Consider the following 72,089-nt stretch of genomic DNA (forward strand, 5'->3'; position numbering starts at 1 on the left):
ACCGTCGCGCCCACGCCATTGACCAATGTCTAGGAACAAAATTTAAGGACCGTACCACGCAGTTGGACCGTTTGTTTAAAGTCGGTTGACGCAAATCGAGCATGAACTGACTCCAGAAAATCGCCCGGGGAAAGACCAGCTTGCGTTGACCGGCCATGTTGACCGCCTGACTTGCCGATGGGTCGCCGCCAATGGGCGACACCTCCGCTCGACACTTGCTCTAAGCGGGTCAGGCTCTTCGAGCGCTTCGAGTAATGCGGCCTAAAAAGCATGCGTTTGGGTTGGGACCAGAAGAAATTTCGAATAAAGCGATCTCGTTATAACGAGGGAATACTGTATTTGACTCCCAAGCAAAGAGAAGTGAGGATGGTTCTAAAGTGCCTCAAAAAACATTATGAAGCGCCCACACACGACCCAAATATTTTCACGCGCTATATATCCACGAGGGCGCGGGTTCGATTCCGGGCCGTGGCGGCCGCTTTTCTGATGGAGGCGAAAAGCAAAAACGCCCGTGTGTACGTGATTTCGGCGCATATTAAAGATCCCCAGGTGGTAAAAATTAACCCGGAGCCCTCCACTACGGCGTGCCTCATCGCCTGCATTGCGTCGGCCCGTTAAACCCTACAATCAATCAATTATATATCGACGGCAGTGTACGGCGGGGGTATAATACACAAAAACGCTTCTTTGTTAGGTAACCTAGTCGAAATACCGCGTGATATGCCCCAGCTAGCAAAAGATTCCGTGCCGACAGTGTTTCCGATGCCCCCCAGAATGTGTCGAAACCTGTTCCCTGGAAGAGGATATCGAGGATAGAGCGCAGTGACACGATTCCATGGTTTGGCGGCTCGATCGTTCTTAATTCGCGCAAACGTACTGGCATTAATTCATGCTTCGGTAATAAACTCTTCGTATTCGTAGGAACCAATTTGTTTTGCTAATCCGTTTTGTAGAGGACGAAAATGCGCCCTTAAAATCGGCTGAAAGCGCCCATACCTACGAATGCAGCACAGCGAAGCGCCGTCCGCTGCACTGCTCCCCACGCCGACACTGGCCGGCCGCGCTCCGACTGCGTGCAGCGTCGCCGCTGCACGCATCACGGAGGAGCCCCCTTCGCGGCCGCCGAACGGCAGACTAGCAAGTATATCTAGGGACCATAGAGAAAGGAAAGGCCTTCGCAGCCCTTGTCGCAGACGCAGTCAACTGCTGTGAGCCTATGCTAACGGTGAGTTTCAGCACACAGTGCAGGTTCAATGTCCTAACGAACACTACAAGAGTGACAGAGAGGTGATACTCGTCTCGTCTTAAGCCAACGCCGCCTGTATAAACATTGCCTAACGCCTGAGCGAAAAATGGCCAAACAGCCACTCTCCTGTTGCTTTCTCCTACCCCGCTCCGCAGCCTTCCAGCGTGCTTTCGTGTCCGCCAGCCAGCGCCGCTTCTCGGAATCAATGCGAAATAGTGGAAAGTTTGTTAGCGTTCCCGAGGCGGCGCTCCCACGCCTTCTTGTTTTTCATCATGCCTGTCTGTCTTGGTCTGTCACTGATAAAACTTCCTTTGTCACGAAGCAAAATCCCTTGCGCTGCCGCTGGCTGATGCCGGCTTTGCGCGCTTATCTACTCGGAACACAGGCCCTGAAATTTTCTGAGTGGGGCATCCCACCTCTATCCCCTCCGCATTTATGTATTGTTCTGACCCCACTGTTCGCACTCCGCATCGGTACGCACTTCTAAAATTGAGGACTGTACTGTAGAAGCGCCCGGACAGCGTGGCGGGATCCCAGCTGCTTATCCTTTTGTTTCCTATAATTTTCTGAAGTTTACAAGCACGTGATATTATTGGAAAGTAATCGTAGAAGTGAGCGCCTGAACAAAAAACGTGCACGCAATTTCTTGTTCTCTAAATACTCCAGAAAGAAAAATCTCAGTAAAATAATGGCTGCCCCATGCGAAAATATCGTTTTTCTGTTAGCTATATGTCTACCCGACAATCAGTATGTTCTTACACTATTTCAGTCCGCCTCCGTCTTTATCTTTGGAAAAATGCAGCTAGTATGAAGCGAGCGACACGTTGAACGAGATCCCCCAGTGCGCCACAGAACTAGCGCCCCGTCGCGGCTAAGATGTAAGCGAAACGGCCCTTGAAGTCCAACAGGCAAGCTGACAGACACACGTCGTAGAAGTGGGTGCAGCATTCGCGACTCGCGAGCAGTGACGTAAGGCGAGATGTCTGCCGGAACGCGCCACATAGCGGATCAGTGCCTAAACTAAGCGTCCCTACCCTTCCCATTGAAAACACTGGTCGCGACTCTGGCTAGTTTCGGTTTCCGAAATTGTGGCGATCCTAGCGGCACGATGCTGCGGCGTGGCCCTTCCCTTTCCCTCAGCGTTTCTTTCTTTCCACACCGTGCATGCTTCCGCGCCTCCTCACGCATGAGCAACAGCTCACCGGCGCCAATATTTTTTTTTCTTTAGAGTTTTAGCAGTCCGTTCGTAACGTTCGTAACGTTCGTTACGTTGCTACCGGGTTTACCGGGACCCGACTGCGCATGCGCCAGTTGTTCCGTGCGCGGCCGGCGTCTCTCCCTGCGCTGTTTCCGTGTTACTATAGTGTACTTGAATTGGGAAGTGTGTCGTCCGCGGCGCCAAACAATGAGAGCGGAGGGGTCACTGCCGCGATGAAAATCGCGGCGGCCCGGTAGGGGCGCCACCAGCAAGAGGGATGCTACGGCGGCTGCTGCAGCTACGGCGGCCGGCCTAACGATACGTTGAGTGTGGCGCTCGCATGTTTCGTTATAGGTGCGTTGTGGTTGAAATTTCAACCCCTTTTTTAGAACCTACGACTAAATGTGCTCTTCGTGGTCTAGTGCAGTGGTGACATGAATTGGGGGGACGGCGGAACGACGGCGGGACAAGCGCGACCGCGTGTGTTTTGTGCCCAACTGTAACAGCGGCCATCGGTCGTGATAACAAGCGCGATCCCTGTTTCGAGTTCCGGCTGACGCTGAAAAACGCGAAGCACGGTCACGAGTTATCAACAGAGCCGACAGAGACCTCGACGACGCATGTGTGTTTTGCGATCTGCACTTCGAGTCGCAGTTCATTGATCGGACAGATAAGACGTGGAAGGGGTGTTGAGATTCATCAAGAGATAACCGCAACTAACATAATATTCAGCGCTCAGCATCGTTCCCGGTTTCCCGGGCGACATTATAATTTACCTGAAAAGGCGGAAAGGTGTCGAATATTTGTGAACCGCATATGCTTCCCCACGCGAGCGTAACTGGAAAAACAAAATCAAGCAACACCATTCTCGCATACACTTGCGTCCATTCACCGTGTTTTTTCGAGCTTGCGGCAATGTACAAAATTGACCCGTATGTTTACTTATATCAACATACCATGCTGCTGATTGTTTCTGCATCTCATTCAATTTTGTTTACACTGGTATATTCCCTCATGGTGCATGCAAACAGTGAATGCTTGCAGCTTTTTTGCGCAGCGGTTTATGCCGCTACTGTTATTTTATAACTTGTGTCTGGTGTATGCACCCCCCAGAAAAAAACGTGTGTCTCGTGTATAACTCGTGTGTCGTGTATGTATCCCCTCAGAAAAAAAATTGAGCCCAGGGTCCTGGGCATCCCGCGGAATAGAGACGTAACCACCATCGACAAAATGCAAGTCGTCTACTTGTAAAGTTCATTATTACTACTACTACTTCATCCCAGGTGCATGCAAGGGCGCTACCTTCGCCTAACATCGAATAATATTTTGCAGTCTCTGAGCCGACTAGCTTTAATGTATTCTCTCGACACGACAATCTGGCCGTTTACAATTTCCCTAGTAGAAAAAAAGAGCATAATATGAAGAAGGAAATTCCTTTCTTTGATTATTTTCGTTTGTGCTTAGTTGTGCGTTTGCGTGTAATGTACTTGTAAAGTTTATATGGTTTTTCTTTCTCTCGAAGCACACAGTCCACGGGCTAGCGTCAGAATTTCAGCTGCTTCCAAACTGCGTGCGCCGTTTGAAGCAGCCGAAATGCGCCTGCCGCGGCCTGCCGCCGGGGACTACGCGTCGCGGACCGCCTCAGCGGCGAGTGCTCCGCGCGTCACGAGATGGCACTGCATGTAAAATGGATGCTGTTCGGAGCGGGTTGGGAGAGGAGGGTGTCATCGCTGAGGCAACCCGTTTTGCGACCCCGCACGGCACACTTCCCAATTCTAGTACACTATAGTGTTACCGTAACTTACGTAACATGGTGGCCAGCCGTGCTCCGTAAGCGGCTTTTACGGAGGCGTACAGAGCCGATCCACAGTCGCGCGGAAGTGGGATCCCCACCTACATCCGCCATAGACGTCAGCGCCTCCTGAGTTGAAGATTTGATCTAAGTGATGATCGGGCCTAGTAGTTTTTGGGTTCGAAGTTAATCGGTGTTGTTCTCTGTGTTGTTCTCCTACACGTGTGCGGTGTGTACGGCGCGCGACCATGCCTTCACCTGCGCTCGCTCTGGTGCCTTCGCCGCCGCCGCAGCCGCTGCCTCACAATGCGTCCGGACGAGCGCGATTTTCCACTCGTGATGACATTGCCATCCTCTTAGAAGTAATCAACTGCAATCCGTTCTCTGAACCTGCCCGTTGGTTCGAGCTGGTTAACCGGGTGAACATTCTGCCGAAGCGGTCTTACACAGTGAGGAGCGTGCGGGAGAGGGTGGACCTCATCAGTGGACATTTTGTGGCCAACGAGAGGAAGACCCTCCAAAAGTAAGTAGACGCAATTTTTGGCCATTATTTTTGACGCTGTGTCTGGAGTGCCGTCCGACGGTACTCTAAGCATAGGCGCGTCTAATCTCACGGCAGCCGTGAGAATGACCTCCGAGAAATTCTAACGGCAGTTTCCCTAAAAAACTGGATGACCTAAAATTTGCTGAATACATTCAAACTTAACCCAACGTAACCTCCAAGCTCAATAATCTCCAAACGTTACCTCCAAGCGTAACCCAACATAACCTAACCTAACGTAACCTAACCAAACGTATCATAAACTACCCTAATCCAACCCAATTCCAACAAACCTAACCTAACCCAGCCCAACAACACTGAACACAATCTATATGAAACCTCATCTAACCCATTCCAGAAGTCTTCTGTGGGGATCTCTTGATATAGTAATAACCAGAATTAAAAAAGAAAAAAGCATAAACAAAATCACGAGTTAAAACTTCAGAAATTCTGAAAGCTAAAAAAAAAGCCCTTCTTACTGGAGTTGAACCTGGGCCTTCTGATTAAAAAAAGCAAGTGCGACACCACAGCGCAATGGGAGCAGCTGTCGAACGAGTTTTTAGGAAATATTTGTCCCACCGAATATGTGGGTGGCGTGCTTAGCCAATCATAGGCAACTGCCATGAGAAATTACTATCGGCAATTCTCATGGTTGCCGTGATAATAGACACACATATGGACAACCTGCGTTTTGTAAAACAAATGCCACATTTGGAACTACATCGCTCATACTAACGGAAAGCTAAGTAACCTAATCTAAACTAACGTACAACGACCTAACGAAGAGAAAGCAATCATTTAAAACTGCGGCCTAAGCCATGAAAACTGTAGTTCAATTTCAAGGCGAAACAAGCAAAACAAAAGAGGCAGGAGCTGATTTTGAGCCACCGTCCTTGGAATGAAGGAGCTAAAACGGAACCCCCACACCACACCAACAGATGGTTCGGAGAAAAAGAAGGGGGGGGGGGGGGAGTAGCATAGTGCTAAATATTCTAATGTCGTCGGATAGCGCTCTAGCCATGCCTGCAGTAAGGCCCTTGGCCTGCAGTGCTGAGCTAAAGGACTGCTCTCTAGACACTGCGTATTTTTTATCCCCAACGTTGCATTGTAATTGGCAAAACTCTATTACAGATCGGGCACGGAGGAAGAATATTCCGAACCAGACCGCCTCCTGCAACAAGTGGTTGACCTCATGAAAGAATCCGGCCACAAAATTAAGAAGCCGATAACGCGAAAGAGGAAGCCACTGCAAACTCTCCAGACGCAAGACTACGAGTCAAGTTGCGTCACGGGGACCGGCTCGCAGACGACGCACTTGCAGAGAGCCGACGCTGTCGCCTACCGCGACTCGCAGAGCATGGGCTTCGAGGAGGGCGCACCGGAGGAGCAGGAAGGTGAGATACTCTTAAAAATAAGTGGGAATATGTTGCCTACGATGATGATGAAATAGACGTTTCAAACGGCGGCGATCATCATCCTGATCATCACCCTGACTAGCACTGACCTTCTTGTTCTTGGGAATTTCGTCTCCCAGTTCCATTTTCGGCCGATGTCGAAAAGGGAGGGAGGGTGGGGCTGAGTTGGGTGACTTCAACTTGATAATTGTTTCCAGGTTGACCTCTTTGTTGTTCATGGGTTGGCCTCTCCTTTTGTTTGTTTGCAGGTAATGGTTGAAATTTGCTCCTCAGTTTTAACGCGTTTCTCTTTCGCTTTCTTGTATTTCTTCTCCTTGCAAAAAATACTTGTCACACGTTGGGGGAGGGGGGTCAACTATTTGGTTCAATCTTCACTTTTGCTCCTTTTTTATCGCACCATTTTTGCCCAGACAACCTTTTTCTTAATTTTTATGTTATCTGTTGAAGGTTCTTCAGACAGCATGGCCTGGTGTAGCAAAAATGCACCTTCAGCGTTTGAAGCACTGGTTAGTCGAGCTTCATGAAGTGATAAAAAAAAAAGTTCCGGAGTATTTTCAGCCGCCCCTTTCCATAGGGGCGATTTCCCGTGCAGCCAGGTGAACTTTCCAAGCGTTGTAGTCCCACACAAGGGCCGAGCGCCAGGCCGGGGAATCGCTTGTACCTATTGTACCGGTAGGTGCCCGGCGCCACCAAGGCACACGAACGCACATGGTGCCTTCCACAGCCACGGTGGACGCTCAACTCGCAACCGCCTGTGGCAGGACATGCCGCCAGACTTTTTCACCCCCGGCAATGGCGCAACGCAGCATAATGGCCGGGGGCCCCGCCAGATGGACAAGGGTCAGGGGCCCCTCGATAGGGTAAAGGCAGCTTTCCAGACGTGGAATCCCCTTTGAAGGGTCCGCACTCGACCAGGGACGCCTGTACCTATTAAAGAAACCGGTTACGACTCCTTCCACCGGGGAATTTCCCGACAAAGTCGGGTAACTTCCCAAGCACAAGATCCCCTGAGCAGGGGGTGCTTGTACCAATTTCTACTGGTTGGTGCCCAGCGGTACCGAAGTACCTCCCACATTCTCGTACCCCATGGTACAAACCGACGTGGTGGAACGGTTTCCAATCAATCAATCAATCAATCAATCAATCAATCAATCAATCAATCAATCAATCAATCAATCAATCAATCAATCAATCAAACAATCAATCAATCAATCAATCAATCAATCAATCAATCAATCAATCAATCAATCTTTTTATTTCAACAACGTCTGTGTTGGGGACCGTGAACAAAAAGCCACCAAACGGGCTTGACAGGGTCCACGGCCCTGTGTACAAGGCAAAACGGCAGCAGCGACTTGCTACCAACATAAGCATGCACATACTTTAACACATGCAAAGTTACAATACATGGATATTAAAAACACAAATCCCATCGCAAGAAGATATGTGTACAATGCCCTCACAGGGCAGAGAAATTCACTTCCTAAAGTTTTACTGCCAGCTGCATATAACACAGCATAGAAGCAGAGGAATCTGCATTTCTTATTTTATTGTACTAAGGTCCCACAGTGGGTGTGCTGAAGAACATTGGGGCCATTTTTGTAGCCTTTGTAAGCAGTAGACCAAGAGCCTGGGTGCCACGGTGCATATACAAGGTTGAAAATACAGGAAAGCCAAATAATGTAATCGACTAAAACATGATGGCAGTTTCTTGACATGTGTTAAGTAATCAGAGCAAGAATGAGCGTAGATGGGATAAAAGCTAATTGTTTTTCTCTTTTCCATGCCCTATATATGCCTAATATGACTCAACCAAATTTGTTTCACAATTTCTTATAGCTCGTTTTTGTAGATAGCCCCTCCGTCATAGTTCTCAGTCCCAAAAACAAGAGTCGTCTTCCTCTGACCTTACAATGATTGCTACATTTTGTTTGTGTGATGTAGTATAGCGGTTTTCTTTTTCAGTTTTATATAATAATCTGCTTGCTTGTAGTAGGCTTGTAACAGAAAATGAAAATACTTTTTTGAGAAATATTACTTTAAGAATGGGAAGAATAATTGGCAGCACTACCATAAAGGCAGCTCCATTATATAACCACTAACTAAAGTGCAGTGTATTCCTGAAATGATGCTACTGCCAGTTGTGCATAAATGCAAAAGCAAAAGATCACAAACTGCTACACAACAAACTCGCCTATTGTCTCTCCATTGCAGGGAATGGCGCCGAAGTTACAGTGTCTGACCTCATCAACCAGATGTGCACAGGGCAGCCAGATGTTGAGGAGGATGGCCTATCACAAAGGGCAACCGAAAGTCCCCCTGCTGAAGAACCCCCCACTCCACCTGAAACCAGAGCTGCCACGGGCCTTCCTCCTGCACAACCCTCATCTCCAGCTGAAACCAGACCTCCCATCACGCCCCCGCCAACAATGCAGACTCCATCGGTTGTGCGGACGGCACCAATGCGTGTTATGAAAACAGTTCTCTGAAGTGAAGCATGTTGCAGCTATAGGTACCGGACAGCACCCAGAGGGCGACTCAGAGCCCGCAACACCCAGTTCCACCTTCCGCAGATATGGCTAGAATACTTGCTTTGTGTACTACAACGGCTACACAAAGGAGTGAACTTGCACTGTCAGCTTGACATTGTAGCTTGGCACATTCAGTATCATTTCCTTAATATGTGCATAAAACATACATTCACTGATCTGGCAAAGTCATTGTGGTTATTTATGCTTTGCAGGCCGCACCACACAACGACGGCTAGAGCCATGCACAAGTATGCCGTGCAGACTGCCAATGGCGTTCCACTGACGAGTCTTTCGTCACGAGTGGCACTCTTCGCTGAAGCGACAGTGGCAGTCTTTATGCCATAAGCAACATGTTAAACACTTTCCACTGGGTAGCAGCACAAGTTAACCCTTTTCACAGGATGTAGGAAAAAATTTTGCTACCCTAATAAAAGTCAGTAGGAACACCACCAGAAAATTTAAAGGTGGAATTAAATGAGTCAAACCCTGTTGGTGAGCCCTTAGCAACATTTTTAATGAGTATCCAATGGTTCACACACCGCCTAGAACTCGTGAGACACTTGTTTTAATGCTTACACTGTGTTTTCCATGTTGATGGCTGCCATCACATTGTACGCTCTGACAGGCTACTTTTGAATAGTCATGCTGTAACAATAAGATTGATTTAATGCTGCACTGAAGCTGTGCAGTCTACAGAATATTGATTTCAGGAGCGTGAGGCTCTTACATGACACATTAGTGCGAATTTGTTGTTGTTTAATTGCACTTTTAGTGTTTCCTAACTAGTTGCTCATGATATTTTGTGCAGCTGGGCCAAGGCAGAATATGGTGGTGATGGAGTACTTGCAGAGGCGTGGATGCCAGGATGCAGATCAGGCCACTAGGCGTAATGCCTACGAGGAAAGGCTCCTTGCCTTTAAGGAGACGAGGTACGACGACGAAATGCGGGATAGAATGGAGGAGCGAAGAATGTGGGCGGACGCTCAAGCAGAAGAGCGCCGCATCAGGGCGGAAGAGTGGCGTGAAAAACAGCGCATCAGGGCCGAGGAGCGTGCTGAGGAACGCCGCATCAGGGCCGAGGAGCGGGAAGAGGAGCAGTGTGCCCGGGCCGAGGTCCTGCAGATCCTGGCTGAAGAACGTCGGTCTTTTGCTGCTCAGCAGGAAACGCACCTGAAGCTCATACAGACTCTAGTCGAGAGCATCAAAAAGTGAGGGATCATGCAAACTGCTGGTGGCTTTTCCCCCTTCCCCCTCATTTTTTTATATCCTTTCCATTGAATACTCACTGCTGAACAATTCTTGTATTTATTTTAAGTACCCAAGGCATGTTATGTGGTTTTTAATACATACAGTGGAACCCTGCTGATACGTCCCCCGCACTTATGACAGATCACCTCAATCGCAGCAATCTTATCTATTTCATCTTGCTTGGTCGTGTGTGAAACGAAAACAGCTATGCGTTGAGCACTTTCACCGAACAGCGGCGGTGCGGGACCATTCAAAGGGTGTCTGGTTTTTTTTTTACTTGGGAATCAGCTAAAGGTTCGCAAATCACACGAGAACGCGCTAAATATAGTAGTTTAAATAAGTTCGTAGCCCACCTGTCGCGTGAGACCGTCTACTAGGCCAGCATTTACCCACACCCTGGTCGTACGACACCCTGGTCATACGACGCTTTCTCACGGTCCTTTGAAAGTCTTATAATCGGGGTTCCACTGTATAATGTTTTTTCATAGCACCACATACTATTCTGTTCTGAGAGAAGGGAGGCATTTACTTGGCAGGGGTGCTAGTCAACTATCGTCTTTTGTTGACATTTGCAACAAAAGGAGCAGATTTTTTCTCCCTGCCAGGTCTATAATGAATAGGTTTCCTAGTACTAATGGCTGTGCTGGCTGTGTTGTTTCACAGCTTGTCACCCAAATAAGCTCAAACCAGGTCCTTGAGTGGCAGTACAGAATTATACTAGCTTGTGTGAATAATTTAAAACATGCCCTTCAGTGGCCGCTCTTACCCACCTCTCCTATTTCTTTCATTGGTTACGTTGGGCAAGCATCCAGATTTGTTCTCCCACAAGATAAAAAGTTTCATTCTTTTTTTTTAAATGAGTCAAATCCACCTAAAGTGAACTTGAGAATAAATTGCAATATTGTTACCAGAAATAAATGCAACGCTGTCAAAGCCACGTATGTTTCACATGTGAACTAGGGGGAGTGTACGGCCACAAGTAATTAAAAATAGTGCGGTGAATTTGAGCAATAAGTTTGCATTTGGCTCACATTGAATTGAAACATTCAAGTTGATGCGGCATTCCCATGAGAACTTTACTTAAATTGACTTTCAAGAATGGTACGATGGACTTTTGGAGGGAATAGGCATCAAAAGTATGCAACAGGGCTTCAGGAAGAATAGAACTATACTTGAATAGCAGGACAGTCCTCTTGGCTGCATTAGCAGCTCCTTTCAAATTCTTCCGTGGCATCATTTTTTTTCACCTTTATGAAGTGGCTCATACCCTCAGAGGCCATCTGAGTTCATAGGCCAACTCCAAAAAGCAAAAAAAAGCCTCCTAAAACACTTACAAAACAGGCTGAACAGTCACACCAAAGAAAACTCCCACTGGGAAAATGAATTTCGCTCATTTTGATTGCCGCCACAGCAGGATCTGGCTTATTTTCAATAGAAACACAGTCTGTGTATACGTTTGCAGGGAATTATTTCACCTCTTTTCTTGCCTACTCTTTTTTTAGGGGAAAATTGCCGAGCTTCTGTAGTCTCTGTAGTTTTATCTGACTAAGTTGTGGTTTGAAAATTTGGCGCTTTTTCAAAAAAAGTGTTCAGCTGGTGTGTAACAATCAGTAGTGTCAGTATTTGCAGCACAAGAACAGTCTCCCTTCTCAAAGAACCAGTAGTGAACACAGAACTCTCTGTGGTCGTTCTGCATAACTGCATTTGCAAAGGTGTGTTCAAATGGGAAACGCTGTTGAATAGGGCCCCTTTTTTTACCATTACAACTCATATTGTCTTTCATGGTTAGTGATGCATCAATGAATTTATTTTTTCCCCTTTGCAATGATTGTAATCTACATTGTAGCTCAACCATTTTGCATTGTAGTGATGCATTCTGTTCTAGTCAATGTTTTCATTTTGTTTTCTGTCACACTTTACAAATATTGTCATTTTCAGCAATGTGCGTATTCCTATGCATTTATCTCAATTTTTTTGGGTGGTGTGTTATGCTTAATTATGTACTCTCTTCAGAGCTTTCATCTGATTATTTGATGTGATGATTCAATAACGCTGGCTAGAAATGACACTGTTTAATGGAGTTGCGCCAGCAAGATGGCCATTGTCACCACGAACATTGGCAAGGTCATAAAGGATGTGATCTTGTGCTTGTTATGCCGCTGTCATCGTTGCACATAAGTCATTTGATTTGATTGTAGAGTTTAACGCACCGAAGCAACGCAGGCGATGAGGTGCGCCGTAGTGGAGGGCTCCGGAATAATTTTGACCACCTGGGGATCTTTAACGTGTGCCGAAATTTCGCACACACGGGCGTTTTTGCTTTTCGCCTCCATCAGAAAAGCGGCCGCGAATCAAACCCACGTCCATAAGTCATTTAACCTTTTGCAAAATAGTTGCCATATTGTAGTAGGCAGTTTTGTGCAATTTCGTCTTATGTTCAGTGTATGTTGGCATACATTGTAGGCATACCACCTTGGCTTGTGTTCAGCCTGTCAAAACTTGCTTGTGACCAAAACGAAGTTCGCTGGTAAGTCGGGCAAATGTGCCTGGTGCCCATCTCATGGTTTAGACAGGCAAACAAAATCTGCAGAACCATTGGCACTGTTACGATGAGTGGAAAGATCCCGTTTTTTTGTTCTGCTTGCAGAGTAAATTCCTTTAGAGGTTTTCAGATGAAATACTTGTTGTGGCTGTTACAGATGGTAGCATAATTGTGGTTCTTAGTGCCTTGTGTGCTTTAAATTGCATGTATTACACTTTGTGGTGATACTTTTTATCAGGCTTTCAAGTGTGTTCTTGCCAGTAGCTCATGTTCATTATTCTGTATGTGTGCTACCACCAGACAAAAATAAAATTTTGTGGGATGCTACAAGGTGTCCCACAGAGGTTGCACACACAGGACTGTTCATTTCTTTTGTGTGCCTCTTTTACAGAAATTAACACCCAGCAAAACCAAGAGGTTGTCAGCAATTTAAAATGAGGCTAATATTCAAAGAAATAAGTAGAGGCTTGTAAATATGACAACCTTTGAACAATGTGCTAATAGTTTACTTTTCCACCACACACCAGTGGTTTTGCCATAGGGCACATGCTTTTGTGTTAGCTTTGTCGCATGACGTTGCAGCACTGCAAGAAAGCCTCTGTGATGAGGAAACTGAGAACAAAGCTTTTTTAATTTAAAGATTAGGAGCATGTGAAGAAAAGCAAATCTCACGAATTTAGTTTAGCACTCATAAACTGAACAATTTGTTTTCAATGTCACTTTTTTAGGCGCAACTCTAAGGAGCATTAAGAAATTTGGGCTAGTTTTTAGTGCTGGCTTCTATTGTGTCACTTATACAATTTCAGTCACTGTGATGTCAAATTTGGGTTCCTCAATATTTGACATTTTTGTTTAAAAATATTTGGTAACTGAAATAGAGTTGTGTTAGGAAAATGCAGAATTTTTATTTTCGAGAGAAACACCCCCTTAAGCTTTAAAGGAGTACTGACACGAAATTTCAAAGCTGAAATAACTATGTAAAACGCTTCCTTTTTATCAGGAGATATCTCCCAGCAAGTTTCAACAGCAACCGTTCAGCGAAACATATTTAAAATCCATTTTAATCTTCGCCCGCACGAGAAAGGCCAGAGCGGGTCGACGTAACATCAACTGCTACGTGCCCCAAACTGTCGACGTCGGGGCTCCCGTGACGAAGCCGACGCGCTGGCTGTGGTTGGCGCGCGCTGCTCGGGCGTGTGTACACGTCATGGTTTCGGGACTGACGTCATGCTGCCCGGGCCTGTGGGGACGGCGAAGACCTCGGCCGGTCTGGGCGCGCGCTTCCAGCGAGGCAGCGATACGGCAAGAATGGTGACGCCATGTGATACATGCTGTCATGGCGGCCGCTCGGCGTTTTTTTGTCGAAACTGAAACTGGCACGAATAAACGACGCCGTAAATGAATGTTTACGCTGCGCTCGACCATCTAATCTGTCATTCTATGATTAGTGGGCTGGTAGGCACGCATAGCAGCGAAAAACACGTAACATAAAAATTTCGTGTCAGTACTCCTTTAAACAGCATAAGTTTGCTGCAGTATAATTGCACTATCTCAATAAATTGTGTTCTCTTCGAAATGGCTTCTACTTTTCATTTACCAGTTGCTACATGATCACGACTACAGTGCAGGAAAGAGATGCAGAAACAAGAAAGGACATACACAGTGCTGACTCTCAACTGAATGTTTAATGTAGTGGAAACATTTATACCAGTAAAAAACACTGAAAGAACAAAACTATATAAACGTACACCACGAGGACAACTGTTGTATTGCAATTGTGAAAGTGCCACACTGATGTTGAAGTTACAGTATGCTGATAGGGTCTCCGTCCCTGATGTAGCCCCATGTCACATTCACATTATGCAGCATATCCAAGTACACACTGGCAAGCCACAGATCTATTCAAGACCACCACCCCTAAAGAAAATGCGTATCTTCTTGCATTACATTCAAGGACACTCCCTTCGACTGGCACGCAGAAGCCAAAGCCTGCTTTATAAAGGTAAAAGAGCTTCTGTTCTTGCCCAAAGTATTGCACATGTTTGATCCAGCACTCCCACTTGGTACCCATGCTTCTGTGTATGGGTTAGGTGCAGATTTGCAATAGAGAGACGGGCAGCGCATTCACAGTCTCATTTGCGTCAAGAACATTGACAGACCGAAAGGAGGTAGCTACTGCCGACCGTGAAGCTTTAGCATATGTCTGGGCACGTGAAAAATGGCATGTGTATTTATGGGGACAACGTTTCACGCTACCGATGGATGGATCACTGTGCGTTACTGGCATTGCTGTCTACTCAGAGCACCAGGCAACAACCTTTTCGGATTGCAAGGTGGTCAGAACGACTTCTTCGATAGACCTACAAGGTGGAGTACAAGAAAGGGTTGGAAAACGAGGTCCCAGATGTTTTCTCGTGCCTGCCAGTTTCTGCAGTCATCGATCGATCAGCCAATTCCGTTGCCGCAGCAAGACACTTCCGCTGAGGAAAAGGTTGTACTCCTTGTTGAGCCGCTTTGCATAGCCAGAGGAATTTGAGCAAGCCACCCGTGATGACGCTACCTTGGAAGGCGTCAAAGGCTACGTGGTGTCGTCTTGCCTACGCACAAGTTCCATTTCAAAGGAAGTACAGCCGTACTTGAATCTTGCAGGCAGAATTGTCTGTCCTCAATGGCTTATTCCTGCATGGAGAACGACTTGTTCCATGGTCTACCTCGCATCAGGTAGTCCCGATAACACATGAAACGCATCCTGGAATAGTTCGAATGAAGGCATGCCTGCAACAACGCTTTTGGTGATTAGGAATGGATCAGCAAGTAGAAAGTGCCACATAGAACTGCAGTGTATGCCAAAGTGCCTATAAAAGCGCCAAGACCACTGTTGCGCCCGTTCAACCAGTCCCACTACCCGACCGCCTGTGGCAGAAGCTGGCCATTGACATTACTGGTCAAATTGAGAAAGCGCTGCAGGAATGCAGATACAACATCTCGCTAGTTGATTACTTCTCGAATTGGCCCGACGTGAGGTTCAGCAGAGAGGTCACGAGAAGGACAATCCCCAACATTTTTGCTTCAAGTATTTTCCCAGGAGGGATACCCAGATGAAGTGGTCACCAACAATGGACCTCAGTTTTCTTCTCGATAGGTTACCCGGTTTCTCAAAGAGTGTGTAATTCACCGGACACACTCTTCAATATGTTACCTTGAGGCTAATGGACAGGTGCAACGCTTCAACCATGTATTTAGGAATTTATCCAGTTGGCCCTGTTGGAGCAACCTGCTTAGACATTGTTGGTAACCCGTCTCCGTCATTCTTCACTGCCCCAACCGAAGAACTTCATCAGCTGAGGAACAGCAAAAAGCAGAAGCAAGTATACAGCAAAATGTACACTGACGAGCATTGGGCAGCAAAGGAGGCTAGCATAGCTGTGGGCTACAGGGTCTGCGTCAGGCGACCAAATGTTGGGTTCAAGGGGCGCCTCTCCTTTAGCCATCTTTGAAAGGTTATGGAACAGAAGGGACCATCCACTTTGTCTTAATGACAGGACGACATGTAACGCATCAAATATGGCCAAGATGCCGCCGCAACCCATCCATGCTGAGAAACCCCCTTCAGCTCATAGTGATATTGGGCATTCGGCATCGCCGCCTAGCATACCGGCGCAAGCATCAGCCATCACGGCTACGAAACAACTACCCCAGGAGTGGCAGCTGTAAAACACCCGTGAGAAGTGAGAACAGGCCTATAGTGATCTTTCAATAAGTTCCAGGTCAGGAGGGGAAGCGCAACCTACCTCTGCTTCGCCTTACGAGCCACCAGCACGTCAGATACAGCCACATAGAGCAAGAAGGCCACCAAACAGATATCGGGACTATTGAATAGCCAGACTTTTCTTCTGTGCTTACTAACCTTTTGAAAATCATTTTGTTGTATTGTTGAGTGCAAAGTTTAGGGGACTTTGTTTGAAACTTGTACATAACTCTCACAGCTGTTTGACAACAGTACTAAATGGACTGAAATACACCTGAAATGAGGAGGGGAATACGGTGCATTGTGATTACATTGTGCTATGATAGATGACGCTGTGATCTGTATATATACATGCACACATCATCAATAAAGGTTGTTGTTGGATAGCCTGCAGCATTGATTGCAGCCATCAGCAACGATACTACACACCCCAAAATATAATGCATTTCTTGTTGCATTAGTTCCAGGTAATGGTCATCTTCCCCATCAATCACATCAACAACTCACCAATCGACAGCTACAATTTGCGATCACTCAGTCAATTTTCACCTACGTTGCACCGCCCAGTGGCTTTTCATCATTGCCAACATTAAGCAGACCATTCTCGATGCTAATTTCCTAGCTTTCTACAACACTGCCATAGACGTGCTCTTTTGACACCTCATGAACATGACGTCAAGCCCTCACGTTTCACATGGCTTATGTACTGACAACCTGTAAACACCTAATCTTTTGAATAAAATAAACCTGTACAGTTTAACCTCATTATAACGAGCACCAATATAGCGAATTATCGGCTATAGCGAACTGACTACAATCTTTGGTTGGTCACACTTTATTTCAATGTCACTTATTCTTTTATAACGAAACTGAAACCATGAGCAGCGCGCGATATCGGATATAACAAATATTTGACCAGGAGGCTGAGAAGCTACTTGTAAAAACCCTTCGGCATCTGAAACTGCGGAAGTATAAAGGTCTTTTTGTTCGTGGACACTGGGACAAACTCCATACTGCTCAGTGCTGTGAATAGCCACCAGATGATCGCATCCTTCATCAAACAAATAAAGACGCAGGCCTGTTTTGCCAAGTGAACCTTGTTTTGTTGTACTTTCACGTACTCATGTTCCGGCTCATTCAGCTTGAAATGCAACAAGGACAAAGGTAAGGATTACCTTGTTACAGTGAGTTGGAAGCCTAAAATGTGCATTTTTATATCAAGTATCTTTGTGCGAGCCACATTGTTTATTTGTTACAGCCGGTTTTTACCCCTACTGTTATAACAAATATCGGTTATAACGAACTAATTTGCTGTCCCGACACTACTTCGTTCTAACGAGGTTTGACTGTATTTTGTCATCATGGCCCCTTGTAAACCCTCCACATGCTGGGAATGTGCCGCCACCATATTACCTCTGGGGCTGTTTGTCCCTAAACGTCAACAAGTGCCCAGCTTACACCCACTGCATTCAACGAATGTGCTCTCGCGGTCATGGACTGAAGGAAGCAGGTAACTGTTGTATCCTACAAGCACTGCTTACCAGATGCAGAAATTATAGGGAACCCTACCTATCTAACCACAAAAACAATGCAAGTCTGGCATTGTAACATGCAAATTTTACAAGGCTTCACTTATCTTCCCTTCTACCAACCACATAATGAAACAGTCTACTCAACACTCTCACTTGCCGTGGTGGCTCAGTGGCTAAGGCGTTGCACTGCTGAGCACAAGGTTGCGGGTTCGATTCCCGGCCGCGGCGGCTGCTTTTCTGATGGAGGCGAAAAGCAAAAACGCCCGTGTGTACGAGATTTCGGCGCACGTTAAAGATCCCCAGGTGGTCAAAATTAATCCGGAGCCCTCCACTACGGCGCGCCTCATCGCCTGCGTTGCGTCGGCGCGTTAAACCCTACAATCAAAATCAATCTACTCAACACTCTCATGGAACTAATCGAACAAAGCCCATCCTCACCATTTTCATGTACCTGTGCAGGAGACACGAGGGATGAGAAATGAAGCACGCACACAGACACACACACAAACAAAATCAAGGCCATTCTGCCCTGAAAATGTTGGATGGCCCTTATACTAGCTATGGGTGATGGAAGCAGCTAAAAGTAACGGACATCCTGACAATATGCCCACAACTAGTCATTAAGTACATGACGTGAATGGCACCAAGTACTCATGAAGTGCTGGAGCACTCACTCCAAAAAACTCTGTGACTTGGCTGCCATATAAGCAGGTGTGGCAGTTAGAGAGAAGGGTGGCGACTTTGTACATCCGTCCCACGTGCTGTAGCGAGAACTTTTGATTCTTGGGAAAGTCCACAAAAGCAAACTCGCCAGCCACCTTCCCGAAGCCCCACTCCACTGCCTGCCGCACGGTGCTCATGCGGCGGTTGAAGCGGGCTTCATGGGGCTGCAGGGATGCTCCTCCATAAGGCTTCATAAGAAGCGGCTTCAGCGGATAGGCCGGGTCCCCATAGATGACCAGCCTCTGGCCCTGCGCCACCTTCTCAAGGTTCTCGTAGAGCCTGGACTCCTTCAGGATACCTGAAGGAACGGAAACAAATTTTCAGCGCAGTAGTTTGTTTGAAAATTGCAGTAGACTTTGCAAAACTTTTCCTTGAAGCAGGAATATTTAGATTGGCTAACCCTGTTTTAGCAATTTGCTTTCCCAGAAGCAAACAATCACATCTTTTTTTGTGTGCATACTCTGCAGTTACTGTGAACCCTCAATAACTTAAACCGCTGAAAGCTTGGGAAAAAATTTCAGTGACTCTGAGTTCTGAGTTGTACTTTTCCATACACAGACGCTTCCTTGAAGACTTTTCTGAAAGAGAAATGGCAATCCCACTTGTGTTGCCGCAATCCACTGAGAACCTCTTCATAACGACCCTGCTTTATATGATAGTGCTGGTAAATGTGGGAGAAGAAACACATCCTGCCCTGTGTTATGTGTTGCTTCGTCTGCCTGGGTTACGCTCTGAAGACAAACCTTGTCGATGTTCCTGGAACAAAATTATTCATTCAGTTAGAGGAACCCACCGCATGTTGATCAAGGCGGTCGTGCCCGTGTAACGGCGAAGCTGCACGAAAAGCCTCACGTGGATACACATGTGGTCTGAATTTAAGCGTTATATTTTGCCGTCTGTTGTTTTTGTGATGGTACAAAGTATAATAACACGACAGAGCATGTCAGCGGATTTTGTTCAGTGAACTGTGAATGGAGTAGAAGCGGAGACACGGACCAAAAGAAACTTAAAAACTTTAAAACAACAACAAGACGTTTCGGCTTCGTTTCTGAAGCGTTACTGAAACAAGGCTTCAGTAACGAAGCCGAAACGTCTTGTTGTTGTTTTAAAGTTTTTAAGTTTCTTTTGGTCGGTGTCTCCGCTTCTACTCCAACATGTTTCCCGACCAGACGGGTTTCCGTCAAACCCTCGACTTCGTGAACTGTGAATACTTGACATGTTTATTTGACTACCGACATTGCCTTTCACTGACTAGTGCAGTTCAATAAAATCTGCTGCATGACAAGCACTGCTTTGTGTCCATCGTGTATTGCCTCCACATGAGCAAAACTACAATTCGGTTTTTTGCGAAGCTGAGCCTTTTTTGACACTACTTCCTTGATTCCTTGGCCACCCTCAAGGTTCGAATCAGCATTCCGTGTTTGCGTAACTGCAATCTTACAGAAACCTTGTCTGTTCGACAAAACTAGAGATAGAACGGAACTTAGGAACTATAAAACAAGGCCAGCACTCAACAGCAGTGCAATAATGCACTCCTCTGAGAGTACTTCGTGACATTACGAGCACATAAAAATAACAAGGTGGCTATTGCTTCAGGAAGAATGCACACATCCCCATGCATCAGCGCCATGTTATACGAATGTGCCACAACTACATTCGAGCATGATTTGAAGGTTATCGTGGGGGCGCCGAGCAAGAACAGAAACAGTGCTATGGCCCAGAATCTTTTTTCGCGGAGAGGGACGCATCGAACCTGTTCCTCTCACTCTTTATGTTGTTCCTTAAGCGGTCACTCCCCCTTCATGTGGGACGTTTATATTTTATGCAACTGGATACTGCTGCCATACTACCGGGAATGCTTTTTATTTCTTTCCACTTCACTTTTGTTTGCTAGCACAGCACAATAGGTGGTCTATTCAATATTACAACCTCTCCACAACACACTCCAGGCCCCTTCCACATATGCATTGCATGAAAATGTTAAGCCGAGTAATAGTCGCAATTATCTCACCAGCATCATGGCGCCTTCCTTTGTACGGCCCATCTAGCTGGCAGATGATGCCGTTGGCGCACATGACGGCTTGGTACTTTACAACATGGCAGCGTTTGTGGCCCGAGAAGTATTCTTGCTGGTCCACTGTGGGTCGGCAAATACGGCTCGCCGTTCCGTCAATAAAACCCCAGCAACTCCTGAGTGGGGCACCCCTCGCATGGACGGCCTGAAACAGACGACCGCTAATTAGAAGTCCGCTCCGTGCACAAACGCAATGAATTCTCACCTCGGTAAACTCTTGCAGTCGCGACGGATTCATCCACTGATGACTTGACATGTCAGACAGTAAGTGAGTGAAGTAGTATTCTATGTGCGCGAGCACCTTATTCACGACACTTGATATAAGTGTGCCGTGGCGCCCGAACTGCATTTCAAGTTCGCACAGCCTATTCGGGTACGCGAGGCGCCGCAGAGTCATACAGAGAGCCTCCATGCCGGTCACCATCACGCGTTGGGCGCTCACGACTTCATCCATCACTCTCAGCAAAGTGCGAAGCTCGTCGATTTCGTCCCGGCCAAAGCGGAAGAGTTCGACGAACTTCATCCGCCGTATACTCGCAATGTCCAGCAGGCCGTACTGCGAAGTGTAGCATGGCGGCTCGGGCTGCTCGAGCTCCGAGGCGAGGAAATAAATGTCCTCGATTTCGAGCCACGTGAGAGCATCGAGCAGCAGCGGGTCTTGCAGCACACTGTAAGGCATGGCTGCGGTTGAGGGAGCCCCCCTTCCACGAAAGCACGAAAGGCAAAACAGAAGATGGTTGGCGAACCAAAACAGTTAGCTTGCGAGCAACGCGGACGTCTTGGCTAATTGAAAACAGAAGGCACCGAAATCGAACGGACAGCCACTGAGACCGCACTGACCCACGCACGACGCAGCGTGCAGTCTAGTGCAGGTAACAGGCCCCCGCAACACGTCGCTAGCAGTCTGCTAAATTATAAATGTAACCGCAAATTGTATTACATTGATTGGAACAACGATTGTTTACTTTGTGTAAGATTTATTTTAGATTTACAATGCTTTAGGGGAAACTGCGTTGTTTATTTACGTATTTTAAGCGTGTGGATTTTTGCAACTACTCGGCTAATCAGCCGTCACACGGAACGAACGGTACGACCTTATCTCTATGGGTACGACGCTACGGAGTGCTAAAACACGTTTTCCGTCTCACTCTACGGAAAGAACCCGGTACGTACACGCGCATGCGCAATCGGGTCCCGGTAAACCCGGTAGCAACGTAACGAACGTAACGAACGTAACGAACGGACTGCTAAAACTCTCTCGACGCCCGCAGCGGGCCAGTTCGGTGCGTGCGTAAGCGAGCCGGCGTGCGAAGGGTTGCGCGGGTTGCCTCAACGCCTCCACGGGTTGAAAGTTTCGCTGCATTATAAAATATATTCGAATGTATTCTAAATATGGGGCCGCGGAGGAAAGAGCGTCACCAGTCCTGCGCAGCTCTGTGGTGCAGCTACACAGGGCGAAACAGTTCGGCCAAGTTTCTCGTCTTCCCCAAAGATGACAGGTAAGCAAATTAGCTTTGTACAAGTTATAGTAATTTCCAAAAAAGCCGACCGATCGCACTCTTCTGTTTTCAGAATACTTTGCGCATGTAACGGGAAGTTAATGAGACATGTCAGTCGTCTTGGAGTGGTAATAGTAGCAAACGCGCGTTCGGCGCGCACACTGTCTTGCTCGTAAGGTGAATTTGAGGCGGCATTGCCGTTTTATGATTGCCTTAGTAACTGCTTGAACGTCGATTCAGGATTCTTATCAACGTATTTTCTATTGTTGTTTCGCGCAGTGGGTTTGAGTCTTGGTTGGGGCCCCAAGTCGAGGAAGGTTTGAGACTTCACTGGACGTTTCCTCTGGTGAATCTCCTCAACCCCTCCAAAGTCATCACGCTGCACCTGCTCACAAAGAAGGCAAGCTCAACTGTACGCGCTTCTTGTCATTGACTTCGTACCTATTAACACGGCGATTGTTGGCGTGGGGGCGGTGTGCCCTGACCAATTTTTCGTTTGCCATCTTGCTCCAAAAACGGATATTTGCGGCAAAGCTTCTGCCAAGCGTTGCTTCAGTGCTCCGAAAAATCTGGCGAATACCGCGGTGTTCAATGCCACTCGATTTGCACAGTGATCAGCGGAAGGCCAAGCCGAAATACATGCGTTGTCTGCAGCCCCCATTGCAAGCGTTTTGCTCAATAAAAACAAAACAAAAAAACAAAGTAGCATTGCCGGCTTTGCTTTCAATCTAACGTGCGCACCCGCGCCTTGTCATCTTATCGCGAGTGGCCTTGCTGTTCCTTAGTTCTAAGTTAGAAGCGTCGTGCCGTAGCGGACAGGATGAGATAAGAGGCGCGGCCCAGACACGAGCTAGAGAGTAGCTTGTGACAACCTAGCCGATATCTGGAAGTAATGAGCACGGTACATTCGGCTTACAATACAGGAACGTTTTATTTTTTTCTGAACGTATTCTCCCCCCCCCCCTCCCCCCCCCCCCCGGTAATGAGACTGTTCACGGGCCATTAAAAGAAAAGACGGTGCGTTCGATTTGTGTTGCGATTTTGTTCTGTGCTATACGACGTGGTTGCCCACTATTTTTGTACGCAGATATAATCCAGCAATGAGTGGTCAATAGTGCGGTTTTTTGTGTTGCAACAGTTTTTTCTCGCTGCATTTTGTTGGTGTGAACCTGATTTCTGGGCAGTGTATGCAGGTTAATGTCCGGGTTAACGCTTTCTTTCAGAGTCTGCGTTAATTGGCCAAAAAGGCAGGCCTTGAAGCATACCTGTGCGTGCTTTCTTTTAATTTATAGGTTCCCGATTACTGTGTCTCTGAACTGAAAAGAATTTCTTGAATGCCTCATAATATTCCTGTCTCGAGGTGAGCCCAAGAAATAAGTATACATTGAGTGGGACCTGTCAAGTTCTTTTCTTCTCCCGCCGAGGTGTGCGCGAAAAAAAATCTAGTGACTAAAACTTTCGAAGTTCGGCTTGCGTAATCAATTATTGTGTATTTAAATGTGTATCTCGAACGTTTTTTTCCTATTGTGCAATGTTGTATGCCTAAATTTGCATGTCATAATTTTAGAGTCCAATAGTGTGTTCATCACATGTATGTGCAATATATGAGAGTAGTGCATGTTTTTTCATGACTTCGAATCAAAGATGTCCTCATATGAATTTTGAATAAAAGAAAACCGAAAAGAATGTGTAACGCTCCAATAATATCGCCACAAAGACAACAATTCGACACAAGAAAACTCACTATTACCTACATGTTTTCTTCGTTCAATTATTAAACGCGTTACTGCACACACATACCAAACGACGGGCGGCGGCCATTCCGAGGCATCGCCGCCGCTCGTCCAACTTTCGCGCCTGGTGCCATTGCCGAGCGGCCCATGAGAAGCGGCTAGCGCGAAAGTTGGGCGAGCGTCGGTTGCTGCGGCCGGCGCCTGGCGGCCTGGCCCGGCTGCCGCTGAAAAAATGACGTCAGAAGCGTCCGCGACGTCACCAACCTCCTTTCCCCCCTCTCCACTCGTTGCCATGACGATAAATGCAACGTTTTTCAGACGCCACGTACCACTAGGTGAGGATTTGGCGCTTTTGGCGCGAATTACGCGGGACCACTGTGGATGCTAGAGAGGCCGCCCCGTGTTGAAAAGCGCGCGACGCGTCAGTCAATGTTAATACAGGCGGCGTTGCTTAAGCATGCAGGTAGTCGTTGGCGAAGGCGATGTTGAGGCTTCCTAACGTTTCCGTAGGTCATGCTGAAGTAACTGGAACTGGTCCATGCAGCATTCGGGAAGCCCAGGCGGGGTCATTTCTGTAGCGGTCGGTTGGCAGTATAGCTGCAGCGGCGGCTAGCTGTGGCTTTTTGTGTGTGCGTGACAGCTTACTCACCCCGTAATTGCGCACCCCTAAACGAACGAGTTCCTCTAAACAATTACCTTTGGTTAAAGCTAGTTTTGTATAAACGAAGTTATATGCTGTCATTCAAAAGTATTAGAAATCAAAGATAAAGAGCTAGCTCTTCTGAAACGTTGAAACTGCATTGCTGATGCCGTCATACAACTATACTTCTGATGGAGGCCAAAAACGAAAACGCCCGTGTGTTCGAGATTTCGGCGCACGTTGAAGATCCCCAGGTGACCGAAATTAATCCGGAGCCCTCCACTACAGCGCGCCTCGTCGCTTGCGTATCTATAGCGTCGGCGCGTTAAGCCACATAATAATAAATCAACCAATCACAGACATTTACATACCAGTTTATTTTTTTTCAGGGCTATAACAAAATACGCTCAAATTATGCACCGTTCTTACTGGTCACGTCTGAGGGGTTGTAAAGATAAGATTGGGACCACTTCGCCTTCCACAGAAACAATGAGAGAACTAAAATTTAGGATGTCCACGTGGTATAATTAATGAATCGTTGCCTTCATATTTAGACTGCTATCATGGCTTCGGCTGGTGAAATCCTCGTTTTCTTGACGCGTGAAAAAAAAACGTTATCTCTAACCTGAATTTCGGCAATTTGTTTAGTGGGAGGTCTTATCGGTACATAGATCTGCTGTCATGTTTAGCGTCCGCCGAGCGGCACATTTGTTTGCACATAGCTGCTGGCCTTTTCTCAGTCCAGGAAGCCACGAGCTTTCGCCGCTGTTCGGGCCCATGTTAGTGCATTTCTTGACTGCTACTTAGGTGCTAAAGCCTGGAGCTCGTTCAATAGCACATACGATTTTTGCTTCTTTCCATCAACACAGACGGCGAATAAAAAAAGTTTCCCATCCAGTCGTCGCCCGCGTCGACGCATTATGCAAACATCCCCCTCGCCAGGGGCACGATCAAATGCAGAGCATTTCCGCGGGGTGCGCGCCTGCAAGTCGTATGGATTACGTATTGGTTGTTGTTGTTGTTGTAATTGTTGTCTTCCAGCGTAGACATTGTCGATGAAGTCGATGGTGAAACGTGAAACGTGCCGTGAACCCCCTGCCGCGGCTATGACGCAACGTGGAGCGGCTATGACGCAACACAATCCAACACAATCCACTTTAATCCAATCCAAATCCAAACCAATCTAAGCCAAGACAATCCAAGCCAATCCAATCGAATCCAATCCAATGCCCCTCGCGAGAGAGTGTTATAGCGCCGAAATCGCGCCACCACACGAACGCGTGATGTTGACGTTACGATCACGCCACAGATGTTAGCGACCGGAGAGCGCACGAACGACATATGTGGTTTAAGCGCGAACCGACCGCGGCGAGAGAGCGCGATGCGAGCGCCCCCACCTGTTCTTGCGCGCGAACCGAACGCGGCGAGAGAGGGTGTTGCGAGCGCAGAGAAGGCGAGGAGGACGCGGGGGAGAGGGCGCACCTGTGGCCGACGGTTGAATGAGTCAAGGATATAAGGCGCGTTCGTAACCTTCTACTCTGTGTCGGCTTTGTGGCGCAGTGGTTAGAGTGACGTGCACCTTGCGTTCCGCCCGCAGAGTCGTGGGATCGAAACCTGGCGCCGGTAAGTATTATTTCCTTATATAGTGTAGGGGGAGCGATGCGGACTACGAGCGATGCGGACTACGGACGCCAACGCGGGTGACATCGTGAGTTACTGAAATGCTCTGCATTTAAAAAGGGTTGCTTGATGGCACGACATGGGCCAGTTGCATGTAATGACTGCTATCGCGATGAATGCTCCAAAATACAGATTCTATAGAATACATATTTCCGCATAGTAGTATTAGGTCGCTTGTACGAGCAAGGGAACTTGCTGGCAAACGTTCTGCGTTCGGTGATTTTGACGTCCCAAGGAAAAAAGAATGCCAAGAGACCGCCAAAAGGGCGGTCTTTTTTACTCTAGGTACTATGCGTTGTGCGCCCGGAGCATTGATCCTTAAAGGAGCCATGAAGAGAAAATACAACTTTGTTTAATTTGAAAGAACTAGGATTCAGTATCTCACTGAGCTCCATTACAGCCGCAAGAGATGTTTTTTTAACGAAAAAAAAAAGCAAGAAGTATTTAAAAACTTTCAAATTTCGCGCCACAGTGACGTGTTGTGAGCAAAAATGACGTCATACGGGCCAACAATAAAACATAATTTTCAGTGCGTTAGGTGCACGTAAGCATTCGAGTGATGCGGTCAAATGGAACTAGAGGCCCCATTACAGACGTCCAGTCATGTGTCGTCGCGACAGGTCAGTTAGGCGGTCGCCAATCGCACAAACAAGGTTCCGTGACGTCATAGAAAAGTTGCGGGAAATTGGCTAGGGGTCGCGACTGCTCCACACGTTTTCTTTCGTATCTCCGTCATCTGTTCGTAGATTGCGATGGTATTGTTATCATTGTTATCGGAACTAAGAGGTCTTTCTAATAAGCCCAACTTGTATTTTGTCTTCATGGCTCCTTTAACCTCCTCGGCGTCGCGGTTCGTCACAAAGCTTCGTTTTTAACTTGTATCAAAAATTGCAATACCAATGAGGTCAGCGTCTGTACCAATGCGGTCAGTGTCTATGCAGGCTCGCAAAGCACGAGTTGTTTTACGCGCACTTCTTTTTTAGTCCAAAAAAGTGACATTTATTTTTGGTTTCAAGTCTAAAGAATGGCCTAAAACGTATAATAGACAAATGAAACGCGAACACGAAAATATGAACCGGAACACACAAATAGCGCGATTTCTTTCCATGCAAGTGAAATAATCGCGCCGCTATTAACAGTAACAAAGATTGAAAATGTGTCTTTCCAAATATACCACTAGCGAGCCATTATTTTTTTTTTATTTATTGGTACTGCAGGCCAATATTTAGGCCCAGGCAGGAGTGGCAACAATACAAAAATACTAAGCAAAACAGCTCTAGCATCGTCACAGACAATGTAGGAGGTGCATAAAATACATAAAAAACTTCATACAATACAAGAACAGACAGCAATCACTTCATAACTCAGTGCAGCCCTAAGCAAACAAGAAAAGACGCTCCAGTTCTTCTAAAAATTTGCCGGATTCAAACACACCTGGCGGCAATGAGTTCCACTCTGACACTGTGCGCAGGAAAAAGCTGTTTTTAAAAGCAGTTGTGCGAGCGAAAATTGGTGTCAGAGCGCCCTTATGACTGTGTCTTGTGGTCCTGGTAGTCAGGGGTTTCACAATTTGGGGGAGAGCTATTTTCAATTTGCCAGTAATACAATTATGTAAGAATGATAGTCGACTAATTTTCCTGCGTGCTTCTAATGTTGGAATGTTGTTAAGTTTCATCAAAGATGTTGGAGAATCACACCGATTATATTTTGAAAAAATAAATCTTACCGCCTTTCTTTGAATATTTTCAAGTTGGTGGGAATCTTTTTTGGCAAAAGTGTCCCAGACAAATGCGGCATATTCAAGTTTTGAACGTATACATGTGTTATATGCGAGGAGCTTTGTACTTACTGGACTGTTTTTTAATCTTCTTTTTAGGAACCAAAGCTTTCGTAGGGCGGATTTCGAGATGTCAGATATATGTTCAGACCAGGTGAGCTTATTTGTAAATGTGACACCTAGATATTTATATTTACTGACTTCTAAAACGGGGATATCATGCAGTAAGTAGGTATAAATACTAGGGTATTTCTTTCTTGTAATTCGAACAAGCACTGTTTTCTCACCATTTAGAACCATGCCCCAGCGGGAACACCAGTCATTAATACCAGCGAGCGATTTCTGTAGTGAAATATGGCTATCTTCCGACACTATTTCTTTGAAAACAATACAATCATCCGCGAACAACTTTATGGTTACATCTTCAGGCACCACATCAACCAAGTCATTCACATAAATTAAAAACAGCAATGGTCCCAGCACACTTCCCTGAGGTACCCCGGAGGTTACAGGAAGTACTTTTGATGCACGCTTCTTTATTTCTACAAACTGTTTCCGGTTTTTCAGATAAGCACTTATCCAGCGAATAACAGGAAAAGGCAAGTTCAGGCGGTCAAGCTTGTAGAGTAGTTCCGCGTGAGGCACCTTATCGAAGGCCTTGCTAAAATCGAGACATAACATGTCAACTTGGCCAGACATATCAAGAACCCGTGCCATTTCGTGTACCGTCAAGACGAGTTGCGTGGTCGTTGACATTCCCTTCCGAAAGCCGTGTTGGCAGGGGGTCAACAAATTTCTGTCATCTAAGAAATATTTTATAAAGTTTGCAACAACATGCTCCATCAGTTTGCAACATGCGCTAGTAATCGACACTGGGCGGTAGTTGGCATAATCAAATCGGTCTCCTTTTTTGTGCACTGGAACTACGCGGGCTATCCTCCAGTCATCCGGAATAACACCGGAGTTGAGCGATAACGTAAATAACCGAGTCAAAAAGGGTGCAATTTGCTCTGCGTAGCGTCGCAAAAAGTTGTTCGGAATGTTATCAGGTCCAGTCGATTTATTGATATTTAATTTAAGTAGCATGTCTAATACACCTTCTTGAGTTATCTGTAAATCTCCGAGCACATCAGAACTCATGTTTTGAAAGTCATACTCCTCTTTAGTCGAAAAAACCTGGTGGAAGTAGGTGTTAAAACAGTCTGCAATTTTCTCTGGATCAGTGACTGTTTCACTGCCAAATTTTATTTTCTCAACTTCGTCCTTGGTTTCCCGCAAATGCCGCCACAATTTTGAGGGGTCACTTTTAATGAATTCCGGTAAAACAGTATTGTAATAATTTAATCTCGCATTTTTTATTTTAGTTGCCAAACTGTGTTTTAGTTCAACAAACCTAGGGGAGCCAGCCTTGTGGCCCTTCCGTAAACGCTTCAGTTGGCGTTTTATACGTATTATATCTCTAGTGATCCATGGGTTTACATGAGATTTCCTTAGTCTTTTATCTGGAATAAAGTTTTTCAAGCAGTATTCAACTGTTGTGCAAAACTTGCTCCATAAACTTTCTACGTCATTTTCAGTGCTCTCAAGGTGTAAGTCAAGGTAGTCCATAATGGCTGTGTCGTCTGATCTGGAAAAATCTTTAACAATAGTCGACTTCATTGCTTCCTTCTTACCGCTGATCCAAGTCCAACCGAACGAAACAAGTTTATGATCCGATATTCCTTTTTCTACCTGAACTACGCCATCCCTAAAAGCTTCAGTAATAAATAAAAGGTCCAGAAGTGAATTTCCGCGAGTGCACTCCGAAACAATTTGTTCAAGGTTTTGTGATAACATTGCTTCCATTAGACAATCCGCTGACACAGACTGGCCGTAGCACATGTGCTGCCAGTCTATGACAGGCAGGTTAAAGTCGCCGGCTATAATCATATTCTTGCCGGTAAAAGTCTGCAAATGATCATACAACTTCTGCATAAAGGAATCATCAGCATCCGGTGGCCGATAAACTGCACACAAAATAAACGCTCGCTCACCAAGCGATACTCTCAGACACAAGCTTTCATGACTACTTATTTGTTCCTCGACGCTTACATCGATACCACGTTTTGCCACAACAGCCACACCACCTCCGCGAGAACCCCTATCACGTCTGAACAATTGATAACCCGGAGGCACAATTTCACAGTCAAGAATCAAGTCATGTAGCCACGTTTCCGTGATAACGCATAGATCGGGATCGTAAAGCATCAAAAGGTTTTCTAGTTGTTCTGTCTTGTTAACTATGCTCCTGGCATTAAGATTAAGCAGAGAATAATGCCGCTTCGTTTGGCGCTAGCTTGAGGAAGGATCTTCGGGACTGCAGTCTTGGTTTACTGGACTGGGAAGCTTGTCCTGCTTTGGGAGTGCCTTTCGGCCTCCAACCACATCGTCCCAAACAAAAAACTGCCCGTCGATACTAATTTTATCGTCGACTAACATTATCTTTTTGCCCAAAGATTCGTCTCCTTCCGCACTAGCCTTAAGTAGTTTCCGCTTCCGGAGGGTGTCCGCACAGTAGTCATTTTGAATGTATATTCCGGTCTTTTTCAGGTTTGTTACGTTTTTAAAAAGAGCCAGCTTTTCTCCGTAATCATTAAAGTGAAGAATAATTGGGCGCTTTGGAGTGCGAGTACCCAAGCGGTGAATTCGATCTACTGAAGAACACTGCACACCCAATTTCTTTAAAAATACTTCATTGACAACCTTTTCACGTAAAACCAATTCAGTTTCATTTGCTTCTTCAGGGATTCCGAACACGATAAGATTTGCCCTCCGGCTGCGGTCTTCTATGTTCGCCAGTTTCGCTCGCTGAGCGTTCATTTCGTCCTGAATTCTATCTACCACTAACTTCAGGCTTTCAGTATCACTGGCACTATTTTGTAATTTTACCACATCAGTTCCTAACTGGTCAAGACGTTTGCTAAAAACTTGTATTGTTTCCTCGGTTCTCTGAAGGCGATTTTTGATATCAGAAACGTCTGTTTGAATGGATCGTTGCCCATTCATAATTGCTTCGAACATTTCTTCTATGGTCGGCCCAGGGTTTTCCTCTATGTCCCCACAGAGAAGCAGACCACAGACACAAAGGCAGTCGTAAGCAATACTCAAGCACTTCCGTGGGCACGGCAGAACAACTATAAAGCGATCGTCGCTACTAAAACAGGAACCTTCACGAACCTGAACGAGATAGAACAGACGCATGTTGAAAGGCCTGCACCCAGCGCTTGCGCCGTGCCCACTGATGAAGTCCACTTGCGGTCGGTCTTTTATACTTGGTTCTGTTGACGTCACGAAGCCAGAAGTCGAGAAGGGTTCAAAATTGACGGCAGCGCTCCCTACATTTTCGGTGCCGATGCCAGATGATCCGAGGACCCTCGTGGCTGCGCAGGGTAAAGCTGTTCCATTGTTTATCAGCAGCAGCGCCTGAACGAGATAGAACAGACGCATGTTGAAAGGCCTGCACCCAGCGCTTGCGCCGTGCCCACTGATGAAGTCCACTTGCGGTCGGTCTTTTATACTTGGTTCTGTTGACGTCACGAAGCCAGAAGTCGAGAAGGGTTCAAAATTGACGGCAGCGCTCCCTACATTTTCGGTGCCGATGCCAGATGATCCGAGGACCCTCGTGGCTGCGCAGGGTAAAGCTGTTCCGTTGTTTATCAGCAGCAGCGCCTGAACGAGATAGAACAGACGCATGTTGAAAGGCCTGCACCCAGCGCTTGCCCCGTGCATTCACTATCCATATTCTTTCCTCTAGAGCGTTCCGTTTAATATTTTCGTGTTTTCATTCCTTCGTCCATGAGTGTACATGCATGGCTAAGCGCTAGCCCACGCATGACCTTCGGAATTCCGGTGATTGGGCAGGGGCGGTGCTAGACCTGTGACAGACATCAGCCGTTCACCTTTCGAAGAGCAGGAGCGGGAATATTTGGTTCCGAATGGATTAATGCGATCGGGAGCCAGACGTTTTCTTGTTGACGTTTGAACATTAACTGCCATAGGAAAAACGAGTACTCGGCTACGGCATCATAGCCGTTCATCTTTTATACTCCGGCAGGCGAAAAGAGGTTGGCCGCTCGGAAGACGGGTACATGCTGCTCATCTTGTGATGGCCGGCTTTCAAAGAAAAAAAGAGTACTCGGCAGCCGCAAGCTTGCCGCACGTCTTGTGATCAATGTTGCGGGAGCAAGCGCCGTTCCTCGGCGGCGGCTGACTTACCATAGAATTTATAAGCAACCCGCGCCGGGGAGAAACCGTGGTTACGGCAAACCAGTGAAAGGCGACCAACATATGAGCATTGGCTGCCGAAAACATTCCGAGGTGACGGCAGCCGGATTCGTACCGTCCATTTTATTATCAACGGCAGCCAATTCGTTGCCTCTTGCCGAGCATTCCGGAGAACAGCCATAGGTTGGCCGGTCAAGAAACGGCCTTTCCGTGCTGCCTGGGTGCGACCCTCTAATCTAAGTGCAGGATGTGTTGGTTGACTACTTTCTGCAAGCACTCAAGATTTAGAACAAAGTTGAAAAAAGTGTTGCAGGGTCGCTTTAGTTTGGCCAAGACAAAATATTTGCACAAAGAAACCTTCATTATGACTTTTTTATGCCGACTTGATAAGGAAACGAAAAACGAGCGCAAAAAATTAACAAAAAAAAAACACGCCTGCTTTTTTCCTTCGAACCCGCTTGAACCGGTTCGAACCGGTTCGAACCGGAACAGAATGATGGTCTGGAACCGAACCCGAACCGAACCCGAAAGGCTTGAACCCGAACCCGAACCGAACCCGAAAAAATTCCGGTTCGACACCCTGCCTGCCGGTTGCATTTGCTGCTAGGCTCAGCCATCACATCTACGACACCCAGCTACCACATCAGGAGCTAAGCGGACCATTATCATCATCTGGACTCCGTCCCATGGCGATACCGAATTGAGGGGACATTCCCGAGCCCATGGCGTCGCACGCGAAGAAGCTGACGCCCGTGCCATGGTATCGAGGGATGATGGTCCATTAGAACGACTGGACGCCGCCACCCCGCTCTCCACCTTCAAGAGCATTTCAAAATGCTATTGGGAGTGTAGAGCGCCGATAAGGAGAGAGAGACGGCATAAGACGTCTTGCCACAACAGGAACCTCATTTTATTCTCTGCGCGTGGCTCGGACTGCTCACGAAAGCACCCGCGGTAGACGATGATGATGATGATGATGGAGCGTATACGATGTTGGTGATGAGCGCTTTGTGGTGATGATGATGATGCCGCTACAGGAGCAACGGCGCACTCTACCACCACCTCACCATTTGCTAGACAAGGGGGAAAAGCCAAGTGGCGCATGCTCCAAAGCAACTCCTACCCAGCACCATCCAAACTGAACGTGCTCTACCCCTCACCCACACGCGCAACTGCCAACAGGCCCGCGGCACCATCTACCACATGGTCCTGGTCAGTCCCAACCATCCGGCACCTCAAGACGCCGCACGACAGCGAGAGCACCTCACCCTGGAAGACATCCATCAAGGCCTCGGACGAGAAGGGTCAGCGCAGGCTGATAATACCCTTAGCAGGTGAGGCGTGGCCAGTGTGACCCCGGACGTTGGGACCAGCCCGGCATGACCAACCGAAGTCATCTGACGGCTTCAATAAAGTCTGTTCCTCTTCCTTCTGATGCAGGTGCTAGGGAACGTGCCGCAGCCAATGGAAATTCCGGAAACGGCTTTTCTGGACCCCCAACCGAGCCAATATAGCAGCGCTTTCGCGATGAACTCTGCGTCGAATAGAGACGAATAAATGCACGGCGTTGGCAGGAGCGGCGCTGCTAACGTGGCCCACCTAAGGCCCCTAAAATAACGCGAAAGTGAAACGAAAACAAAGAGGGGCTTCGTCCCGCCTCAGACGAGGCGCACAACTGGTCTAAATATGATGCTGTGCATCATATTTAGATTGGCTCGATTATGTTGACAAAGGCAGGGAAGGTCATACCCGCGTAAATGTTTTTCTTGTCTCCGATATCATATGTGCACTAAAATGCGTTTTAACAGCCGCCGTTAGCGGGGCACAACACGCCTTCTCCTCTCTCTCTCTCTCTCTCTCTCTCTCTCTCTCTCTCTCTCTCTCTCTCTCTCTCTCTCTCTCTCTCTCATTCACACACGCAACTCTCTCAAGTTCTGTATACTTATAAGCAATAATTGGGTATAAATTATACCCATAACTTTCTTTGGGTGCTCTAGTTTTATTGCGGCCAGTAAAGCCTCTACTGCCGATCCCATTCGACCTCGCCTCGGTTTCGACCATACGACTCCCGTTCTCTCTTTTGTTTCGGCGCCATTAGCCCTGGTTTTGCACACGATTGGACGACTTCTTTGTGGAGATATAGAAGGCCACATTTCGCAGCCCCAGGCTCGAAGGTAGAGATTATACTCCCGTTTTTTTATTTATGAAATGCATAGCTTTAACATTACACCTTGAAAAGTGGCAGCTCTGAAGCCTTCGCCGGCCCGCCATCGCTGGTACGCGCCACGCAAGAAAGGAGAACGAATGCATTTTGTCACGAAGGGCTAAGACACTGGCCAAGTCCCTTGAGTGGGCATGCACCGTTTTCCTCCCGTCTCGCATGCCCTACCCGCGTGCCAGTTTGCAGAACTGTACTGTCAGGTTTAATTCTTCGCACAACAGTGGGCGTCCTGCTGCATACAGAACAAGGCGAGCTCGGGCGCTTTTAACATGACTACGTTTAAACGGTCGACATTATTTATTTCGTAATTTTCGTCATGCTAAGACGAAAGACCTCCTCCCAGACTCGCTTGCTGGGAGGAGGTCTTGCTGCGGAGACTTCGTGATAAAGTGGCCCTCTCTCGGGCTGTGACCCGGGCGTGGCAACCACTATACCATGCCCAAGTTAGCAACAACTGCCCCTTCTGTACGGCTCCTGCCGAGGAGGCTGACCCAGAACACCATTTGTGGACGCTCCCTTCATTGGATGAGGCGAGAACTCGACACCTTCGAGGCACAGGCCTCCACCCTGGCAGACCACCTGACCTCCATCGGTGAATATGAGGGCTGCACCACCGCTTCCTTCTTTCGTTCCTCCGAGAAACGGGAGCCAACATATATACCTGTAATGTAGGCTTCATGCCATAAGGCATACTGTCGCAATTAAAAAAAGGAATGCATTTTCGTTAACCTGGCAGCAGTGCGTATTTTCTTGTTGAATTTTGAATGTACTATGACTGTAAACATTGTCTGTCAGAAATAAACTGAATTGAATTGAATTTTGTCACGAAGGGCTAGGGCACTGGCCAATTCTCCCGAGTGGGTATGCACCATTTCCGCCCGTGTCACCCGCACTGCCCACGCGCCAGTGTTCGGAACTGCGCTGCTCTGTCAGGTTTAAGTCCTGACGCAACAGTGGTGGGCGTTATGCTCAATGCAGAACCAGCTCATATCGGACGCTGTTAACATGAGCTGCTATCGTTTAAACGGTCGTGATTATTTGTGAGGTAACTTTCTCCGCTGGGTTAGTGGCTTGTCTAACCTTACCTAGTCCGAGTATCTGCGGACGTGCCTGTTTCGGTGGCTGTGACATTGCGACCCCTTGTGAGCTACGTGCTTCGCCAACCTCAGTTGCTGCAACGTTGGGTCGACAGAGCCCACTGGATAGCACGACCGACCCTACATCGCCTCGGTGTGTTCCTGCAACACGGAATTGTTCCAATGGCGGACTCCAGGGAGTCATTCGCCGTCGACGATAAGGGTGACCCGGGCTCCCCAGTGAGCGAACGGAGTAGTGCAGAGGCGATACCGGTTACACCCAGCGACAGCAGCGGCGTGAGCGGCGATATGACAAACCCGTTTGAAGTGGATCCCGGGAATCTTACGCAAACATGCTCATCCCCGTCGATGTTCCTGTTAAGAAGCCCAGCGACGCCTGAGTTGGACCGGTCGTTCCGTTGGTCCATCGAGCAAATGTCTGTTCTTTGGCCAGTCGACATTGACGAACACGAACTGAGCCATCAGCAAGCGGATGGGAGTGACACGGTGTACGAACAGCGGTGCCAGGAGGCCGTCGAAGTGTTCTTCTCCCAGAACGAGATCGTGCCGTCTCCACAGGGGTCAGTGGAAGAGTCAAGTTTCCTGCCAGCAGGCGCGAGCAACGGCTGTCCGAGGCAGACCACGACTGCCACCGTGGGCACCCAAACTGTAGTATCTGCGCCTCCGGATAGTGATTTGCTCCGAGTACTCCTCAAGTACCACACGTCCCGCGTCGCCCATGGCACGCAGGGGACCGCTGCCGGTCCCAGCGCTTGGCGTCTTTCCGCACCGGGCCAGCTCGTCTGCAGCAACGTCGCCGTGGAGAGGGCGCCGACCCCCGATAGGAGCAAGACAGAGTGCAGCCTCCTGTCGGGCGCCGCCATAGAGAGTCCTCCTGCTAGCGACGGGCATCAGTATTCAACTCCCATTGGCCCATTGAAGCCTGAGTCCCACTGGAGCCTGACACCCATTGGATTGGAGGGCCATTGGAGCCGGCCCGCAAACCCCGAGCGTGACAGCGCGCAGCGGTCGCCCGCCCACCGCCAGGATAGGGAGCAGCTCGAAGGGCAGCACAGCAGGATGCAAGTCGACTCGTCCGCTGGTGAGCTGACATGCGAGGAGTCCACCATCGAAATAAGCGACCCAACAATGCCTAGGGCTCCCGAAAGCTCGGACGACATGCTGCTCTCCCCCACCGCTTCCCACTCGCCACGTTGACGGATGACGAGCCGAACAGAAAAATGGACAAGGCCTCAGCGTTGTCCTAGCTGCTAAGAAAACAACGAACTGACTGCTCATACCTACGCCCATTTTTTTCTCTGCTGGCTGCCCCTACAGGCAGTTAGATCTAGCGCCGCAGACAGCTAGATTGTAGCCCTGAACGTGAGACGTGAATGCACCTGGACTGAATCGGAAGGACATAACAAAACTGAACGAGTCTGAAGAAGGGTTTTGACGTGAGTTTACAGAGTTAAAATGAAGTACTTGGTCTGAAGAAGGGAACAAAATAAACTGTTTGTGTTCCTTTTTTAAATGCAGAGCATTTCAGTAACTCACGATGTCACCCGCGTTGGCGTCCGTAGTCCGCATCGCTCCCCCTACACTATATAAAAAAGTAATGGTTACCCGCGCCAGGTTTCGAACCAACGACTCTGCGGGCGGAACGCAAGGTACATGGTACTCTACGCACTGCACCACAAAGCCGACACAGAATGGAAGGTTACGAACACGCCTTATATCCTTGACTCATTCAACCGTCGGCCACAGGTGCGCCCTCTCCCCCGCGTCCTCCTCGCCTTCTCTCCGCTCGCAACGCCCTCTCTCGCCGCGTTCGGTTCGGGCGCACAACAGGTGGGGACGTGCGCAACACCCTCTCTCGCCGCGTTGGGTTCGCGCTGATCAACAGTCGGTTCGCGCGCAAGAACAGGTGGGGGCGCTCGCATCGCGCTCTCTCGCCGCGGTCGGTTCGCGCTTAAGCCACATATGTCGTTCGTGCGTGCTCCGGTCGCTAACATCTGTGGCGTGATCGTGACGTCAACATCACGCGTTCGTGTGGTGGCGCGATTTTGGCGCTATAACTAGGGTGCCTCGATGCGCGCCCGCTCCGCTGAGGGTGAGGACAACCGCGTCGTCTGCTAGCGCGACCGCCATTTTCTTGCATCCGCTAGGCGCGGGGCGCGCGTTTGCTGCGTGACGCGCCTTGATAGTGCTGACCTCGCGAACAGTGTGGGCTTGATTTGGCTTTACTTTTGATATACATTCTTTTTCTGTGATAGATGAACAGAAGAGTAAGGTTTTGTTGAAGGATTCTCTATTTTGAGGTGATTAGCGAAGGTATGCTGAATGCTTTTCTTTTTTTACGATAGGTGACACGGCGGGAAACTTCTCGCCGTCGTGTCATACCGGCGCCGTGAACTTGCTGTCGTTGCGTTTACATATAAACATAGCAGAAAATAGGCGGAGTACACGGAGGAAGGGAATTGCTGCATATTCAAGTGCGAATGTCTGGCACGCTTACAGCCACTGAAATTATTATTCGGTACTTACATATATAGGATTGCCTGGCGGCAAACTGTGTCATGCATGCAGTGTGCAATCTGAACGTGATCGATTGATTGGTGATGTTTAACGCGCCTACGCTACATAGGCGATGAGGCGCCGTAGTGGAGGGCTACGGATTAATTTTGACCACCTAGGAATCTTTAAAATGCGCCGAAATCTCGAACAAACGGGCGTTTTGTATTTTCGTCTCCATCAGAAAAGCGGCGCCCGCCGCGGCCGAGAATCGAACCAGCGTCCTTGGGCTGCAATCTAAACATAAAGGCTTACGCGGATGTAGGAATAATCATTTAATACCTTGAAGTAAAAATACACTATGTACAAAGTGATGAACGATATCCTCCACTGCTGATACATAATACATTATGTACAAAATGATACAAACACACTTCACTGCAGTTATAATACAGGTAATGATGATTACGCTCGAATGTTTTCGAACTTGCTTTTTGAGGTTTTGAATTGGGTTCTTAGCATGTGTGTAATGTTCTTGAAGTACGGTGTATCTTCTTTCTAGGTCTGCCAACTGCTTTTTCAACTCAGCACAATCCCTTTGTGTCTCACTAGCTGTGAGTTTCATCTGCCGAGCTTGGAATTCCGACATTCAAAGCTTCGACACCTGGGCTGTTGAGTTCGAGGTTTTCCGATGGCGTCTCTTGTGATACCGTGTGAGTTGACTCGGGGAGCATTTCCGCTGTCTGATGATGCGTGAAGTTCTTCAGCGGGGTTGTCCACCTCTTCATTGTTGGATGTGGGTTCAGGCTGCGTTCTGTCTCTGGGTGGCTTTCGCTGCTTTGGACCGATTTCCTAAGTAATGTACGCACTTATACAAAAACACGCAGTGAATGAAATGGTAAATGCCGTCCTCTGATTGGGAAATACGTTGGCACAGCATTTGGCTTCAGCTCCCTCCATCCATCTGCCCGGTTTTGTTCAAAACAGGATCCTTCAAAGTGAGCCTGCACGATAAATTGTCAATATAGGTGCCTTTTTCTCCCGAGAAATAAGAATAAATGACGTGAAATCAAGCAAATCGAACAAACTGGCATCCATGCGTATCGGCTCACATCCGCACATGATTCACAAAATAGAGGTGTAATTGGCACATTTCTTTTCACCTCCATGCGCTACTTTTATGGCATGATAAGCGACAATCAATGTCTTAAATATTATAATTTTTGCGCACAACAATATTTATAACAATCCTTAAGTTCAGACAACACGGAGAAACACGAGCATTACGCGTCGCCTGTAGTTTTACGCTTTGGGATATATCATTCACACTGCCAAAAAATGGGCTTTTGGTGAAGTAAGCGTGATGCGCCGGGATGACGCTTCGGGACTGAGACAGGTCGCACACCTTTTTACAACGAGCGCCTTATTTTGTGATACAAAGTGAAATGACTGAAGATGCAAAGCGCCACACGTTTTATATCGGCCGTTTGCATCAATCAAAATATAAAAAGGCCGCAAAAGCATGATGAAACCTCCAACATAAACACGTAAAACCGTGCGTCTGGTATCAAGAAACAGCCACACAGACAAGCTTACAATAGCCCCAAATGGATTTGGCACTGCTGGGAAGCCGGGTACTTACACTGCATATGCCGGAGTGCTTCGTCGGCTGCCACTTGTCCCGCTTGATCTTCACCGCCCACAGAAGCCGCCTTTTTGGCTCTCTAGGAAACGAAAACATGCTCCAGAGATTTTTAGCGCTGTTAGAACACAAGGGAACGCAGAACCCAGGCATTCTGCAAAGAGACTTTGTGAAGAGCGCCGCTTTTCGCGCGCCTAGCGGGGGAGTCGACGGGGGCGGGATGCAAGAAAATGGCGGCGGCGCCTCCCGACAACCGGTCTTGGCGGCGGCGACCCCTTCAAAGAGTGGCCCACCCTCCGCGGAGCGGGCGCGCATCGAGGCACCCTAGCTATGGTGCCCTAGCTATAACACTCTCTCGCGAGGGGCATTGGATTGGATTCGATTGGATTGGCTTGGATTGGCTTGGCTTGGCTTGGCTTGGATTGGTTTGGATTTGGATTGGATTAAAGTGGATTGTGTTGGATTGTGTTGCGTCATAGCCGCGGCAGGGGGTTCACGGCACGTTTCACGTTTCACCAGCGACTTCATCGACAATGTCTACGCTGGAAGACAACAATTACAACAACAACCAATACGTAATCCATACGACTTGCAGGTGCGCACCCCACGGAAATGCTCTGCATTTGATCGTGCCCCTCGCGAGGGGGATGTTTTTTTTTTTCTTTTGGGGATTTATTGCCGCGTCTCAGCACAAAACGAATTTATTAATACTCTGCCGACCTATCCAAGACATGGTTTTTCAACCGTTTTGAATCCATTTTCTTTTGTTTCTTTTTACTCTTGCGCATTTACTCTGCTTTCGTGATTGAATGCTGGCCGTGTGTGGCGTTTTCGGTGCGAGTATTTCTCGTTTTATGTGCATCTACGCGCTTATATACCTCCCAACGGCGTTGAAAAGCCCTCGTCGTGTACTGTCAGTGGGGCCGGAGCCACACTCAACCTTGGCAACTTATCTTGCGCCGATGCTTAGGTATTTTGACAAGGCCTGAGAAAGGAGGAACAGAGGGGGGAGGGGGGCAGTGCAGAGGGGGAGGGGGGCAGTGCAGAGGGGAATGGGCAAAGAATGACCGTTCATCTGCCCTTTTATTTCTCCCGAGGCAGCCGCGGCATCGCGGGCATTCTATACAGGTTAGGATTGCGTTAATGAAGGGGGTCAATGTCGGCCAAACTGACGCGTCGCTCCGCAGAGCCGCATTGATCTGTCAACCGAGCGAGCGATTAAAGAGCATGAAGGTCGAGAGGCGATGACTGTCACGGCCGCTGATCGAGGGGCCATGGGACTGATTGATTGATTGATTGTAGGGTTTAACGCGCCGACGCAACGCAGGTGATGAGGCGTGCCGTAGTGGAGGGCTCCGGATTAATTTTGACCTCCTGGAGATCTTTAACGTGCGCCGAAATCTTGTATACATGGGCGGGCCGTGGGACAGCCTTCCAGAGAGCTGCCTTCGCAACGATGCCGACGTTGCCGGAGCAGTGTTGCGGTGTTACCACTCCATAATTGGAATGACTCTGGATTCATTCCACTATTTCGGATGCCGGAATGAAGTGAGGAAAAGGCTTGGAGGAATGGAATGGGAATAGAATTAAGCGCCTTTTGCCCTAGAAATTTACACCATATTCCCGCGAGGGGAACCATGGGGTAGATGCAACGCACCGGGGGTTGCCGTTGCGTTTCCGTTATGTCAGCGATGTCAGCGTGTGGATTGCTGTTGTTGTGTATCCTATTTACGCAGCATGTTCACCCCCGATGCGTCGCATCTACCCCATGGTTCCCCTCGCGGGAAGATGGTGTAAATATTTAACCGAGCGCAAGCTGCGCGCTAACGCACAGCTGGCACGGCGACAGGAGCGAGTGCAGCCGAGCGCAAGCTGCGCGCTGACCGCGCTGACGCACAAAAGGCGCTGCGGTGAGAGCGGCGGAGCGCGCAGCTGCCGCGGCGAGGAGAATTGGGGAGGGATGCGGACTACGCCGCGACAACGACGCGGGACAAGGCGAGTTAAAGAGATGCGTTGCATCTAAAATGCAGATGTTTAGACGACGGCGCCTTCCTGCGACTTAAAAGGAGCCATGGAGAGAAAGCACAAGTTTGGCTCATTCGAAAGATTGCCTCGTTAGAACCATACTGACACCACTTTCAATGCAAACTTCGCTCAGATAAGCTACATAATTAGGAAAAAAGGAAACAACCACGTTACCCACTAGCTCATTTCTCGTGACAGAACCTATGTTGTCATACTAGAATGCTCTGCGATTGGCGGAGGCCGGCAAAAGTAAACGCAAGTTAGGCAGGGCTTACCAGTTTGCATAGTGAGCTATATGTCCGTGAAACATACTGCGCATTCATTTTATGACACTAAAAAACGGTGGAGTAAACGGTTGAAGTTCCGAACGAACATGCAAACATGTACGCCAACGCGTACGAAACTACCGCCGGCCGAGCTGGACATCTCGCCGTCGCGTAGACGAATTTTCTGGTTCGAGGCTCCTCGGGGCCAACGAACCGTTCTACTAGCACGCACAGCCGCGACCTTGCTCGGTATTTTAATTCCTTGACAGGAAGTTGGCGTCACATCGCCAACCAGCAAAGGTAAAAATAGAAACGAGGGGAGTAAGGAACAGCAAGCAGCGACGAGATAGTGCCACTCGTCGCAGAAGTTTCGGAATGGTGGTCGTGTTGGCTTGCTGCTGTTGTTACGAGCTCGTTTTCAGTTTACAACCACTGAAAACTTCAGTTTGTTCGAGTACTTTACAATAAAATTTCTTTGCTGCGTCCTGAAATGCTTACGTAGTACAGGAAAATCGTCGAGGGAGTGCGACATCCCGCCGACGAAGAGATCTCCTTTCATGCGCTGGCCAACGACGAACCTCGGCGAAGCAGGCTACGTGATTACGGCAGGGACCCTTACGTTAGCTCACTCCTGGGACATGCGGCCTCTCGTCGCCGACTTCGTCAAATTGCCGTCAAAGTGCTCTGAGCTTGGAAAAAAAATTCCCTACACACCGCGCATTGGCGCTCGTATCTTTCTGGTCGGAGCAGAGAGCTCGCGCGAACGGCTTTCCATACACGACACCGGCCAACTGGCATAAGTGATACCGCTACTGAAATTGAACTATTATTAACCGTAATAAAAATACGGCACATGCGTACCAGTCTGTATTCGTCCGTTGCGACGGGGCTGACGAGGCAGCGGTGCCGACGGCTTGGCGTTCGTCTGTTGTGGGTATCGCGGAATGGTCGCTTTCCGGTCCACCCGAGTATCCCACAACTCCTGCCGCTCGTGCATCTTACAAGAATTGAGCGTTCAAGGGGTGTGAGGTGGTTAAATGCAAGCCCGAGCTCCTCGGCGAGAGCTTTGTTGTCCGAATAACGCGATTCCATGACTAGGGCTGCGGGTGTACTAGGTTTTACTAGTATTTTTAAAATGGCCGCCGTCTAGGTTTCGGCACGAGTTCCGGTTTCTGATTGATTACCGCGTGTGGGTGCTATATGGAGTCGACATACTAAGCATCTGTTTCATGTACCGGCTCATATGACGCCATTGTTCACGTCACGAACTGTACAATTTGGCGGGAGATTTTAAAATTTGGCTTAACTTGCCTTATTTCTCAGTTAATAAAGCATCGTGCGCTTCCGGGAAAGTGCTTGGGCTACTATGAAACACCTAATCTTTCGAATAAAACAAACTTTTGTTTTGTCTAATGAAATGAAATTAAATGAAAGTGAACTGTTGCTCCTGGTTCTTCGCCGTTCGGAATAGAGGCAGCTCTCTTGCTCGCCGCTTGTTCACCACGCTACCTGCATGACGGAGGCAACGGAGCTCGGTTGTGGGACGCCTTCGCCAATGTAACAGTGTTTAGGTTAATAATGCTTAGGCCGTCAACGCCGTTGTCACGATGGCTACGACGTGCACTCCGCTGCCCCCGTCGTTACTTGCCTTGATGCGGATGTTTGAGGTCTACACGAATTTTTATTCATGCTCCTTCTTTCGAGCCAGTGCGTGACCGAACAGGCGCTTGTTCTCGGGTGCTAGGTTCTCATTACCCATAAAACTTTATTCTTGGGGAAACCAAGTGAAGTCGTAGTCAGGCGAGCTTTTTGTGCGTTGGAATTGGGAGAGTGATAACATATTGCCTTCGGAGTACGCTGCGGGGAACCTAATAATGCTGATAAGCAACGCACTTCATCCAATGTCGCTCAGAAGTTGGTACATCTTCGCCTGTTGATGCACCAGAACAGGCGAAAATGAGCATCAGGCAGCCAACTCGAGTATATGATATCAGAGTTAAAATAAAAGAAAAGAAATGGACTTGGGATGGTCATGTATAGTGAGATAGCTGAAATGACAGCTTATGGACCACCAGGGTAACAGAGTGGATACCGAGAGACGGGTCCAGTAGAAGGGGAAGGCCAACAACTCAATCTAGGGACGAAATAGGGAAGTTCGAGGGCAAAGAATGGACTCGAGCAGCACAAGACAGGAGCGGGTGGAAATCGAAGGCAGACGCATTTGTCCTGCAGTGGACCTAAGTAGGTAGTTGTTGATGATGATGATCAGGCAAGTCAGGGATAAAAAAGCGGCATGAGCAGTCCAAAGCGTGAGGCTCAGTTCAGCTGAATCATTTTGCCGGAACATGCGTCCCGTCTGCCAAGGCTAATCGATTTTTGATTACGCATTCGCGACTTCTTCTTTTCTTTCCATGACTTGTTACGGACACATTACTATTATTAGAATTTTGCCGTACTTGTAATGGGGAGCAAATGATTTTCCTCCCGTAATTTTATTCACGGTGTCGACTATAAATCAACTGCCTTTCCAACTACGCAGAGGATACGATTGCTCTTTCGTAAGGAAATGCAAATATCCCGAATCATTGCGCTATGTAGTTCGGTCTCAGTGGATTAATTAAAGCTGTTACTTAAAATAAATAGTGCTTGTTTCAAGGCTTAGTTGAAAAAGGTAGGCCCGACCTCGGTGAAAAAAAACTCTTGGGACGCCTAAAGCAAACCTGCTGTGGTTTCAGAACGCCAAAATGCAAAAAAAGACGTTATATTGGCGCATCTAAAGTTTTAAGGAAGATAAATAGGAACCGAGAAAAAGTGTCCTTAAGAATAAAATAAAAATTATTATCATTATCGTTATGCCATCATTTTCATCACTACCATCATCGTAATCGGCGATTGCCTTGAACCCCTTCAACCTCAGAACACTTCCGAAGCGTCTGCTCTAAAGAAATGAAGCATTGTATTATGCGTACCACCATCAGAAGGTTTGTTGGCTTCGCGACAGCTTCGCTGGATATGTCCGCTTTCGCAGGGTCGGGATGGTGCCTGATTTTTTATTCGTCCAGCTTTCTGCTGGTAAGCATGACAACGATAATTCATTTTCCATGGCGGCACTCTCTTTGAACCGCAACGAAGTCAAGCAGTGGAAAAACCTAGTCACATTTCAGTGCATCCAGCCAGCTGCAACTTTGAGCGAGCATCAAGCCAACCTTTCCGCGCTGCTTTCCCCTACCGGGTGGTTGCTGCCTCTTTTCTCGCTTCTGCGTTCGGCTCCTGTAAGTTCGCTGACCGTTTAACCTTGAATATGTTGTATTCCTGCCTGCTCAAGTATCTACCTGGACCGCAGCAGCCACTTGCGTCCTCAGGGATTACACCAGCTGTAAATTTTTGCAAGTAGTTTGGATTCTCGCCGCTTGTGGCTATTGTGGTGCGCCACGTGCATCCAAGCGCAGACGTGGCACCTGTACGTGGAACGTGGCAACTTCGTAGAAAACGTAGCAAAGAACACAGAGATGGCGTCGCGGCGTAGTCTGCAACAGAATAATCAGCCACCGCTGAAAGGTGGACAGAGTTAGGCCTCCTCCTTTGGGAGACGTGCAGCCGGAAACGGTGCGGCCGTGTCGGGTGCCCCGAGCCATCAGCCCTTGGACGCAGGGGACAGCGGCATCAACGAGCTGCGGCGCAGGCTCGATGACGTGTGCTGCGACGTCGAGTCAATCAAGGAGAAGTTCGTTGAACTCCGTACGGTGAGCACTATACATGACACAGTAAAGAGCGAAATGAACAAGATGAAGGAGGAGTTCGCGGCGGTCAACAAACGCATCATGGAAAAGATGGAGGGGATACGCGATTACCTCACGGCCCCGTGCGAGCAAGTTCGAGTGGCAGGTGAAGAACTTCTCCAAGCTCAAGGACCAGATGCTCGAGGGCAAGGCCAAGTCATTCTTCAGCGACAACTTCTACGTGGGCATCCATGGCTACAAGATGTATCTCGGCGCTCATTTCAACGAGAAGAACGAAAAGGGCGTTTATGCGTACATCACCAAGGGCCCCTACCACCGGACGCTGCAGTGGCCCTACATGAGACGCAGCACGTTTGTCGTTGTCGACCAGAAGACCAACATGCATCACAAGATGGCTGAGGTCGTGCCCGAGGAGCTCAGTCGCAAGCAGGAGCGTTGCTTCTAGAAGCCCACGGACAGCCCCAACGAGGGAATTGTATTCACAGCCCTGATGCCCCTCGAAGAGCTCGAAGATCCGCAGAAGGGCTATCTAATGAACGACTCTTTCCTGCTCCATTTCGTCACCAACGACATATGAGACAGCTCTCCGCCGGGATGCAGATGTGCAGCGGCGCATGAGCTGCCGCATCAGCGACCGCATCCTTGTGATTCTGTCCATCTGGGAGCGAGCAAAATTGAGAGGGGGTGAGGAAATCTGTGCACACTAGCGGCTGTCAACGGTTCTCGCGTTCTTCGCAGTGCTTGCTCGGTAGTTCAAGGTTGCGCGAGCACGTGAATGTCGCGGAGAACTGAATTGTTTACTTTTTTTCTTTTCCTGTGCCCTTTTCTTGCGGACCTTTTTCTTTTTGAAGACGATAGTCTTTCTTGGGCTACTTAAACCCAGAAATTTTGGTCTGTCTGTATGTCTGTCTGTCCGTCTGTCTGTCTGTGACCCGATTCAGCCACCCGGCCAAAGCAAAACAATGCCTGCTTTATATAGTCACAGCTAAATCTACTCGTCTAAGTCCGCTGTAATGTTCATACTTGTCAACATTGTTAAAGAAGAACAAGACATTACGCAAATATAAGACAACAAATTAATACAGAAGTGATATTTGCAGTGTTCCTTTATAAAAAGTCATACATGCTTGACTTTTGCGAAATTAAATGCTTCATCAACTGCAGAACGAAAATTTCCTCCGCCGTCGCCTGCTGTCACCCGCGCCACTATAGCTTCTGTCGCCATTTTAAGAAATCAACCGGCAAAAGTTACGAAAGGTTCCACTATATAGGTTCCACGTTCTGCTTGCAACGCACGTGGAGTAGGGAAACGCGGTTCTATAAACGTTGAAGTAGGCCGCCTCGATTCACGCGCGTCTTCGCCGTACGGCAGCGTTGGCATCGAGACACCCGGTTTGGAGAAGTGGAACGCGGGAAATTTAAAATGATTTAAGCAAGCCTGTAGCGTCTTTACATTGGGAGGAGCGCGACGCTAGAGGAACAACATGAGAGGTGAGCGGGAAAGCGAAGGGAGGCATTTACTTAGCAAAAGTCGATAAAGACTATCGTCTTTTGACGACATTTGCAACGAAAGGAGCAGATACGCGGCCAATTTTTCACGGACTTCCGGTTTGGCGCTCGCTCTCAGAAGCCACATTTTTCTGAGCTCCGTGGAATTTCGTGGTTTTTTGCGAATTTCTGCGGTTTTAGTTTAACGCCTGCCCTCAACTGGATCGCTACCGACGCCCGGAGGAATCTGACCACCAATTGGGATACCGTGTGCTGCAATCATGGCTACGGACCCGGTCTCGTCATCGAACAGGGACTAGGCCTAACACGGCAAGGCACGTGCAGCACGAAGTGCGTCGGGCGGCGGGCGTTCGTTCGCTCGTCTCCTAAACAGTGATGGCCTCCGCGACTGCACCAACTAGAGGTATCAGCGCTACGTCCACCGAGGACCAGGATTTCGGAACAGCTTCGAGCGACTCTGATGCTCCGAGCAAAACGGGGAAATCCAAACCCCGCTCACCCGAAGAGTTCACTGCACGCAAAAAGAAACGAGAAGAGAGAAGGCGACTTCAGACCGCGTCACAAAAGAACCCGAGGCTGGTGAAGTTGTGCAGTGCAGCTTTGCCGCCTTTCACCGCCACGACATCGAGGCAGACCGCAACGGAATCGACCCAGCAGTGGCCTCCCCTTACAGCATGACCAGTCAGCCGTGGACGGGGAGACCTACCTTTCCACGCCCGTTCAGGTACTTCAGACGAGTGACTTGGGGGCTGCCGTGGGTGCAACCAGTATGTTAGTGGGATACATAGCCCCAGCACGAGATCCCGACCGTGAGGATGTCCTAGATAGGACTTGGGCCACCGTGGCTAAAAAGGGGGCCAAGAAAAAGCTCGGCATTACCATACCCACAAGCCCCACAACTACAGAAAAGAGAAGTGTCGCGTACAAGCAGGCTCGTGTCACGCTCGGCGAAAGTGTCATCCGCCTCGAGCCCCGTGAGAAAGTCGACGTGACAAGGATACCACCCGCGGATCTCTATAGGGGAATAAGTGGTGCCGCCCAACACAGGAAACTGCTCCCACTTCTCAATATCAAGACATGCTGGTGGTCCAACACCATTCTGGTGAGAACAAGCGACGAGGCGCAGGCGCTACGACTACTGCGCATGTCGGCCATTCCGCTCAACACGCGACCGACCTTGCCGGCGAAAGCATACCCAGTTCCTAACAACCAAATCTCGAGAGGGGTCATCTTCAACTGCACGCCCGACGAGTCAAATGGCACGCTTATGACAGCGTTGCAGTGTGAACTTGCTGACATCTAGCAGCCCGAGCGATGGGACACCGCGGCACGGTACTTATCACCTTTGCCGCTCCAGTGCCACCCAGAACCGTCGTATACTGGGGGCAGACTCGACGGGTGGAACAGTATCAACCAAGAGCCCTCGTATGCCGAAGGTGCCACATTCCCGGACACAAGAACACCACGTGCCCCGCCCAGCGCTCTGTCTGTTCTGGATGTGGAAATGCGTCGCACACCCAAAAGGTGAGGAATGCCCACATAGCCGTACCCCCGAGAAACAGTACTGCAAGCAGTGTAAGGCCAATGGTCACCTCGCCCTCGCTCCTACCTGCCCCGAAAACAAGGCCTACGAGGAGAGAAAACAATTGCAGCTCAAGGAACGCCAGGGGCGCAGCCATCGTCGCCTTTCGCAGTCACGGCTATCGACGGACAAACCAGCGGACGCCGACTCGCATTCTCGAACCCGTTCACTACCAAGGAAAAGATCGACGTCGCGCGTCAGCTTCCGATCGGCATCAAGTATAAACAACAAAGGTGTAGAAGAGATTTCGTGCAGCCGTCAGACGACAGCTTTCGCCAACATGAAGTCCAGCTCCACTCACGACGTCACTGACTACACGACCGCCATCTCTGCGTCGTCCGAGAGCAGCGACTCCTGCAGTGAGGCGGGAGATAAAGGGCGCTCAAACAACAGGCGCAGACGGGGACGCAAGAACCGCCGGAAAAAAAAAACATCAGCAACTTCAGGGAGCTGTGACCGCCGAGCACCACGCCGCAGCGTGGCAAGGTGGTATTATTACGTGGCGGAACACACAGTCGCCACTCGATCTTAGTGCCGAGGTTGCGCAGCTGGAGCTTGAGTGTGAACAAGCGGAGGCGGACCTTCAACGGAAGATCCAGGCGATCAAAGACGAACACCAAGAACGCATCAAAACGCGACGACGCCGAGTACGGGAGTTACAAACAAGAATCAAGGAACAAAAGCAGGTGGGGCGGCTTCAAACGACTCAATCTCTGGGTCACTCATCCGGAAAGCCAACAGGGGGGCACTCATCGCCGGAAGATTAAAAAAAAAACCCGTCGCTCTTAATCTGGTTCCATATAAGTTCCAGTTAAAAAGACGGATCCACATATTTTATATGGATCCGAACGAAAAAATAACTGGAACGAGGCATATAGGTGGATCCTATCTGGAACCGTCAACTTGTTTTCATTATGTTTGTAGTTTTTATCTGTAACCGACTAAATGGGGTCATGCGCTGCCGGCAGTTCCATTTACTGTTCCACTTATGTTCCAGTAAACGATTTCGGAGAGTGCGTTTGTATATTTTGCTCGTGTCTTGTTCCACATAACTCGTGCACTGCAGTGAAGTATGCACTCTTTCATGCATCAACTGGAACAATGAACCACATATATATTTGGTGCTTCTTGACCGAAGATGCACTTGCGCATTTGATATACACGCGCACCGCATATAAAATTTAGTGAACTTACCCGACATCTATGAAACTGCCTTGCAGCAGTAACTTTCATAATACGGCTAAGGTGTACTTTTAGTGATGTATTTTGACAGAAAACGAAATCCCACTTCTTTGCCAACGGCGTACAAAGCACCGAAAATGTCGAGAGAAGGATATCTTATAGAAAAGAAGAAATTGCAGGAACCCATTTTCAGGAGTACTGGGGCACTCACAGCGCTTTCGTGAACGTCGTATTTTTGTAATTTGAGGCGTGAAGTACAAAATCACCAGTGACTTGAATATGAGAAGGACTAAACGTCTTCCCTTTACCCATCTGCCATTCGGGTGAAGCCATAACTGCTATAGTGCTGAAGAATTCGGGGTGCTTTTGTGAGCACCTTCACAACGACATACTTGTTGAGGCTATTACATGTTATGCATTTGGTTTACAAAGCTTCGCAGAAACGGCAGTTTTTCTTCAACGCTCAGTCATCATCTCGCTGTGGTGTACTAGACACACAATTGTAACTGCTTGAATGCATAAATGGCTACATCCTGCGGTGGAATGGGTACTTAGTCCACGTTACTTGTGTTGTGATAGGGTACATACATAATGTTAACCGACTGCGTCACATTTTACATGCTATGCATGCAGTTATATGCTTAGAAGTTCGTTTGTGTATTTCTTCTCGTCCCGGCTATTAATTTCCACAAGCAAAAACGAAAGCCTGGAAAACGAAAACTTGGAGAACTAAATCTACCACGAGGCGTTTGCCTTACATTCTATATATTAATACTGAAATAGTATTCTTATTTTAAATTATGCAATGCAGTATCGCGAAAATCCGCAGTGTTACCCTAATGTTGTTACTTGTCATAGTAATTCAAGTTCACCGAATGACCTGCCTTCTCCTGCTGGTCCCCCCGTTGCTGTTTTCCTGCACTATTGGTGTTCAGGAAGAAAAACTGCTGGAAAACGGGCAGATGTATTATTACTCGCTAATTAGCTATGTCGGACTGGATTCAATATACGGAAGTAGTTTTCTATAACGTGGGTATCAAAGAGCGTCGCTGTATATTTTATTGGTATTGGAGAGGCTTGTTAAGAGAACGCAGTCAATAAAGCAGCGTCGTTTTGTTTTCACTGCAAACAGCGAAGTAAAGCTGTCATGAAAGTTTCTGCACACATATCGCACGCGCTTACGGCCCGCGGCGAGAAACAACTCTAGCCCAACTGTGTTAAATTGTCTAATATCTGGGCTCTTTGTTCCAGCCTCAGAGCCGCGTGACGTCCGCTTAGAGGCATCTTCCCATTTTCCGATGCAAATAAAAGCGATCAAGAGTGCCGAGTTTGTGATCTCTTCCGCGGACTAGTCACTGGCCACGGCGTGTATCGCCCAACCTACGGAGGAAGAAAAAGTTGGCTGAAACCATCACGAAACGACCGCCACTTCAGTGCGGCATGCCGTACGCATGCGTTGGCAGCCGCAAGGCCACGCCGTTTGCGTTGATGCATGGTATGCGTTGATGCATGAGCGCCTGTCTTTAGACTTATTATTTTCAAACTTTCGTGTTAATTGCGTTGTGTTTGGTTGGCTCAAAACCATAAATTTACTGTGCGATCACGAGGCGTTAGCGGCAGCACTGCTTACCTTTATCTGTGGTGTGTGTGTGTTGTTCCATGTTTCTTCCAATGCCTTCGAGGAATTTAAATGTGTTATTTACACTAGTCAACTTTAGTTGGCTCCGTGACGTGTAGTGAAATGCATGGCAAAGTGGTTGTCTTAGCAGTACAAAACGTTCCTTTTGTGGAGGGGAAGGCAGGTGGAAACACGCAGAAAGTGTGGTTCGGCTTCTATGCTGTCAATGTCAGTGGCAACCTGAGACGTCAGAATAATTACCCATAAGGCTCACGTGTTGACTATTAGAAGTTCTAACATCACAAAGTAAGTTTAAAAATAATTCATACCTGCAATTTTATTCTATCAATGTCAGTGGCAGCTTGTTCAAGAGTCAGAATAATTTTCAAAACGCTTAGGTGCAAAGTTGTTGCGTCACGATGTGCGCCAAACATTAATCCATTTCTGTTCTTCCTTGAAACCAGATTGCTACATTCTGTGTTCATCCTCTTTGACCTGTTCAGAAACAGTGTATGGCTGAATGTTTGTGTTCATCTAAAAAATAGAAATGAAAACAATTTTTTTCCATTCCTTACATGAACCTTCGAAGTCACGGCTGTGGCATTCACTATGGCTGAAGACATCTTCGGCATGCTTAAGGGTCGTCGGGGAGAGTGTTGCGGATTATGAATGCCCTGCGGAGCTCATAAGCCACAAAAGAGTACCTTTTGAGTCGTGCAAATTGTGCAGATATTCACCAGTTTGCATAGACCAAAAACAGGTGAGTTTACGTATGTTCAAATATTTTTATATCTGAAATTTGTTAGCAAGAAATGATTACCGGGTCTCGCGGTGTAAAAAACATTCAAGTTTCGCGGAACGAATCAGACATTGTTCAATATTTTGTCGTGCTCTCTGGGTAAAGCAAGGCATAAATTTATCCTCTAATATTTTTGTACTGTTTATTTTCTAGGCAATAGGGTGAACATAGCCTTTAAACAACGGAACAAGGAATGCATATGGACATTTTAATTGTATTTGGACCCCTTCTTGGAAGTGTATGATCACAAGGCAGCACATTTAATCTCTTGCACAGGATGAAATCATTGCATTCTACAAGTAAGTACGCAGTGCCATTTTTGGGTCGTTCATGGTGCGTTTTTAGGTAGTTGCTTTATAAATAATGGTTTGAAACTTCTTTTCAGTGACAACTTGTCCTGTGGTTCAAGGTGACAGTAGGAGCTTTTCGGAACACGTTGGCAAAACTTTCCTGGAAGTGCACTTTGAGACGGGCCTGGCGGAAACACCCAGATCTTAATTTTTGTTGGGTAAGCTGGCATTTTGTTTTTGCGGGATTCAATGTTGGGAGTGTTCATTTTAATAAAATCTCACTGTTTAGAAGTTATCGTTAACAGCAATATTGGCCATTGCGTTCACATTCCGCCTACTACGGATGCTCCAACAGTGGTAAAAAAGACCTCTATTTTGTATTTAGGTTTTGTTAATGTTTAGCTTTAACACCTTGAGAGTTGTTGAGCACTGTGTTATGCCAGCACCGCGGACACGCCCAACGTGGTTGCTGCTGCAACAATACGGTGGTAACTGAAGATTTCAATTTCCCGCTTTTAATACTCCCGTAGTACCAATAATACTCCCAAATACATATGTAGCATGAGTAATGCGTGCATTGGATTTTGATAGGTGGCTAAATAAGGGGTAATTGTTTTTGAAGGGAATTGTTTAGAACACAGAAAGTGACGTCTGCAATAAAATGTGCTATAATTGTGATTTATAGAAAATTGTGCAACAGCCTAGTTCAGCATTACTCAGCTCAACTTCTGGCTCATACCACTACGCCACCATGGAGGTAATACATATCCAGGGGGAAACATTTTAGGTGGAAATAACTCCATAAAAAATTTCTGCCACAGTACGATATTTATGATTTCTTATGACTGACCATTTATTTCTTTGTGATACAAACATCGTTTAGCTGGATGTTATATTACGCCAGCCTCACTACAGCATTCTATGGAGCACATTATACAGTACAGAGAACATTTTTGCAGAGAGAAGGTGTGCAAAATATAATGCCGAAAGGTTATTTTAGTAATTATTATTGGATTAATAAACGAAACCTCTCAAGGATAAAAACCTTATATTCAGGATACCCAGGCAGCAAAGTGGGATACTTTCCAGAAATCACTGATTTTACCAAGAAACCCAAGAAATCACTGATTTTAAATCAATTACTGTGTTATGAAAGGGCCTAACCAACTCACTCATTTAAAGCAACCATGTAACAGAATTTCCTTGTTTCCTTGAAGGTACATGAGGTGAGCAGTACGTCTTCTCGAGGCCCGGTTATTCTGAGAGAAAGGAATGGCGGCCTCAATATTGTCCTCAAGAAACACATCACGGATTCGCCGCCTGCATTGTCACTTCAGGATGTGGTCATCCTCCTCGCCGCATGTCATCTTTTACATGGTGTTATCATGTTCTTATAGATATGTGCACTTGGAGAGTTTTTCAGACTTTTGCAGGGAGTTCTTGGACAGCATGAGAAATTTGACAGTGGCGTGGTGTCACTTAAGTTGGAGTCTGTTGAAATACTTGAAGTGGTCAGCTCTACTTGGGATTTTAAATTATTGGTAGAGGTTAAAGTATCTTTTGAAAGGCGTGAAGGTGGTCAGGTGAAAGGCAAGTAGGGGGTCAGGTCGTATGAAGAGGTTTAAGCTACTGGCACATGCAAGTTGCATCTCAACTGAACACTGAAGTCGTGCCTTGCTTTACGATTTTTTATCATTGGCACAATGCGCAGGCTGCCTTTGAATCTATAGTGAGTGTTAATGTAGTTAATGGCACCGCATTTTAACGTCCTTGTTATTCAAGTGTAGCTCATGAGATTTTTTTTTGATGGCAGTGCTGCTGCGGCTGCAAAAGTAACAGTGCGTTTTTAGGCAGCCGGCTTCCGCCTTCATTGATAAATTTTAGTACTGTATGTGAGCTGACACCCATGCCGTAGAAGAATTTAAAATGTGCGTATTTGGCTTGAACAAGTTTTCTCCTTTGAACAAAGTTGCATTTCTTGCTTGGCAGAAGCAGGGCTTTGGTCACAATTACACTGACAACAAGACGGGAGGGTTTTTATAGCACGCGACTGTGAATTTTACCTCGTGTAAAATGTTGAGGCTGGAAAAAATACTTTCAAGTATATTTTGTAAAACTGGTCACCTGTACTTTTAAACGCTGGCTTGTTTGGTTCCTAAGGATGTCTGACTTGTTCCCGCTTCAATTGATGACTTGTGTATAATTAATCTTCTTGTTAAATTTTAATATGAGTAAAATGCTCCCAGCTGCTGGTTTGCAAATTATATAAGACTCACGCTCGCTTTTATGAGATTTCTGTGGATGAATTATTTTAAACAACTGCAGATTGTTTGGGCAAATAACGTGCGTTAAGTCAAAGGCCTTATCAGTACGCTCATAAAGTCTGTTTTGGCTACAAATAACTTGATGTTACACTTACGTCTGGTGTCAGGAAACTGTACTGTCTTTAATATTCATGTTTTAATTTGTGGCATACTGCCACATGTGACCTCGTGTCGAAATCATTGATGTTGGCTCGAGCGTTTTTTTCCTAAGCTCTTTCACTGCACTGCTATAGGCTTGTGATAATACAACCGTGTATGGCTTGTTTTGAGGCATTTCCTTACAATTTAATAGCAAACTGCAGTTTCCCAAACAGTTATGCGTAAACATGGTATGGCAAGCGCAATGGGACCACTTCCGCCTAGTGTTATCGTTATGGCATTTATTCCTTGTACGTTGGTCATTTTCTGTGCAATTTAAAATAGACAGCTATCCATATCTGAAATGTATGCATATTTACACCCAATAAAGTTGTATAGTATATTTAAAAGCAGTGTATCAGTCATGATAGTTGGTTTCATGTGTATTTTAATGCAAGTATATTTTCTTTTAAATGCAGCTAAAACCCAGAACAGGATTCTGCGGGTGAAGCAAAAGACTGCGTGCCGCTCTAGGTGCCTCAGACCAATATTTATATGGAACTGTGCTCCGATAGGCAGCTGTTGGGAACTGTCAGGGACCCCACTGCTGCGGTGGTTTCTGCTTTCCAATGTTGGTATCACTTCGGGTCATATATAAAGGCTGCGTTAAAATGGTGCTTGCGGTTTCCTGGTGATACCAATGCATCCGCCAGCCTGCATATGACCTCGGTGTATACCGACAGGAAAGCAGAAATATTTGAAAAGTGGAGTCCCATAGACAGCTCCCCAATGTCTATAGGAACACTGTTATATAAACAGCTGGTATGAAGGTACTTGGAACGGCGCACTGGATAAATTCCATAATCATTTTACATGGATCAATGTTCCAGTAACTAAACTACCCTTTTATTTGGAACAGCGATCAGCATACTTTTATTTGGAACACCGATCCACATAATTTAGTCGCAAAAATATGTGGTGCACTGTTCCACTTAATTTTCAGGATATGTGGAACACGGTTCCAAATATATAACTGGAACTTTTTTGCAAAAAAGTTCCAGTTACTAAGTGGATCTTACATGGAACCACTGATGGTTTGTCTGGTGATGACAGCGCCCTGCCGACATGGATGAAACCTGAAACCTTTCATCGAGCAGATACAGCAGCAGCAGTTACAGCTCCAGCAAACACAGCAGCTACTAATGCAGCAGCAACAATTACTGCAGCAACTACCGCCAATGGTAGAGTCCATTTCCAGTCGATGCAGCAGCATGGCCAACTTCTCAGCCAGTAACAGCCGCTTGCAGGACACCATCGCCGATGGTATGTCGCCTCCTCCACCAATGCTTCATATGCCAGACTCGCCAACCCCCGACGTGCTTCAGTGGAATTGTCGCTCTCTCCAAATGTGCACTTCGGAGCTGAATGAACTTTTCCAGACTGTTGGGTGCCCAGCTCTCCTGCTTCTGCAGGAAACGCGCGGGGAAAGCCCTGGAATCCGTGGATATAAGGAATATTTCCAACCCAGCATTCAGCATAAACTCCCGGGACAAGACGCACATAATCCACACCCGTATCGACACGTCTGCCTTTTGTGACCCGCTGCAGGAGGTTGTGGCAGTGAGGTGCCTCATCCCGTCTCGCTCACGACCGCTTGTGGCGGTTTCCTACTACGCAAGGCCAGCCACTAATGGCTACCGCCAAGGGAGACGACCCTCTGAGCAGCAGCAAGACTACATGTGGAATCGCTGACTCCAGGCAGCACACCCACAGGATGACTTTCTAGTATGGGGTGATTTTAACGCACAACACCCAGTCTGGTGTTACACCTATGAGAACAACAGGGGAACAGCACTTTTAGAGATGATGGCAAGCTGCGGAATGGAGTTGGCCAATGACCTCCACTATCCTACCCGGTACGGCCTCCACGGAGGGCAGCGCTGTACGACCCCAGACCTCACATGGACGTCTAGCCGCTCGGTGAGAGATTGGAGGACAAACCCCGACCCTCTAGGCTCTGACCACTCTCCTATCTGGATTGAGCTGACCCCAAATGGTCGAAAGCGCGACTTGCGGAGAAGGACGAGTGTCGACTGGGACAAGTTCAGGACGCTGCTCACTCAACACGAAGACAACCGGCCGGTCACTGAGGTACTACAGAAGGCAGTAGCCCTTGCCACACGCACCTTGGATATCGACCCAGAGGTTCCTACCCCGGATAAGCACCTTGGCAACCTGTGGGCAGCACGGAAACGTCTACAAAAAAGTTTCATTTGGAATGGAAAGAGTCTGACAGTGGTCTTGCCACCTATCACGAGCCAGGTGTTTGGCGCTATGCCAGACACCTGGCTCGTGATAGGTGGCAAGACCACTGTGCGTCCTTAGGTGAAAAGACGGGTGCATGTCGACTGTGGCAAACATTTCGTACTATGTGTGGCAAGTCCAAAGCCAAGAGCACAGGTCCCAACCTTCGCCTGAAACTCGACATGGATCCGGCGACGTATGAACAGAACCTGGCAACCACCTTGTTTCCCGAAGCCACGTACGGCAGTGAAGAGAGCGAAGACTCTATATATGACCCAATGCCCGTTGCTTCCGAGGAAGGCCCAGACTCGCTGTTTACCCTTGGATAGCTCGCAGCGCCATTCGACTCAGTTAATGCAAGAAGTGCACCAGGCAAGGACGGAATCACCTGGGCGATGCTTCGAAACCTGGACCAACGACAAAAAGAAAAATTGCTGGACGAGCTCAACATGGTCTGGACAAGCTGCCTCATGCCTGACAACTGGCGCCACTCTGTAGTGCACGCTATTCCAAAACCAGGGAAGCTTACTGACAGACTAGCCAACTTGCGACCCATCTCACTCACGTCTACTCCGTGCAAACTGCTGGAAATAATGGTGCTTAGTAGACTCAACCACCATTTGGAATACGTGAAGCCAGATTTCTTCGACCCTGCAGACTGGGTTTCGCAAGGGACTGTGCACCTATGACAGCATACACCTGATAAAGGCAGCTTTTAAGCGTAGACGCGGGCGGCTCCGCCAGGTTCCTGGGCTTTTGGTGGCTGTCGATCTTCAGAAAGCTTTCGATACGGTCAGACACGACTAAGGCTCAGACACGATTAAGGCTCTGGCTGAGACAGGTGCGAGTCCTCCTATTCAGAACTTCGTACGAGCTTTCTGAGACGTCGAACCTTCGAGTTTGCGGCTTCAACAGCAGGTGTCACCTCGCCCAAGATATTAGATGCGACGCTGAGAGGAGCATCTCTTGCCCGCGGCCCTGTCCTGCGTGCGTCGGCGTCCGCGTCCGCACAGCTGCGTCTCTCCTCCGCTCACCCCCTCTGCTATCTCCGATAGTGAACACTCTCTCTCTCAACATCTGCGGGCGCGTGGCGCAGCGCCCTCTCACTCCGCCGGTGGGCGGCGCTTGGCGCTGTGCGCATGTCAATACTCTATCTCCCGCGATCTCCTCTCCTTCGGGTGCACTGCGCATATACGCGGAGTGCCGTGCTCCGGCCGGTCTCTCAGTCGACGGTCGTCCGCGCTACGCTTGCTCTCTCTCTCTCTATGTCGCATTACCCGACGATTGCTCACGCAATTCGAGTAATCGACCCAACGGAAACGCACAATGGAACCCCCTTCAGCGTCGCATCACACCAGGGTTCCCGCGAGGGGAGGTGGGCGTAACTTTTTTCATGCTGCCGCAGTTGGAGTACCTCAAGGAGCCATTATATCGCCTACTCTCTTCAACATTGCGATGGCTAAGACCGCCCGGGCACTTAGGAAGATGCCGGGTCTCGGCTCGTCTTCCTACGCCGATGATGTCACCATCTGGGCCATTCCACAGCAGTGTACCACCACCTAATCCGCCGTTACTGCTGTTCAAACAGGCCTCGACACACTCTCAGAGTACCTCATACCAACGGGCATGCAAGTGTCTCCAACCAAGACGCAATGTCTGGTCATTAGGGGCTCAAAAGCTGAGCGTGCCCAGGTCCACCTTACCCTGAATGGAAATGCCATATCGCGACCTACAGATGGTTGGACTCGAATACGGGGCATTCCCTTCCACGAGAATGGCACTCCCAACGAATGGCTATCGCAGCTCCGAAAGTCGTGGAAGTCGATACTAACGTAGTACAGAGGATCGGCAGCCGCTTCGGCGGTGCTTGCACCGAAGTACTGCGAACGCTCGTCACCACGGTCCTCACAGCTAAAGCGTGCTACGGAGCCATGGCCATTGACCTAACCAAGGCACAAATGCCCAAGCTAGAGGTCTTGCACCGAGACTCCCTTCGGGTGGTCACTGGCCTCCCACGTCACGCAAAAGTTGAGGACCTACATAGGTACGCCCGACTGCCTTCCTTGGCGGCCAGGCTCGCTGCGAGAAGAGACAGCAATGGCTCGAGGCGACCCTTAACTAATGCTGGCAGGCGTATCATACACCTTGCTGATGAATGGGTCTGTCCCGAGCTACCCCCACTACCGCTTATGACGCCACCGTGGGAGGACACGCTCGTTACTCGGCCAAAACCACTGCCACGAAGACGCAACAAGGAGCGCCACACGAAGAAACGGGGGGCTCGTGCACGCAACACCAACGACCCCGAGCTTCAGGTAACTATTGTGTACACAGATGCCGCTTGGAATGAGGAGACACGGGAGGCCATCCTTGCAGTGGTCACACCCTTTGGGTCATACAGAGGGACACAGGCTTACAAATATCACGATCCTACAAGCACACAACTAGAACTCCATGCCTTGTGGATGGCGACACTCGTGGTACTCGCCGAGGCGGCGCGCTCACTGTGGATGGCCCGACAAAAAATCACCGTAATGTGCGACAACACAGAAGCCATCAAACGGCTTCCTGGATCAAGCGTCAATGGTTCAGTGTGCAACCTTATTAAGAAGGAGTGCAGAGCACTAAAAGACAACCACAACATCCAGGTATGCATCGACTGGGTGCCGGGACACGCGGGTAGCCTCGGAAACGAGGTTGCTCACGCGATGGCGAGCGCGCAAACCTCTACGCTCCACTCGCTTTCCGAACACCCGGTGCCACCACTGATTGACGTCGACCCGGTCAGCCTCGTCGAACACGAGAGAAAACCAAGGAAGACAAACCTGGGAGACATGACTCCCCAAAATGAGCACCCTCTTCCAAAGGGCTTACCCAGAGGGGCTCAAGTTCTGACCTATAACTTATAGGGCCCGAACAGGGGCCGCCCTTACTCAGAATGTGCTGCACAAGTGGCGCTCCTGCGTTAAAGTGGCGGCACGTAGTAATCCAGACAGACGCAATGGCTCCGCCGCTCTCTTCGACCCACCATACCCCTACCCGTACTGCAAGGACTCCACAGTCAAGCAGGACATTCGACACCTCCTGTGGGACTGTGGGGGCCTCCGTGAACTCCAAGCCCGACACGCCCAACAGGTGCCATCATACGAAGAGTGGACTGCGCCCATGAATCCTAGTCATGCTAAGGAGAGAATGCTTTCCCTTTGGGAGTTCCTCCAAGAGTCAGGCGTAGCCCGAAGAATTTAGGGCCTAGAGGAGCCCTGCACCTCGTTCAAAACACCTCCTCCCCTTCTTAGGCCACTGGCTACCCCTTTTCTTAATAAAGATTTATACCTACATACTTTTTTCACAACTCTGGAACATTTCCGGCTGCGGGTGCTTGGTTGGCTAGTTGGAAGACCTTTCATACCGAGACAGCGAGTCAAAGAGCGGTATCAGAAAATGAACGCGTCATGTGTTCCTTGCAACGTTCTTTTCTTCTGCTTGTGTGTGTGAGTGAGTGAGGGAGTAGGTTCTTGTCTTAAGTGCAGTATTCGGGGCTTTTTCTTTTGCTGTAATTTGGGTAACCTGTGCTTTATTTATGGAAACAGTGTGACGAACGGCAGGAATGGAACAGAGGGGAGTTTGCGGCGCAAAAATAGCCGGCGTGCTACAGATATTGCGTTGTTCTCTATATTTGTGCCTCGTTTGGATAAATACCTTTTTCTTTGGAAAAAGAAACGTAGTTTGTTTTCATTTTTCGTGTCAGCAAGCCTGTGAACAAGGGGTATAAGTTTGTTACGGCTTGTAGCTTTTTCCGAAGCTTAAAACACCAAAGTAAAAAAATGTGTACGGAGTTACCAACACGTTGCGGTGATGCAAGCACTGCACGCTAGGGCCGCTAAATTAGCTACTGTTGCGTACGGGAAGGCCGACCCGAGCCGAGATCCGTCGCCTCCGACATACGTGTCGTAGCGTGGTGTGAAGCGAGCGGCCAGCCGCTGTTGCAGCCCTGAACAAGTCCAGAAGCCGTAGGGTAACGTAACTGTTTACTTCATAGCGAGAGGTGAGCCGAAGCCAAAGAACAATGCCCCGACGGGCGAGGTTACAGTACAGGACTCAGCAGAGTGTCAGCATTGATTCACTGCTCAAACAGGAATGAAACTACAGCACTTGGGCGGGGTCTATTTATACCCAAAGCGCTAACGGTCAAAACAAGCGTTCCCTCTAGATTGTGCACACGCCACGAACATCACAGACAATCACAACACTATTTCCAAAGTTCGTGAGCAGTTGGTTGTAGCGGCGCACGCTGAGTCCGAGAGAGGGGAGAGAGGAGGACTCCGCTGCGGACGCGGGGCCTCTGTGTCCTTGGGACGCGTTGAAGCCTGCCTCGTCGACAACCGCCGAAGTTTGAAACGCACCCAAAGATAGGCGCCAGAGACCCAGGCTTGTCGAGATGAGAAAGCATGAGTCACGGACACGGGGGGTGGGGGGTACGGGGGTCTGCTTGAAAGGCGCACGTAGTGGCGCCCAGCGGCTGGCTGAGTCGTAACACTGACTATGGGACCTCCTTCTGTATACAAAAATTTTGTAGTGTATCGATTGCCCAATAAAATCCTTTTCTGATTCTGATTCTGAATACGGTTATCTACGATGGGAATCGGCTTGAAAAAAAAAATGAACACTAAGGAAGAGGGCGATACACGACACACTGCTGCCTCTTCCTTTGTGTTCGTTTTTATTCCAGCTGATTTCCATCGAAGATGTACCAACTAGCACAGACCAGAGCCATTCTGCGCTTATCTAGTGGCTCTATAGTGTGCACTGTCCCGCCGCCCTTGGCAGTCTATTCGAACCTTCTCCGCATTTCGTGAGAACCGGTCCCGGACGACGCTTCCGGCCACTGCCGCAAAGCGGGCGCACTCCGGGAGCGCTGCCACAGCGGCCGCAGCTGCTGGAGACGGCGCAGCAGACGACGCAGTGAACGCGTCTTCAGCGTGTTGGGGCTCGGGCCGCCGGGGTAATTTCTCTTGTTCTGGGTATCTCTACGGCTACCTAGAATGCACGTAGGTGTAAAACTTAGTTGGCCTTCAGAAACTGGCGTGCTTGGGTGCTGATGCAATGCTGCTGAGCGAGTATAGCGATCCAAACCCCATGGGCTATTACCTTAAATTACGCGCTCTACGACTGCTTAACCTGGCCTCGAAGCGAACTGAACGACAAAATTTTTACTTCTTTGAAGTCATCGATATCCAAGTTTAAGTGAAGGATGGGGGAAGGCTGAGGGTGGGGTAAAGTCCGTTCGAAGGGCGCTAGTAAAACGCCGAGAGGATATCGTCGGGTTCGGTGGGGCATGTGCGCCTCTGTGGCGACAATTTTTTGCAGTTAATTTAAGAACATATTCCTCCCTGGGGTTAAATCCTGGTGGACAGAGCTTTCACATATGTTTCCTTTGTTTATGGCGAAGTTTTGGCCGATTTCAAAACGTCATTTAAAACTCAACACAGCACACATATGACGCATCTTCAGAATTACCAAGCCCCATCTTAACACATTTTTAGGCAAAGTTAAACCCGTCGGAGCTAGGTGTTTCGACGGTTTAAACAAAAACAAACTCGCTGCACGCCTGCCGCCACGAGTACGCCTACGAATGTGCACAGTTGAGGCCGCAGCAAACAACTGACGCCTTGCGCATGCATGCCAGTTTTAGTGGAGGCCCCAAACTTTTACCACCCGCCCAACCTACAAAATAAAAAAAAAAACATCGCCAGCACAGACTCGACAACGTACTCGGCCCGATCAAAACAGTCTCTGGGCGGTCGTTGACCATGATAGTCTGTTTTTGCCGGCGCAGGTTTTACCGTCGCCGCCGTGCTTCCTCAGCAGACGTTCTGAGTCTTCGTTATAGCAAACGCACTGCGCTCGGCGCCTACCGCTTGGTACAGTCAATAAAGTAACGTTCCCTTTATGTTTATTACGTCATCGCCGCCAAATAATGCTGAGAGAGACGATAAACAACGATATTTTCTCAAATGGGTGGGTTCGGTTCTCGGCCGCAGTGGCCGCTTTCTGATGGATGGAGGTAAAAAGCGCAAACTCGCGTGAGTTCGGCGCACGTTAAAGATCACCAGGTGATCAAAATTAATCCCGAGCCTTCCACTACTGCGCGCCTCATCGCCTGTGTAGCGTCGGCGCGTCAAATATATGTTGTGAAGTGAATTTAAAGAAAACTTGGGAAAGCTCAAAGGTTCACAAGAAAATGTCAGGTACCATGTTTAAGGGCAGCAAAGGCACATAATAAGTTTAAGAGCAAAGTGAAGTGGATTAAGATGAAGCCTCAGCTCTACAAAAAGAAAAAAAGATGGATGGAGTTGTGCTGGGCTCAGTAATCAAAGATTAGATGATGACACTATGGCGTGAGTGTACCAACAAGATGCCTGAGAAAGTTCATACGCAGTAATGCATATGTCCGGGAATTCATGAGAACATACAGTTACGAAGCTCTTGCCACCACAGATGTAAGCGTCACGCACGAGCATCTGCGACGACGACGAGGAATGGACGCACGTGAGCTCACTGGCTTTCCATGCGCCGGCGACAGGCCGGATGCCCTGCTTCACATCTATGTCTTCATTCGAAATTTTAAATGCGAATGCATTTATTAGTCGGGGGTTGTCTTGCGTCCATCGAGCGGCGTGAGCCTGCATTCCTCCAGCGCGAGCGCACGTGAGCGCGCGCTTCGCAGTTCTGCCTTCGTCGTCGTCGTCGTCGTAAATGCGAATGCATTTCTTAGTCGGGGGTTGTCGTGCTCTGTCGGCGTGCGCCCGCAGGTGTTATCTCTCCGCGCTCAATGCCAAACGCATGCGCTTGAAGCGAGCTGTACTAGTTTGCTCGAAGCGGCAAGGACGGCGAGTACTGCGGTGTTAGTCTCGTGTCTAACGTGTATGGAAACTTGATATCGCATGCCGTTGCCACGTCTCCCGTTCGAGACACGTCTCCGTACAAGGACTTGTACACCCTTGCCTACACCGGAGACGGAGTCTTTGTGGTGACCGTGTACCTCGCGTCCAACCTCGCTCGAGACGCCGTTGCCGCGCAGCTGGACGCGGCTATGGAAAGTGTGCGCGTGCGCTCTAAACCCTCTGACCCCATAGTCTTGGTTGGCGACTTCAACGTTGACGTGCGCAAGAAGAGTGGCGAGTGGCTGGTCGAGTACATGCAGACCAGGCACTCTATGCATTGTCTCTCTGCCGGCTTCGACACGTTGTTATGACTCACTGGCGCCATGTTTGCGCGGGTCAGTCGCCCGCCGGTCGACCACCCCACCGCTTGTCGACGGAAACGAAAGGAGGCCGACACGACGCCGCGGCGGCCACTGATTGACAGCGGCTTTTGAGCGGCGTTGAATGTTGTGGCCCCAAAAGGGATTAAAGGCAGTGTTGTACACGTTCCTCCAAAATAGGAACGAAAGCTCGTTCCTCGTTCCTTGCCAATTTTGAAACGAGTTCCCGTTACAAGTTCCTTTATTGCGAAAGGAACGCGTTCCAGTTCCACTTCGAAAATTGGAACGTGTCGTTACATTAACGTTACAATTAGGTTTTTGAAATAAAATATAGTGTCGGATAACCCTGGGTCAAAATTAAGTGAGTCATTTAAAACTCACATCGAATTACGTATATTATAGGAATATTAACACCACCGGCAGCAGATTATCTGGAGATAAAGATAATCAAAAGAAACGCCCCTAGGCGAATTTTTTCAGGGAGCACCAGACAAACTCCAGACGGCTCGAGGACATTTCGGTGCGGAAATTTCGGTGTACGTACATATCGGTGTACAGACATATTGGTGTACGGGCGTTTCGGTGCACGCACATTTCGGTGTACGGACATTTCGGTGTACGGACATTTCGGCGACCAAATTATCCGGTGCTTGCCTTTTTGCCACAGCCGTTATATTTTTATTTCCGCTTAACGTGGGTTATGGACAACAATCTGGAGCAGTGAATTTATTTTTTGATTGATGCCATTTTCGATCTTTGCTACGTATTTTTAGAAATTCTACATTTATATATTTTTGTTTAATACTTCTTCCTGGGGACACCTGTTATGCAGCTGGGGACACCGATTGAATTCATTAGCACGCGTTTTTTTTATTTATAACAGGTTGTTAATTTATATTCACTCTTTTTTATCTAAGTGAATTACCCGTGTTTATGATGGTCTACCACCTCTTTTGTATTTTTTTTAAATTACACACCATCAAATTACATAAGAGCATGCACACTCTCAATATCCAAAAAGTAACATACATTAGCTAACCCCCAGAATGAAGAAAACCTAATGAAGAGTATTACGTAGGTTGGGCTGCCTTGCTAAAATGAATTCGCGAACACTAGTCTAGGATATTGTCGGGGAAGAAAACCGGCCCTTTTGGAAAACCGCCGCAGGTTCTAATGTGCTAACTGCTGATTAAGCGCGTACCGGTTGTGCATACAAATTCCACCCCCATTGTGTTCGGGACAATCAACCTTCGTTTAATGTTTGCAAGCCTACATTTACCACGTTTTAATTCTTTGTTCTAGCGCCCCCCCCCCTCTCACCTCCCTCCTGTACGCTCGAATCTCGACCAGATTTCTTTTTCAGCCATATTATTTTCGGTTTTCCCTGAAAATACTACTGGCGTGGTGGAGTTCACGGTTTCCGAATCATCACAGCAGTGATTTTTATTTTTTTATTTAAAACATACTGCTAGCCACTTAGTGGAGGCTTTTGCAGGAATTGGGTGATACATTCAGAACAATGACATAGCACACTTCGCGTTTAAAACAGAGAAAAAGCTTTACACTCACCATGGGCCCACGAAACCTCTATAATGTGACACAAAAAGCCACCCAAAAAGCCGCTGAGAACACAATGGCCACTATCGTTTTTGGCTACGCCCTTCCGCGCGTCGCGGTCATTTCGACGGCGCTCCCACTCCAGGAATCGCTCTTTCTGCGCCTTCAGTCGCCCCCTTGGGAATTAACAAATCAAGTCGAGCATATCATGGACACCCCAGGTATACATCGCTTCCTCCCATTATAAGGAGCAAAAAAAATGAATAGGCTAGTGTGACGAGAGCGGCAACAGTCGTCTTCAAGTTTTCGAAGTCCAGTCAACGCAATGGTGAAGCACAAGTGACACCCCTCTCTCTCTACTTAGGGGGATGATTGCCGGCGGGGCTCAGCTTTCCCCTCCCCTAAGTAACGCCATTCTAAGTGTGATCGTTGGTTTGTTAGTTTTAAGTACAACTGACACCGAATGCAACGAAGGCGAGATTGATTGAGATAATAATTAAAACGAAATGCACACGCGCCTAATCGACCTCATTTTTCTGTTGCGGAAGTTTTGCTGGGGTGGGACGGAGGAATATACTAAAAGCAGCAGCGTCTTGCAGCGTTGGGTGAAGTGAAAGGAAAGCGCTTTGGTAACACTTAAAGTATTAGGGTTGTTCACATCAATGTTAAAATAACAAAAAATGGTTGAACGGATCCAAATTAACAACGTTTATTTTTACCATCTGCTACAGAAATTGGGTTTCACGTGGCAATGCTCCGCCAGGGTTTAGCGTTCGTTTCCATGAACGGCGGCGCAAGCATAAGTCTCGAACGTAAAGTCATATCAAGTCACGAAAGTACAATATTAAAGCTAAAATGTTCAGAGAATGCCTGGGACATCCCCTCACTCAAAATGTCTGGGCCAAGACGTCGTGCACCAAAATGTCCGTGCACAGAAATGTCCACACCGAAACGTCCTGTACCGAAATGTCCGGATCCCGTTTAGCAGTCCGTCCGTTTCGTTGGCTTCGTTGTTACCGGGTTTACCGGGACCGGTCTGGTCCTGAGTGCGCGGAAGGGCGAGGAGGAAGGGTGCGGAGGCACGGACATGGCGAAGGCAGGCCCGCGGAACTAATCCCCCTACCGCGACGAATGCCCAAGTGCCCAGCCGGGTCCGGGTCAACCCAGTAACAACGCATACGACAGAATGGACGGACTGCTAAAACTATCTATTCTTTCCCCGCCAGGGAACAATTCTATCCGCCAGACGCGCATTCTCACCTCCCCAGACAAACGATGAAGGGTGAAAAGCATTCTCGCGGCTACGCTATTCACCCGTCGAACGCCGCGTAAGCAACCAGCATGAAAGCAAGCACAAGCTGCGGCCTGCTGCGTGGGTTATTCTTCTGCTTTTGACCTTCGAGGAAGCACGTACGGCTGTAGGGCGGGCAAACTGACCATCTTATAGGAAGAGAAACGCAGTAGCTCTTTGTGGAATTTTGTACTCGAGCCTTGGCATTAAAAACAGCCAAATCCTAGCGATGTAACGGCAGGAACGCCGTTCCTGCCGTTCCTTCAAAAACGTAAGGAGTTACCGTTACAGTTCCACCGACCCTTAATGGAACGGTGGCGTTCCTCCGTTCCTCCAAAAAGGAACTAGTTCCAGGAACGCCGTTCCTTGTAACGCCGTTCCGTACAACACTGATTAAAGGCCAACTGCACTCAAATTTTCGACAACGTAAAAATAATGCCACCTAAAAGTTCATACAAAAAGGGTGTGAAATGCAAAATACTGCGCTTCAAACATCAACGCGCGCGACGCAAACGGCTCGCGACATTCGCATTTTCGGAACCGAAACTGAATAGAAAAGGCGGCCATAGCGGCGGCCGGACGTGACGTACGTGAGGGAACGGAAACGACCGCGCCAGAGCCGGCGGCCGCTCAGAGCCGCCTTCAAATGCGCGTGGTAGTGCCGCGTTTCGCTTTTCTATTTATACAGAAGAACTTCCACTAACGTTTGCCCATGATAATGGAGTTGGGCGCAATTCCGGCATCCCGTTGCTATCAATCGAGATGAAGTAGACCGGCCGACAGTAATTTTTTCCATCATAATAACTGCCGGAATAGCAATTTTCGGCACTGCAAGTAAAAAACGGACCATGATTTACAAAGCTATTTGCTCGTATACGATATCGAAAAGCAGCTTTTATTATAGCCGACCCCTCGGCTGTCACGTCGCCCTCTCTGAAGGGAACAAATCTCACGCGGGCGGAGATAAATCACTATTTCTACTATACAATACATGCAAACAGCTTCGTGAATATCGGCCCAGTATTTTTTTTCCTGTGTGCACATCGAGAATCGAATTATAAAAGGGATCTGAAACTATAATCCCGCCTCCAGAGCTAAATGACGCACTAAAACACGAAAACACTTCCTATCTACCGCTGTTTTCTACTTTAACCAGAGACAGGTACTGTTGAAAACGTTTTACTTTCAAATAAACTAAATTTAACGCTCAAAGTAAATACTTCACTTGGGAATCGAACAAAAATATAATCTATTGTTTAGGAGAGGAGCAGTTTAGTTTTCGCACTTCCCAAATACGACGGCCAATATTTGTGCGGGTGTATTTGTTACTACGAGTAAGGTTGATTTTGGTTCACTTAGCTAGTGAGACAAAATTCGCACAAATGTTTATAGCCGCGTGTACAAGAACTCTATTTGGGTCGTAAAACTTTTGGAAATGTCTAAAGGATAGAGGTGGCGTTGGGCTAGCCCAAATGAGGCCAATATTGGACGCGGAAGTGCAAGTGGCCAATAATTTATAATATATCTTTTTTTTCTGTGGTAAATGCAATAGGAATGACAAATGTAAGGCAAGTGCTCCTTTGGCGCTATTTTTTTCTTTGAGTAAAAATATTATTTTCAAGTAAAAAGAGTTTTGCTATAACTCCAACACGTTCGCAAGCGCCTGAATAGGTTTAGGCTCCTAATCATTTTTTTTTGCATTGAGAGAAATGGGGGATATTACTGCCTATGCGGTTAGTTTAAACATTTGATGGCGATGCCAGTACAGCGCGCTGGTGTAGCAGAGAAACCCCGGGCGAACGTATCCCTGCGCCCGGCGGAGCGCCCTGCAAGTCGCCGGAGAAGCGCGAGCTTCACGGGACAGGTTCCCCAACCTCCGTCACAGGCCGCTCGGAACTTGTTACGGCGACTCTCCGCCAGGTGCAAACGTCGTCTGCTAAGAGGTACTTTGAACGGCGATACCTAGCGCTCTGTGTGATTACGAAGCTAAGGATTTCGCCATGGTGATTTTAGGAGCATATACTACTTATTTGGACAAAAAAAATTTTGAGTGCAGTTGGCCTTTAAGGAGCCGCCGGTCTTCCCCCGGCCTAAGCAACTGAACGCGTGTGCGCGTGAAAGCCCAGACGGCGACGACCGGACAATGGGACCCAGTGGCGGCGGCAGCACAGCGAAGAAGGCAGTGGCAATGGTCAAGCCATTAACCCTTCCCGGAGTGATTCCACAAACCTTGTTAATCTGTGCTGTTAGGCTCCCTGGGAACGCAGCGCGCGGCAGACACCAACCGCGGCTATGACGCAACGTGGAGCGGCTATGACGCAACGTGGCGCGGCTATGACGCAACACAATCCAACACAATCCACTTTAATCCAATCCAAATCCAAATCCAAGCCAAGCCAAGCCAAGCCAAGCCAAGCCAAGCCAATCCAAGCCAATCCAATCGAATCCAATCCAATGCCCCTCGCGAGAGAGTGTTATAGCTAGGGCACCATAGCTAGGGTGCCTCGATGCGCGCCCGCTCCGCGGAGGGTGGGCCACTCTTTGAAGGGGTCGCCGCCGCCAAGACCGGTTGTCGGGAGGCGCCGCCGCCATTTTCTTGCATCCCGCCCCCGTCGACTCCCCCGCTAGGCGCGCGAAAAGCGGCGCTCTTCACAAAGTCTCTTTGCAGAATGCCTGGGTTCTGCGTTCCCTTGTGTTCTAACAGCGCTAAAAATCTCTGGAGCATGTTTTCGTTTCCTAGAGAGCCAAAAAGGCGGCTTCTGTGGGCGGTGAAGATCAAGCGGGACAAGTGGCAGCCGACGAAGCACTCCGGCATATGCAGTGTAAGTACCCGGCTTCCCAGCAGTGCCAAATCCATTTGGGGCTATTGTAAGCTTGTCTGTGTGGCTGTTTCTTGATACCAGACGCACGGTTTTACGTGTTTATGTTGGAGGTTTCATCATGCTTTTGCGGCCTTTTTATATTTTGATTGATGCAAACGGCCGATATAAAACGTGTGGCGCTTTGCATCTTCAGTCATTTCACTTTGTATCACAAAATAAGGCGCTCGTTGTAAAAAGGTGTGCGACCTTTCTCAGTCCCGAAGCGTCATCCCGGCGCATCACGCTTACTTCACCAAAAGCCCATTTTTTGGCAGTGTGAATGATATATCCCAAAGCGTAAAACTACAGGCGACGCGTAATGCTCGTGTTTCTCCGTGTTGTCTGAACTCAGGAAACGGCAAACCATGAGAATCTCTACCGCAGCTGACAGAATAGAACTAGCCGAGTTCTCGAAGTTAATCAATAAGCGGAAGACAGCTGACATACGGAAGTATAAAATGGAGAAGATCGAATACGTTGTAAAAAACGGAGGTAGCCTGAAAGCAGCGAAAAGACGTCTTGGCGTGGGGAAAAATCAGCTGTATGCACTTAAGGATAAGCAAGGCAATGTCATCACAAATAGGGATAAAATAGTCACAGTGGCCGAGGAGTTCTATAGAGATCTGTACAGTAGCTGGGACATACAGGATTATGCCGAACGAGACAGTAGTTCAGAGGAGATAGACATCCCACCAGTAACGACCGAAGAAGTAAAGAAGGCTTTGTAAGAAATGAAAGGGGGCAAAGCACCTGGTGAGGATCAGATAACAGCAGACCTCTTGAAGGATGGCGGAGAAATTGTACTTGAAAAACTGGCAAACCTGTATACGCAATGCCTAATGACCGCAATGGTACCGGAATCTTGGAAGAACGCGAACATCATCCTAATCCATAAGAAAGGCGACATGATGGACTTGAAAAATTACAGGCCGATCAGCTTACTGTCAGTCGTCTACAAGGTATTTACCAAGGTAATCGCTAACCGAATCTCTGCAACCTTAGATTTCAGTCAACCTAAAGAACAAGCAGGGTTCCGTAAAGGTTACTCAACAATGGACCATATTCACACGATCAATAAGGTGATAGAGAAGTGCGCTGAGTATAATGAACCCCTATATTTAGCCTTCATAGATTATGAGAAAGCATTTGACTCGGTCGAAACCCTAGCAGTCATTCAGGCATTACGGAACCAGGGGGTAGATGAGCAATACGTAAGAATACTAGAGGATATCTACAATGGGTCTACAGCTACCATCATCCTCCATAGAGAGAGCAGTAAAATACCTATAAGGAAGGGTGTCAGACAAGGAGACGCAATCTCTCCAATGTTATTCACAGCATGCTTACAAGAAGTATTCAGAACGCTGGATTGGGAACAGGTGGGAGTAAGGGTTAATGGAGAATACCTCAGTAACCTCAGATTTGCTGACGACGTTGCGTTGCTAAGTAACTCGGGGGACGAATTGCAAAGCATGCTTTCTGCACTGGGCGAACAGAGTAGAACCGTGGGCCTGAAAATTAATATGCAGAAAACTAAAGTAATGATCAATAACCTCGGGACAGCACAGCAGTTTGAGATAGGTGGCGAGGCAGTGGAAGTGGTAAGCGAATATATCTACTTAGGCCAAGTTGTGACCCCAGATCCCAACCATGAGGCAGAGATAATTAGAAGAATCAGAATGGGGTGGGGTGCATATGGCAGACATTCCCAGATAATGAATAGCAGCCTACCATTGTCGCTGAAGAAGAAAGTGTATGACAGCT

General features: G+C 48.1%; 1 protein-coding gene and 1 pseudogene across 1 annotated transcript; one reads left to right on the top strand and one right to left on the bottom strand.

Moving 5' to 3' along the window:
- Nucleotides 1-18,413: 18,413 nt before the first annotated feature.
- LOC144168291 (uncharacterized) lies at nucleotides 18,414-21,269 on the bottom strand. Its single transcript, XM_077697306.1, has 3 exons — nucleotides 20,796-21,269; nucleotides 20,528-20,735; nucleotides 18,414-18,814 (listed from the first exon to the last, which is right to left on the bottom strand). The coding sequence occupies exons 1-3, from the start codon at nucleotides 21,267-21,269 to the stop codon at nucleotides 18,414-18,416; spliced, it is 1,083 nt and encodes a 360-aa protein (XP_077553432.1).
- Nucleotides 21,270-44,961: 23,692 nt separating this feature from the next.
- Nucleotides 44,962-46,243, top strand: LOC144157292 (TNF receptor-associated factor 1-like; annotated as a pseudogene).
- Nucleotides 46,244-72,089: the final 25,846 nt, after the last annotated feature.

The sequence above is a fragment of the Haemaphysalis longicornis genome, unplaced genomic scaffold (genome assembly GCF_048455015.1).
Source record: "Haemaphysalis longicornis isolate Haplotype H1 unplaced genomic scaffold, Haemaphysalis longicornis Haplotype H1 scaffold_1, whole genome shotgun sequence".
NCBI lineage: Eukaryota > Metazoa > Arthropoda > Arachnida > Ixodida > Ixodidae > Haemaphysalis > Haemaphysalis longicornis.

Coding starts and splice junctions, on each gene's coding strand:
- LOC144168291 (XM_077697306.1), bottom strand. CDS start 21,269: ATGCCTTACAGTGTGCTGCAAGACCCGCTGCTGCTCGATGCTCTCACG. Junction 20,736..20,795: donor GACTGCAAGAGTTTACCGAG/GTGAGAATTCAT, acceptor CGTCTGTTTCAG/GCCGTCCATGCGAGGGGTGC. Junction 18,815..20,527: donor AGGAAGGCGCCATGATGCTG/GTGAGATAATTG, acceptor CCGTTCCTTCAG/GTATCCTGAAGGAGTCCAGG.